At 39.6% G+C, this 72,089-nt stretch overlaps 3 protein-coding genes across 3 annotated transcripts in view; 2 read left to right on the top strand and 1 right to left on the bottom strand.

The window, feature by feature from the left end:
* Window positions 1–1,301, top strand: part of LOC125372028 (putative RNA exonuclease pqe-1) — a 10,174-nt gene extending 8,873 nt beyond the window's left edge. The window contains exon 2 of the mRNA XM_048380898.1: window positions 1–1,301. This exon is cut by the window's left edge and continues 1,518 nt beyond it. Within this exon, the coding sequence (XP_048236855.1) occupies window positions 1–1,301 (1,301 nt within the window).
* Window positions 1,302–13,120: 11,819 nt separating this feature from the next.
* LOC124123832 (histone-lysine N-methyltransferase PRDM9-like) lies at window positions 13,121–54,830 on the bottom strand. Its single transcript, XM_048380972.1, has 11 exons — window positions 54,698–54,830; window positions 54,235–54,286; window positions 50,123–50,303; window positions 42,079–42,204; window positions 41,586–41,677; window positions 36,411–36,522; window positions 29,392–29,468; window positions 23,482–23,682; window positions 18,282–18,447; window positions 16,677–16,766; window positions 13,121–14,354 (listed from the first exon to the last, which is right to left on the bottom strand). The coding sequence occupies exons 2-11, from the start codon at window positions 54,244–54,246 to the stop codon at window positions 13,378–13,380; spliced, it is 2,034 nt and encodes a 677-aa protein (XP_048236929.1). The 5' UTR covers window positions 54,247–54,286; window positions 54,698–54,830; the 3' UTR covers window positions 13,121–13,377.
* A 10,127-nt stretch (window positions 54,831–64,957) lies between these two features.
* LOC124123831 lies at window positions 64,958–66,605 on the top strand. Its single transcript, XM_046487014.2, has 2 exons — window positions 64,958–65,133; window positions 65,838–66,605. Exons 1-2 carry the CDS (start codon window positions 64,971–64,973, stop codon window positions 66,023–66,025), a joined length of 351 nt encoding a protein of 116 aa, XP_046342970.2. The 5' UTR covers window positions 64,958–64,970; the 3' UTR covers window positions 66,026–66,605.
* Window positions 66,606–72,089: the final 5,484 nt, after the last annotated feature.

Raw genomic sequence — 72,089 nt, 5'->3', positions numbered from 1 at the left:
AGAGTGTCCGACGACCAACAAGAGTGTCCGACGACCAACAAGAGTGTCCGACGACCAACAAGAGAGTCCGACGACAAACAAGAGTGTCCGACGACCAACAAGAGAGTCCGACGACCAGCAAGAGTGTCCGACGACCAGCAAGAGTGTCCGACGACCAGCAAGAGTGTCCGACGACCAACAAGAGAGTCCGACGACCAACAAGAGTGTCCGACGACCAACAAGTGTGTCCGACGACCAACAAGAGAGTCCGACGACCAACAAGTGTGTCCGACGACCAACAAGAGAGTCCGACGACCAACAAGAGTGTCCGACGACCAACAAGAGTGTCCGACGACCAACAAGAGTGTCCGACGACCAACAAGAGTGTCCGACGACCAACAAGAGAGTCCGACGACAAACAAGAGTGTCCGACGACCAACAAGAGAGTCCGACGACCAGCAAGAGTGTCCGACGACCAACAAGAGTGTCCGACGACCAGCAAGAGTGTCCGACGACCAACAAGAGAGTCCGACGACCAACAAGAGAGTCCGACGACCAACAAGAGTGTCCGACGACCAACAAGAGTGTCCGACGACCAACAAGAGAGTCCGACGACCAACAAGAGTGTCCGACGACCAACAAGAGTGTCCGACGACCAACAAGAGAGTCCGACGACCAACAAGAGAGTCCGACGACCAACAAGAGTGTCCGACGACCAACAAGAGTGTCCGACGACCAACAAGAGCGTCCTGCGAAGGGCAAGAGCGTCCGATGACCATCATGATTGTCCGACGAAGGGCAACATTGTCCAACGATCAGAGTGCCATACGACCAGTAAATTTTCAGACGATCAGCAAGAATGTCCGAAGACCAGCAAGAGCGTCCCACAATCAGCAAGAGTGTCCGACAATCAGCAAGAGCGTCCGACGACCAGCAAGAGCGTCCGACGACCAGCAAGAGCGTCAAACGATCAGCAAGAGCGTCAAACGATCAGCAAGAGTGCCCAACGCCCAGCAAGTGCGTCCAACGATCAGCAAGAGCGTCAAACGATCAGCAAGAGTGCCCAACGCCCAGCAAGAGCGTCCAACGATCAGCAAGAGCGCCCGACGATCAGCAAGAGTGCCCAACGCCCAGCAAGAGCGTCCAACGATCAGCAAGAGTGCCCAACGCCCAGCAAGAGCGCCACACGATCAGCAAGAGTGTACAACGCCCAGCAAGAGTGTACAACGACCACCAAGAGTGTCCAACGACTAGCAAGAGGGTCTGACAACCAGCAAGAGCGCCCGACGATGAGTAAGTTTGATCTGTATGTGGACTGTTAACAGTAGCGTCAAACTGATTACATTTCACAACCAGCGCACACAACCAGCGCACACAACCAGCGCACACAACCAGCGCACACAACCAGGGGTTATGCTGTTTGTGAGAGTCTGCACTTCCCCATTCGAATCACTTCATTCGAATTCATACATTTTGCAAAAAAAACACATCAAATTTCCATTTCCGTGTGATCAAAGGACACCGTTTGTAAAAAAACAGGCTCGTACTATCAAATGCCATTTAACAGCACATGTAAGACACAGGAAGACTTGCTTGAAACCACCCAGTTATTAATACGTGGACAAGGTCAGTACAACATGTTAACATGATGGTTGCACACAGTACAGGAGGTTTTCAGACATACAATACATACACAACATGAGACAACACCACGCAGACAACCAGTACTTTTGTGAACATCATGCTAAGATACTAAGAAATGATTTAACAACCCACAAGCAAAGACAATAATGTCTTAACATCATGCTGACATGGGGTGAGTGAGTGAGTGAGTATGGTTTTACGCCGCTTTTAGCAACATTCCAGCAATATCAGGTCGGGGGACACCAGACATGGGCTTCGCATATTGTACCCATGTCGGGAATCGAACCCGGATTTTCGGCGTGACGAGCGAACGCTTAAACCACTAGGCTACCCGACCGCCCCTTGAGTGAAATAAACACATCATTCATATAGTCAAGTACATGCACATTGATGACACAGTTGTTGCTGGGTAGGTCATCTGTCATTCTGGAAGTACATATGATTCAAACGAAGCAAGTTGATTATAAGTGATTGAGTTGGGTTCAATGCCGCTTTTAACAGTATTCCAGTTATATTACAGGGTATCAGCTTAATGTGGGAGGAAAACCTGAAGTGATGCTCGTCTCAGATGATTTACGACTTTGGTGAAACCCACGAGCACATGTATGGTGCTGTCAAACCTAGAAACAAAATCGGAATGAACCGTGATTCGAACCCACATTCATAGGTTCCTGACGTGCCCAAGGGACGCAACTCTGCATAGTGAATTGCGGCACCTTAAAGGACGGGGTCACCCATGCCCCTGCCAGTTTATGAAAATACTCGCAAAGCACACGTGTTCCACCATCATTGTACGAGGTATACGTAAACATACTCACTGTTGACGTAGTGTTGGCTGTCTGAATAACGACCGCCTCCGTGGTCTAGTGGTAGAGCGTCCGCCCGGAGAGCGGAAGGTCCGGAGCTCGATCCCCGGCCGCGTCATACCAAAAGACGTTAAAAGATGGTACTTGTTGTTACCCTCTCTGGCGCTCGGCATTAAGGGGCTAAAACAAGGACTGGTCGGCTCGGAGTCAGTATACTGTGTCTGAGTAGGGTATTCATGTTAAACTGTGGCATGGTATCTCAGTGAGCTAGCACTATAAATCGGCATCAGTCCGGACTAGCACAAGCAGCCACACACACACACACGTACATGCACGTCGCTATATAAGTGCAATAATCTTGGACGCGACGTTAAACCTCACCTCACCTGTCTGAATAACAATGCGTCAGGGTTAACGTAATGTTGATCCTGTTTTCAATATAGAAGTCGCTTCTTAAAGCGTTTACACCCCAGCTAGGGAAAAGTAGTGCAAGCACATATATACTTTCATGCTGGTATTGAATTAATACACACCTCCGGACCCACATTCAAGCACAATAGGGCTGGCCAAGTCATGTTTGTTTGTTTGTCGTTCAACTCACACAGCAATATTTCAGCTATAAGACAGCGGTCTGTTTGTATGGTTTTTTGTTTAACGCCGCACTCAGCAATATTCCAGCTATATGACGGCGGTCTGTAAATAACGGAGTGTGGACCAGACAATCCAGTGAGTGAGTTGGGTTTAACGCCGCTTTTAACAGTATTCCAGTTATAACACGGCGTCTGAGCTTAGTGTGGGAGGAAAGCCCGAAGTGAGGCAGGTCTCAGACGTTTACCACTTCGGTGAAACCCACGAGCACGGGTATGATGCTGACAAACCTTGATACATAATCGGGGAGAACCGGGATTCGAACCTACAATCATAGGTTTCTGGCGTGCCCAAGGGACGCAACTCTGCACAGCGAATCGCGGCGCCTCAGACGACGTGCCCCCGACAATCCAGTGATTGACACCATGAGCATCTATCTACGCAATTGGGGTACGATGACATGCATCAACCAAGTCACCGACCCTGATCCCGTTAGTCGCCTCTTACAGCAAGCATGGGTTGCTGAAGACCTATTCTCTACCCGGATCTTCGTGGGTCGACTTGACATGATTATACGCTTGTTGGTGAAATGGATCAGACCCGTGAAGATTCCGGGATAGAATAGGTCTTCAGCAACCCATGCTTGCCGTAAAAGGCGACTATGCTTGTCGTAAAAGGCGACTAACGGGATCGGGTGGTCAGGCTCGCTGACTTGGTTGATGCATGTCATCGTTTCCAATTGCGTGGATCGATGCTCATGATGTCAATCACTGGATTGTCTGGTCCGGTCCAGACTCGATTATTTTACAGACCGCCGTCATATAGCTGGAATATTGCTGAGTGCGGCGTTAAACAAACAAACAAACATGATACGGATCAGGGCTTGTAAGGACTGGTATGGTCACTATGTCTGTAAACAAGTATCCTTCAATTCTTTATGCCATTGCCTGACATTTTGGGGGGCGGTCGGGTAGCCTAGTGGTTAAAGCGTTCGCTCGTCACGCCGAAGACCCGGGTTCGATTCCCGACATGGGTACAATGTGTGAAGCCCATTTCTGGTGTCCCCGGCCCCGCCGTGATATTGCTGGAATATTGCTAAAAGCGGCGTAAAACCAAACTCACTCACTCGCTGACATTTTGGGGGCTTTAGGTGCATACACTTCAGTTGAAAGTTACGTATCCAGGGTGGTTCTTATCGGTTTATGGAGATTATGAGCTGGCACTGCGTGCTGCGTGGCTGGAGGCCGGTCCAAGATAATTCGTCCGGTAAATTGTCTCCTTTTAGATCGAGCGCGAGAACACGGCACTCCAATGATAATGGCGAGAGAAAATCTGAAGCAACATTTTATCAACATTTTTAGATACTGTCCATGAACATTAGGAAACGGAAGTAAAATATCTCTTGCTGGCGCAGAAAGGCATTGCGTTTTATCATGTCGCAGTTCTGCGGTAGTTGACGACGTCGTTATCATGTCACAGTTATGCAATAGTTGGCGGCGTCGTTACCATGTCACAGTTCTGCGGTAGTTGACGGCGTCGTTACCATGTCGCAGTTCTGCAGTAGTTGACGACGTCGTTACTATGTCACAGTTATGCAGTAGTTGGCGGCGTCGTTACCATGTCACAGTTCTGCAGTAGTTGACGACGTCGTTACCATGTCACAGTTCTGCAGTAGTGGACGGCGTCGTTACCATGTCACAGTTCTGCAGTAGTTGACGGCGTCGTTACCATGTCACAGTTCTGCAGTAGTTGACGGCGTCGTTACCATGTCACAGTTCTGCAGTAATTGACGGCGTCGTTACCATGTCACAGTTCTGCAGTTGTTGACGGCGTCGTTACCATGTCACAGTTCTGCGGTAGTTGACGACGTCGTTACCATGTCACAGTTCTGCGGTAGTTGACGACGTCGTTACCATGTCACAGTTCTGCGGTAGTGGACGACGGCGTTACCATGTCACAGTTATGCAGTAGTTGACGACGTCGTTACCATGTCACAGTTCTGCGGTAGTTGACGACGTCGTTACCATGTCACAGTTCTGCAGTAGTTGACGGCGTCGTTACCATGTCACAGTTCTGCGGTAGTTGACGACGTCGTTACCATGTCACAGTTCTGCGGTAGTTGACGACGTCCTTATCATGTCGCAGTTCTGCAGTAATTGACGACGTCGTTATAATGTCGCAGTTCTGCGGTAGTTGACGACGTCGTTATCATGTCGCAGTTCTGCGGTAGTTGACGACGTCGTTATCATGTCGCAGTTCTGCGGTAGTTGACGACGTCGTTACCATGTCACAGTTCTGCAGTAGTTGACGGCGTCGTTACCATGTCACAGTTATGCAGTAGTGGACGGCGTCGTTACCATGTCACAGTTCTGCGGTAGTTGACGGCGTCGTTACCATGTCGCAGTTCAGCAGTAGTTGACGGCGTTGTTACCATGTAACGGTTCTGCAGTAGTGGACGGCGTCGTTACTATATCACAGTTCTGCAGTGGTTGACGGCGTCGTTACCAAGTCACAGTTCTGCAGTAGTTGGCCGCGTCGTTACCATGTCGCAGTTATGCAGTAGTGGACGGCGTCGTTACCAAGTCACAGTTCTGCAGTGGTTGACGGCGTCGTTACCAAGTCACAGTTCAGCAGTAGTTGACGGCGTCGTTACCATGTCGCAGTTATGCAGTAGTGGACGGCGTCGTTACCAAGTCACAGTTCTGCAGTAGCTGACGGCGTCGTTACCAAGTCACAGTTATGCAGTAGTTGACGGCGTCGTTACCATGTCACAGTTCTGCAGTAGTTGACGGCGTCGTTACTATATCACAGTTCTGCAGTAGTGGACGGCGTCGTTACCATGTCACAGTTCTGCAGTAGTTGACGGCGTCGTAACCATGTCACAGTTATGCAGTAGTGGACGGCGTCGTTACCAAGTCACAGTTCAGCAGTAGTGGACGGCGTCGTTACCATGTCGCAGTTATGCAGTAGTGGACGTCGTCGTTACCAAGTCACAGTTCTGCAACAGTTGACGGCGTCGTGTCCATGTTCTTCCCTTAAGCGTGCGGGAAACCTATGATCGTGGGTTCGAATCCCAGATTGTGTATCGAGGTTCCCCAGCACAGGCCATGGCGCGTCACGATGAAAGCAACACAACTGGCTAAATCTCCTCAGTGTGTGTGCCTTAAGTCTTAGATTTAGTCCATGTATAATAAAATGGATATTACTTTATATATATTTAAAGGGCATCCTCTTGTGTAATCCACACAGGTCATGTTTTCCATTTAATTTAGGTGTCGGAAACAAGGGGGTCTATTTCTGTTTGTGGCAGAACTCTTTGGTCCTGTGATCGGAAATATTATCGCTATGAAAGGAGTTGTGTTGAATGATAAAGAACAAAAGCCGGGATAATATGCTTACAGTAAATACACAGTTTTTCAGAGGTTTCAGATGAAAGTCTTGAGGATTTTATGGATACATAGATATCCTGCTTTTTTATCAACTTTCAGGATTTAAAATATATATTAATTTAACTATTGATTGGTTTAACAGATCGTAATCTTTAATTATGTTGAGCATGTACACCAAGGACATAATTATTGAGATATTCCTAAATGCCCAGCTAGAGGACGTAGAGGATATTTAATTATGGTTATCGAACAATGTTCATGTCATCAAGTGGTGTGGTTAGCGGAGGGATGTTCATGAATGGCGTAGCGTTATACATAAGATGAACAAAAAATAGTATTTCAAGCGACTGGATTTCTGGTCAATCACTAGATCTTCAGGCAACGCGCGCTTACTTTTTCATGCAACTTGTGTGTGCATCATGCTTTCCCTTTTCGCGAACACCTGGTGTCATCAATGATTTTCAGTGATCCGTTCATTTAAGAATTGAACGTCAGTTTGGATGGGTTCATTGAAGTGTGGACGATTTAAAAGCGCTGGTTAAACTGTGTGAACCTCCGAGCTTGCGTTGGTGTGTTATATTTTGGAGTTTGGGATTTGTCGCGTGTGCTGTAATACTTTGCTTAGCTGGTGTTTCTTGTCACCTGAGATGGACCTACTGTATGACCTGATGCCAGCTTCATTTCTGTGCCTCGACAATCCTCATGTGCCGCCGCTTCTCGGCCTAGAATGCACGGAGAAGATCGGCTAACTCTGAAATCTACTATTCCGGTTTCTAATTCCGTCTCCGGGTATTTTCTCGTCTCCGATGTACAATCGCTAAAACAGGCAAGTTTTTTGTGTGTTTTTTTATATATTCATGTTTATGTTTTATGGTTTCTCTAAATCTTAGATTTCTTTCCCGATGCGGTAGTGAATCGGGTTTCAGTTTGTAAAAATCAGGAGCAGTCGCGTTTGCTCTGTTTCAGGGGGCACATCTGAGCAGGGTACCACATTGTTTTCATTGTTGCTAGATAAACACCGATCGAGAATTCGGGGAAACCCCCGGAAAGTAGTTCCGGCAAACGTTCACACGATCAATTTCACAAAAAGGTGTGTGAACTCCAAATATCAGATCACGTGACTACCCATTCAGCCAATCAGCATGAAAGAAACAGTGTAAACTTCAAAGTATGAAATTATATAATTTTGACCGTTATTTTTCCTTTACGTCCATTGAAATCTGTTTCGACGGATAAACGAGACTGAGTATTCACTGGTGGGAACTTTTTATATATATTAAATGTTGGTGACAATTCAGACGTAAGTTGCAAGTGAAGGTAAGATATGCACTACAATACAGTACATTGATACAAAGACCATTCCGACATAAACAAAATAATCTTTAGATCTTCGTTCTCTAAATATGAAAATCCTCATCAAGAGGAATACAAATGTTTTGGGGACCAAATCAAAACTCGATATGTGCAATATTGTTTTTAACAAGTGTGTGTGAGTGAGTGAGTGAGTTGGGTTAAACGCCGCTTTTAACAATATTCCAGTTATATCACGGCGTGTCAGCGTAATGTGGGAGGAAAGCCCGAAGTGATGCAGGTCTCAGACGTTTACCACTTCGGTGAAACCCACGAGCACGGGTATGGTGCTGACAAACCTAGAAACATAATTGGGGCGAACCGGGATTCGAACCCACAATCATAGGTTTCTGGCGTGCCCAAGGGAATTTGAAAGAAAACATCAACTTTAAGCCCTTAATGAGAACGTGTCTATCTAATCGGTCTGTCCGTATGCAAAAGCCATCAAAACAATACCATGGAATTGGGTTCGGAACTTTATATTTCTATGTCAGGTGCATGCCACTATGAACAGAGTCAGGGTCAAACTTGTTGCCATGGAAACGGAAAAGAAATATAACTTCTTAACACCCCTAAGTATCAAAAGACAACTTCTGGCAACCTGGTCTTCACGGATCTTTACAGTATTTAGCACATAATCAATCTGTCTAGGTAGCAAATTAACACTTTCATAATTAGAATCATCAAAATGCAGCAACGACCAAATGTATAATTGAACCTTACAATACAGACAAGAGTCATCAGAAAGATGACATATCCCCTCGGCAGCTGTCTGTAAAGTAACCACTAGTAAATGTGCAATTCTGTATGTAATGAGTCAACAGTTGAATGTTCTTTTAGAAGCATACATTGTTTACCCACTGAATGGTTTTCGAATTCTGCTCCGGAAACGAACCCCATCCCCAATGGAGTCTAGGTCCAACTTCATTCCATAAAAGTTTAAAAAAATAAAAATTAGAAAAATCCCAAAATATCAAAAGGCACCACTTCAGTATGTGCCTGATAGCTTTGCCAAGTTTCGATCAAATACACTGAATGGTTTTCGAATTCTGGCCCGGAAACGAACCCCATCCCCAATTGAGTCTATGTCCAACTTCATTCCATAAAAAAATTAAAAAAATAAAAATTAGAAAAATCCCAAAATATCAAAAGGCACCACTTCAGTATGTGCCTGATAGCTTTGCCAAGTTTCGATTAAATACACTGTATGGTTTTGGAATTCTGGCCCGGAAACGAACCCCATCCCCAATTGAGTCTATGTCCAACTTCTTTCCATAAAAATTTAAAAAAATAAAAATTAGTAAAATCCCAAAATATCAAAAGGCACCACTTCAGTATGTGCCTGATAGCTTTGCCAAGTTTCGATCAAATACACTGAATGGTTTTGGAATTCTGCCCCGGAAAAGGAAATGATTACGGACGGATAGACGGACAGACGGACGGACAGTCTGGCTGGCTGATCGCTATATCCCCCCGCATTATATGCCGGGGGGATAAAAAGGAACGATGTAATGTCTGGTGTCATCACTCATTTTCAGTGATCAATTCATCTAGTTTTCATCACTGTTTTCCCTTTTACGCCCAGTGTAGATACTTGAGACTGATTATTCTCTAGCGTTGACGTGTCATATTTACAATTAAAACATAATATCAACACAAAACCTTTTTTTCTAAAACGGTCTACAAACTGAGCATTAGGTCAGGGATACATCACACAGAAAACAAATATAACAGAGGTTGCTTGTTTTTCCATGACATTTTCGATTATATATTGTTTCACAGAGTGCGATGAGTCCGAATTTAATAGAGGGTTATTTACCAGGGAAGGTATTGACTTTTTCTTCTGCTATTTTATCGCAGCGTGTACTTAATTAGTTATACTTCAGTGAGTGAGTTGGGTTTAACGCCGCTTTTAACAGTATTCCAGTTATATCACGGCGTGTCAGCTTAATGTGGGAGGAAAGCCCGAAGTGAGGCAGGTCTCAGACGTAGGTGAAACCCACAAGCGCGGGTATGGTGCTGACAAACCTAGAAACATAGTCGGGGCGAGCCTGGATTCGAACCCACAATCACAGGTTTCTGACGTGCTCAAGGGACGTAACTCTGCACAGCGAATCGCGGCGCCTTAGACAACTAGGCCACCAGTGCCCCCATCACATTTTTTTGCACTGAGAGTGACTGATAAACACCTGCTTATGATATTGTCACACACAAACCTTCGTAAAATATCCCCGACGTTTATGATTTATTTGTATTGTATACTGTGTATTTGGGTTCGTGTCAACTATAAACTCTCAGTTTCCTTGTCCATCAGCCAATGACCAAGTCAAAGGAGCTTCTCATCGTCGTCTTGTGTTTAACCCAATACAATATCGTCTCAGTATGCAATGTAGTGTGAATCGCACAATCGACTCGGGCAGATTTCGTAGGATTATGGAAATGGTGTCGCGGCATTTATTCATAAATTGAGCTCAGGGTTAGGACTATGGTAAATCTATGTTTAAATATACGAGTTTTGGAGCATAGTCGTCGGCTACGGTCGCCTGGTGGAGCATAGTCGTCGGCTACGGTCGCCTGGTGGAGCATAGTCGTCGGCTAAGGTCGCCTGTTGGAGCATAGTCGTCGGCTACGGTCGCCTGGTGGAGCATAGGCGTCGGCTACGGTCGCCTGGTGGAGCATAGTCGTCGGCTACGGTCGCCTGGTGGAGCATAGGCGTCGCCTGGTGGAGCATAGTCGTCGGCTAAGGTCGCCTGGTGGAGCATAGTCGTCGGCTAAGGTCGCCTGGTGGAGCATAGTCGTCGGCTACGGTCGCCTGGTGGAGCATAGGCGTCGGCTACGGTCGCCTGGTGGAGCATAGTCGTCGGCTAAGGTCGCCTGTTGGAGCATAGTCGTCGGCTACGGTCGCCTGGTGGAGCATAGGCGTCGGCTACGGTCGCCTGGTGGAGCATAGTCGTCGGCTACGGTCGCCTGGTGGAGCATAGGCGTCGCCTGGTGGAGCATAGTCGTCGGCTACGGTCGCCTGGTGGAGCATAGTCGTCGGCTTTGTGGAGCGGATGCCCGTAAGAACATGGACCTAAAGACAGACTTAGACCTGAGAGGTGTTTCAATGTACACCAACACCTGTACTGATGTGACTTGTAGTGATTCATAGGAGAATTCAGTTTGATTGAGACAGGAAGCCAAAGTCAATGATATCCCCTGCCCTTTCAAACGTGCATAAAATCCTCTAAAATATCTCATATGTTTCATTGCACTAAAAACGTTGATTCCTAAATCATGTGAGTACAACTGACATCGTGATTTGCTGTCTGAACCAAATTATTCCGGGTTTTCTTACTGATTTCTATACCTATCTACAGCCAAAAATTAAACAGTTCCTTAACTGATGTTGTTTGCTCGGCTTTTTTTCTTTTTCTTTTTTAAATTAACACTGTATCATGAGCAACTTCACAATCAACCAAGTCCAAACCAAACCTTACCACCACACCTCACCCCATTAAGTCGCCTCTCACAACTAGACCCGTGAAGATTCAGGGGTAGACTAGGTCTTCAGCAACCCATGCTTGCCGGAAGAGGTGGCTATGCTTGTCGTAAAAGGCGACTAACGGGATTGGGTGGTCAGGCTCGCTGACTTGGTTGATGCATGTCATCGATCCAAATTGCGTGTATCGATGCTAATGACGTCAATCATTGGATTGTCTGGTCCTTACTCGATTATTTACAGATCGCCGTCATATAGCTGGAATATTGCTGAGTGCGTCGTTAAACAACAAACCAAGCCAAACCGAAACCTCTCACAACAAGCATGTTGCTGGGGGAATTTGTAACCATCAAACAAATGCTGAACTGGCGCATCTGCCCATCAGGCGTTCAAAACATATTTTAGTTTCACGTTTCTACGGCAATAACATGATTGACGTTGCTTGGTTCAAATGAAGTCTCTATCTTGTGGAACGTTACGCACAACCAGCGTAACTTTACAGTATGTCTGAGGATCATATAACCCTCCTGGGATTCCGGGTTAAAATAGGCCCCCAGCAACATGCTTGTTGTGAGAGGTTTCGGTTTGGTTTGGTTTGTTGTTTAACGCCGCACTCAGCAATATTCCAGCAATATGACGGCGGTCTGTAAATAATCCGAGTCTGGACCAGACAATCCAGTGATTGACATGAACAAGATGACATTTATCAACCAAGTCAGCGAGCCTGTCCACCCGATCCCGTTTGTCGCTTCTTACAAGCATGTATATTATACGCCTTTTACGGCAAGCATGGTACCTTTCCAAGTTGATTCTGGGATATAGAAGCGATATCAGTCGTCTCTACTGCTTACTACAGATTTTAAGCAAAGGAGAATGTCCGAAATCTCGCGATTATTGTCGCACGTGAAGCTTGTTTGAGGCCGTTAGTTCGATCAAGTTAATGCCTCAAACTAATCTTCAAGTGATATTCACTGTACTGTGGGAGGGTGACCGCTCTTGTTTAACTATGGGAGGGGAACCTTTCAAGGAAAACTGTGGGACGATATATTACCAAACTACTCAAACTATTGGAGTGTCAGTTAAATGATTGCATCTATCAAACTGTCATTAAAGTTCACGTAACTTTGTTTTAATGGATACTAATTTTCAAAAACAGACCTATCTGTACTTCTCCGTAACTATGTATAGGAGAATGTCCGAAATCTCGCGATTATTTTCGCACGTCAAGCTTGTTCGAGGCCGTTAGGCCGAGAACAAGTTTCACGTGCGAAAATAATCGCGAGATTTCGGACTTTCTCCTACTTAAACTAATCTTCAAGTGATATTCACTATACTGTGGGAGGGTGACCGCTCTTGTAACCTTTCAAGGAAGACTATGGGACGATTTAGTACCCATATTCAAACTATTGGAGTGTTAGCAAAACGATTGCGTCTATCCAACTGTCATTAAAGTTCACGTAACTTTGTTTTAACCTAAATTAGGCCATGTAAGCTGAATGAATCTAGAGCTTTTTGATTTTTACCACTGTTCAGCAGTAATTCACCGCCACCAGAAATCTGGGCATCAGTCTAAATATCCACTCCCGCTGCACGATAAGCCCGCCCTGCACGTGGCAACCAGGAGCTCCTCGTGCTTGGGCGTCTCGTGACGAACGGTGGTCCTGTGGTAATGACTTTCACACATATTTCACTTTGGGTACCAATTACAATTCAAAAAGTACAGACTTACAAAATGTAAACATTCAAACCTGTATGAAATGTAACAATACAGTACGGTTATAAAACCTAATAGGAATCTGCTGAAGATAGTGTGTGGATGTTGTTTTCAAATTGCAACTAACTAGTTCTTGGGCGTTCATAGTTCTGATCTGACAGGACAAGACTGAGTGTTATACATTTATTTCTAAAATAATATATTTACATATTTCATTGAGCATTATAACTGCCTAACAATTTCAATCATATAACAAAAGGTGTATATTTTTAAAAGACTGTACACAATCATAAATCTAACAATGACCAGAGTTTATTTGTTTTAGAATGTAAAGAATTCCTTTCAACACAATCAAGAAATACTTATCTAGTAAACAAAATCTACCATGCTTATTTCCATATTGCACTACCCCATGATGAATTTAAATCAACTGTGACATTGTATGTGATTCTTCAGATAATGCCCTCGTGTAAACCCCTTCCCACACTCACTACACTTGAAAGGTTTCTCTCCAGTGTGACATCTCATGTGTCTCTGCAGGTTACATGCTACTGTAAACCCCTTCCCACACTCACTACACTTGAAAGGTTTCTCTCCAGTGTGACATCTCATGTGTCTCTGCAGGTGACCTGCTTGTGTAAACCCCTTCCCACACTCACTACACTTGAAAGGTTTCTCTCCAGTGTGACATCTCATGTGTTTCTGCAGGCTACCTGCTTGTGTAAACCCCTTCCCACACTCACTACACTTGAAAGGTTTCTCTCCAGTGTGACATCTCATGTGTTTCTGCAGGTTACCTGCTACTGTAAACCCCTTCCCACACTCACTACACTTGAAAGGTTTCTCTCCAGTGTGACATCGCATGTGTTTCTGCAGGTTACCTGCTACTGTAAACCCCTTCCCACACTCACTACACTTGAAAGGTTTCTCTCCAGTGTGACATCTCATGTGTCTCTGCAGGTCACCTGCTCGTGTAAACCCCTTCCCACACTCACTACACTTGAAAGGTCTTGCTCTTATCACACATGTGTGCCTCTCTAAAGTCACTGAATGACTAAATGCCCTACCACATTTGTGACAAGAAATCACTTGATCTGATCTAAAATGTTTTCTTTTAACTTCTGTATTGTAACAATCATTTTGTAGGATCTTTGAATCAACTGCGGGTTCCAGTTTTACACATTTTTGTCTGTTTTTCAGGTTCTGTTCTCCCATGGTCGAGTGTGGCACAAAGATGAATCCAGAACCCAACTTGAACGTGAAATCTCTGACACTGTATCTGTGCAGCTTGGCCATGGCACAGATCTGATCAGTGACCCGACCCTCGTGTTTGTTCTTCATGTGTTTCCACAGATAGCCAACGGAGTTGAAACTCAAATAACAGCTATCACAAGGGTATATATCTGAAAGTAAAGAACAAAAATATAAAAAAAACATCTTATTTCATCACATCAGTCAGTATGGTTTTACGCCGCTTTTTTCACAGCAGGGGACACCACAAACAGGGGCTCCACACATTGTACCCACGTGGGGAATTGAACCCGGGTCTTCAGCGTGACGAGCGAACACCTTAACCACTAGTCTATCCAACCGCCCATTCATCACATCACACTACTGTTCAACTTGATAAATAATGGCAATACAGCACAGGACACAGAATCTGGTGCCTTTAGACCTAGACATTGTTTAGAAAGTGTCTCACACACATTAAACAAGATCACAAAATAGTGTTGATCACTAAAATTCAAAACTGAATCAAAATTTTCAATTGATTCTGATATTAGAAAGATTGTTCAGCAAATCAGAGTTTACGTTTCCATAAACTGAAAAATAAATTAGGCCATATCCACTAACAGACTGTTTCCTAATTGGATGATAATAGAATGGATGGAACTTGTTGCATTATTGCACAGACTGATCTTAAGGACTCTACACATTTTTTTGTGATGATCATTTAAGAAGCAGTCTGTGAAGTTGTTATTGTTGTATTTATAAGAATTGTCTTCAATATTTCCTGAAACAAGCAAAAACCCCTGACTACTTGTTTTCTCCTAAATGCAGTCATTTTTCAGAAGTTATTCAAAATGAGTTGTGTACTGGATTTATATCCCTCTTAACTCTTTCAACACCGTAGGCCGGTTATCCGGCCAAGAAGCATCAAGTCCCCAGACACCGCAGGCCGGTTATCCGGCCAAGCCGTAGTCACATCAAAATAGTATATATTTTTATGGACCTACCTGTAATGTCATTCATTTATTAAATCTATCACATTTCACAATGTCTGAAATACATATTCCATTTTAATTTAACATTTTTTATCGTTAAATTAAAAAATTATTCACTATTTCTCGCGATGTTATTGAAAATAAAATTCTCGGACACACATTTCGACAACGGGTCCACATCGAACACGTCAAAGAGGAAAATAAAGACGTTTTAAACAAATCTTTAAATATATTATACAAAGTAATAAATAAAATCAACAAAAACATATCTAAAATTAATCAAACTTACATCTATATTATTATTTCCATCTTTTCATGCGATCGCGTGTAATGTAAGTCAAATGACATCTCGGCTTTCGTCGCCTTGAATTCTCGGCTCGGACACGATGTTTAATGCAAAAATATATGCATGAAAAATCTTTGTCACAGCTCGTAACCTAGCACGATACATTCACGAAGTTCCATATTTTTAATATATATCGTGATTTCCTGCTCAAAACGTTCAGAACAACACGATTTAACAAAATTCTTTCGCAAACTTCTGTAATTTATCGAACACGAGCTTGGTATCACAGCTGTAATTTGATTGGCTGCCTTAGGTCACGTGTTCAAAATTGACCAATCACGAAACTTGTAGCAGATTTCAGCAAGAAAGCGTCATTAGAAACCAATTTTAATCCAATGAAATCACTTGTTATAACTACGAAAAAAAACCAGTCGATGTTACGAGCGTGTAGATGAAGGAATAAGCTTTCCAGCGATGTGTCATATGCCATTCTTCGACGCACGTGTTATTCATACGAAACCTCGAAAACAGGGGTATTTCTTCATTTTACTGAGCGGACAGTCGCTGTTATCGGGAAATGGGCGATCACAGAAACTATTTATAATTCTTTTTAAAATGATTTTCCAATTACGTAAACAATGAAAATAAAACAGAAATAGGTACGTGGATATTATGAAATCATATATTTGCCGAAAATCGTCAAGTTTTCGCTTCCTTGGTCCTTAATCTGGATGTTAACAACGTGTTAGCGTACATTTTTTATTTACAACGAATTTAATTAAGTTGTAAATGCATTTTTTTAAATAATGTGAAAAACATAACTTTCATAATTATAAACCATAGGATCAGACCTTTCAAATGGTGTATAACATGTAGTAGCAAATATATTTTACAAGCAGGTATTTTCTTTGATAAATGTTGGCTTCATCTATCACACAAGAGTCTCTGGGAACTCGGTGTCCCAGCAGTAAACACTTCTGGTTGACTGGTGTTGAAAGAGTTAATATTGACCCGGTAGGACAGTCAAATTGTTAGTAATGAATTTCATGAAATTGTCTTATTGCCATTAGTATCTAGCAAAATCACTGCAACTACCTCTCTATATAATGATGACAGCTGTCAAAGAATAATGGATTGTATTGTAACAAAGTGTATTTTAAGTATCTGTGTCAAGAAAGATTGCAAATAATTCTGGTTTTCTTGGCAAAACTTACCTGGAATTTTCGAATGATGCACTTTCACCTCTCTTCTTATTCCAAGGTCTCTAGCATAGTCCTGTCCATACCACACCAGCAGCTCGACACCTGGTAACATAAACAAAACTGTTATAGAGTTAATTTTGGTTTCACATGTATGTCAGCGATGTAATGGGCATACTGTATTTTCTTGAGTATAGTGCGCACTTTTTTCCCCAAAAATACAGCTGTGTAGAAGGGGGTGCGCAATATACACAAATTAATTAATTTTGATGTTTTTCCCCCCATGGAAAGACATTACCGTGACCACGTAACACCGGAAATACCATGTCAACAAATCCATACTGAAGTACGCAAATTAGTCATGTAATAACACTGTCTGGCTATAAAAAGTGTTCTTTGTATATCTGGACTTACGTTTGTAACTTATTTTATTAATTTTATTCAAAATTCCTTTTTATATTGTTTTAATTAATTTCGGCAACATCGTGTGTGAAGCGATCGGAAGATCGCAAAACTCACTGTTATTAACAGCAACCACGGTCAGATTACCGCTATTGACGCCTTGAAATTAACTTTAGTTGACAGAGAATGGATACATATTTCATAAATGCCATACTGTGACTCGTTAAAAGTCATATTTGTTTTTGATGGATGATTCTATGTCAACACATAATTCTCGCGATCACGTGCACTGGAGCCTTGATGGTGACTGGTCAGACTGGTTCCATGTAAAAAATAATACCCGGCAATAGCGATCAGCTGCTTCGCTTAGGGTTATTATTATTTTAAATATGTTGAGTAAAAGCTACATCTAAATTAATAGGATATTGGAATATATTATTCCTGATAAAAAATAGTTTCAGATACAATTTTTGCCGATCCTTGCATCAAAATCCTGTAAAGTTATATCATTGGGTGTGTCTTGACCGAATCACCGGTAGATTCCAAGAAAACGTGTGTAAAGCTGATTGCTGTGTCCGGCTTAGTTAACGAGAAAATACACAAGGTAATCTTAACCCCTGGATATAAAACAATGCCTAGCAGAACAAAAAATACAATTTAAACGGTAAATCAACATGTCTGGTGATTTTTTATCTAAAATTTTTGAATTTGTACTGATCAAGTTTCTCAACACCCGTTCGTTTGCCGGACTTCGCTAAAGGGGTACGGCGTAATTTGTTTTCTGCGCTTGGTATTCAAATTTTTTTTCTACAAAATATTGAATCCGCTAGAGGGGGGTGCGCACTATGCTCAAGAAAATACAGTACATATCAACATCAGGGCAGCCTCCAGTTAGACGATATTGGTAATCCAAGACCGGGGCTGTGGGGTGCAGAGAAAGTCCAGTGCCAGGTCACAGTTGAATCTCCTAGAGACCTACCATCATGCAATTATCAGAGTCTTCAATTTCTGATATTTTTCAGAGAAGTCTTAAATGTTTCCCCAGAATCACCTTTGGGATTGGTATTTAATTTCTCAATTACAATAACTATCAGCTCATTTTTACCTAAGTTAAAACTTAGGTGAATATGCGTCTTTTTCATGGTTACAACTTCATTATAATGTAGAAGGATTTCAGATAATCAATTGAAGAAAGGCTATTTCAGACAATAAGTTCACCTGGTAATATAGGCTTGTATGATCGGTAGTATATGCTTCCCTCGAACTGATATGCTGTAACATTCTGTTCATCCTCCGTCCTCGCACAGTTGACAAACCTCATCCAGTTGGCAGTCTCCACATTGGCAGCATCCACAAAGTGAGAACCTCGACCATCCAAACAGACCTGAAACACCATGACAAATCAGTCCACACAGACCTGAAACACCATGACAAATCAGTCCACACAGACTGGAAACACCATGACAAATCAGTCCACACAGACCTGAAACACCATGACAAATCAGTCCACACAGACCTGAAACACCATGACAAATCAGTCCACACAGACCTGAAACACCATGACAAATCAGTCCACACAGACCTGAAACATCATGACAAATCAGTCCACACAGACCTGAAACACCATGACAAATCAGTCCACACAGACCTGAAACATCATGACAAATCAGTCCACACAGACCTGAAACACCATGACAAATCAGTCCACAGACCTGAAACACCATGACAAATCAGTCCACACAGACTGGAAACACCATGACAAATCAGTCCACACAGACCTGAAACATCATGACAAATCAGTCCACACAGACCTGAAACACCATGACAAATCAGTCCACACAGACCTGAAAAATCATGACAAATCAGTCCATACAGACCTGAAACACCATGACAAATCAGTCCACACAGACCTGAAACATCATGACAAATCAGTCCACAGACCTGAAACACCATGACAAATCAGTCCACACAGACCTGAAACACCATGACAAATCAGTCCACACAGACCTGAAACATCATGACAAATCAGTCCACACAGACCTGAAACACCATGACAAATCAGTCCACACAGACCTGAAACACCATGACAAATCAGTCCACACAGACCTGAAACATCATGACAAATCAGTCCACACAGACCTGAAACACCATGACAAATCAGTCCACACAGACCTGAAACATCATGACAAATCAGTCCACACAGACCTGAAACACCATGACAAATCAGTCCACAGACCTGAAACACCATGACAAATCAGTCCACACAGACTGGAAACACCATGACAAATCAGTCCACACAGACCTGAAACACCATGACAAATCAGTCCACACAGACCTGAAACATCATGACAAATCAGTCCACACAGACCTGAAACACCATGACAAATCAGTCCACACAGACCTGAAACACCATGACAAATCAGTCCCGTCACAGAATATTTTGCTGATTTGTACTCTTGATTCAGAAATGTACCCATATTGCCTAAAATCACAATTTTAAAACAACACCTGACCCAAACACATCCCTATCTTCACCATGTCCACCACCATAAACAATGGGTCATGCACCACCTGATTCCAGCACGACTTGATCACACAACGTTCACAGCAAACTCATTCTCTTTCTCATCGCCTTGGTATGAATTGAATAATACTTTGGTTTTTTTAAGTCTCATAACACTAAACAGAGAGGTTAATATGGATAATGGACCCGTGAAGATTCCGGGATAGAGTAGGTCTTCAGCAACCCATGCTTGCCGTGAAAGGTGACTATGCCTGTCGTAAAAGGCGGCTAACAGACACTCACTCCTTATACTGTGACTGTCATTAGCTGAAAGCATGACTGAGTGCCGTGGCCAGTGCAGTATGAAAGACTGTTGAAACCAGTGCATGAACCTCTTCAAGTCAAGACTTTCAACGTTCCACATGAAAATGTAATCTTACAAGTCTACTCCTTTTGCAGGATTACCACCACTGGTGGCCTACAACCTGCGTGAAACAAGGGCAGGGCAGTAACGTTGACCATTGCTCTACATAGCAACCATACATTATCATCAATATTGGCAGATTGTATCTGGAAAACACAGTGTTTGCCTACCACTACCCGAGGGACATCTCAGTCTCAGACTTATAGTGCCAATTTCTACGGCGGCTGTAACTGTCAGTTCATAATAATTAGGAGATAAACATAGTGTTTTCAATGTAGAGCTAGATTACCTGTAGATTTAACCCCGCTAAATTGAATTTGGAACCGAACGCGCAGCCTAAGGTTTCAAATGTTAAATTTAGCGCAGTTAAATCTACAGGTAACCTAGCTCTACATTGAAAACACAGTATGTTTATCTCCATTCTACCAAGACTAAATAAAACGCGAACTCTTTGGTGTTAGCAAATATACTGAGTGAAGCGGCATGGGTTGAGTTCAGTGTTTTGAGTGGGTTATCGATCTGAATTATGGAATCACCGAACAAAATATAGTGCTGTATATACTCAAACAGTTTGTTTACATTGTAATACTTCACTCGAACATATGACAGGCATTGAAAGCATATAAGCATGGCAACTTGGTAAGCTAACATGAGGTGGGCATCCCTAAAGAAAAAAAAGCAAGCTTTGCAAGGCTTTCGCTCTACATCGCGCGTCACCATTATGATGTCATATCGCTCATTGTGACGCAAAAGATATGACGTCACAGTCGTATATAGAAAAGCGCCAAAATTTCAAGCTCTCTGTTGTCTCCAAAACGTAAATACATTCCATTTGTTGATTTCTGTCGTGTTTTTATGCACGAAAGGTATTGCCACACATCCTTTGAATATTGTAGTAACCGCATCTGTGCATTTTTTAACCTGTAATTGTAGATATAGTTATTTAAATATGCCTACCGACAATGACTGAAAATAGTACTATTCTATGACTATATGCTTCCGCGGTGATGCGGCCGTCAAATCAGCTGTTTCAATCAGAGGGGGTTTATTGTGATTTAATAGCCTCTGATTGACCAATCAGAATCGAGTAAATTCCAAATTCATGGTAGAATAATTATTAATAATGTCAAGTTAATTCATAAAGAACAGCTTCAGAGAAATTTGTGCAGAATGAAAATGGGTTGAAGAATTGATAAAAGATAACATCCAGAATAGTGATCTTATGGCTGCTAAATTCAGCTGGGACTGCGATATTAATCAACACCATACATGATCGCAATGTACGAGGGGAGATTACATAGGCACGAAACAAGATGACAAATGAATTAACATCATACAAGCATGTAAGTTTATGGTTTGTTGTTTGTTTGTTGTTTAACGCCGCACTCAGCAATAGTCAAGCTATATGACGGCGGTCTGTAAATAATCGAGTCTGGACAAGACAATCCAGTGATTGATATCATGAGCATCGATACATGCAATTGGGACAAGATGACATGCATCATCCAAGTCAGCGGGCCTGACCCCCCGGATCCCGTTAGTCGCCTCTTGCGACAAGCATAGTTGGCTAGCTGGCTAGTAATAAAATCAAATTGGTGGGTGCAGGAAAGTTTAAATAACAAGGTGCAACAGCTTGACTCTGTCAGCCATTAGCTAATAGATCTCTAAGGACAAGTATAAGCAAATGCAGCTGGCATTTTGAAATATCCAGCTGTCCACAAATCTCTTCTTGTTCTCTGTTTCAGCCAACTGACATCGAAGTACACAACAATTCTGACATTAACAAGTTTTGTTTTGTTTGTTTGTGTGTTGTTTAACGCCGCACTCAGCAATATTCCAGCTTAATGACGGCGGTTTGTAAATAACAGACAATCCAGTGATTGACATCATGAGCATCGATCCACGCAATTGGGATCGATGACATGCATCAATCAAGTCACCGAGCCTGACCACCCGATCCTGTAAGTCGCCTTTTACGACAAGCATAGTCGCCTTTTACGGCAAGCATGGGTTGCTGAAGACATTAACAAGTGTTGCTATTAACAAATATTAAAGGTTCAACTAAATGAAAATTAAATGAAAAAGATAAGAAATTAAAATCATAAAGGAAGCCATCCTTATTAGCTGACTACCTGAAGATGCATAGTTTCATGTCAGCAGCACCCACAATTTCGTGAAAAATATATTTGTAAGTCATAACAAAAACTATTGATAATTGTTAAAAATAGGAGACTATCAAGAGTTTATCCCAATGCTCAAATTGCGTTATCTATTTTGGAAAATCATTTTACAGTTGTATCACATAAGCCCACCTGACCCTCCCATTGAAAATCTTTCAAGTCACAATATTAATTCTGAAAGTTTTAAGGACTAGTGAACGGTTAAAAAAGGATTACATTTTTATTGGTGATCACAATTCCACGATTGTTGCAAGATATATCCAACTATCCTAATGCTGAAGAAGTGCCACCTTTCTAAACTATATTTACAAGTCATAAACTGGAACAATGTCAAAACCCTCTCCAACAACCTCCATGACTTCACTAAAAGAAAACTAACAGAAGCAGTCCACATTCACCGCCACAAGCCATCAAACAATCAACAGAGATCAAGGCTATTTCATCCCATCCACCTACTATGAACTTATTAAGCAATAATCACCATCGGTTTCCTCCTGTGTTCTCTGTCCATCATGTTGTGACAGTATTATCCTTCTGTTGTCCTAACTTACTCATGTTAGCCCACGCATGTATGCAATTGTTGTTGCTGTTAATCCTCCACCTACTATGTATATTTTGTGCAATGTTCCTCATTTAGTTGTCCACGAAATACATTAACTTTGAAATGGACGAAACCCTTAATCCCATTCCAATCCTCATTTAGTTTTGCTTGACAACAGTATAAGGATCTATACCGAAATGCCCCCTTTACAGTATTATAAAAGTTGTTATCCATAAATTGTGTCTACTCTATATTTACAAGCCAAGGTCACCTAAAACGCTGAATACAATATTGATCAATTGTCAATATAGTATTTGTCTTATTTCGTTTTTGCAAACTTAAGTTCTGTTCAGTGCTCTAGTATTTCAATACCCATAAACTCTTACACAGGGTATATGACCTTTGCTTTTAATCTGCAATACTTGATTGTTTATAATAACAAGTCACAGTTGTCCCCACTTGTTTGTAGTGTGAAAATTCTTGGACCCATTATTCCCCTTACTGAAAGCTTTTCATATCCGATTTACCGTTTTCACATCAAAATATTCAAAACAACTGCAGTGCAATAGCTCAGTGCTATGCTTGTCATTCACATCACATGTAAATTTTCTTGAAATTATTCATATGGCTCAAACTTCCTCAATTTAGTCCTTTCCACAAGTCTTATGAGTGAGTGAGTTATGGTTTATAGTCACATCGGCAATATTTCAGCCATATCGTGACTATACAAGTCTTATGAATTTCACCAGCTATTGCACAATGTTCAGCACCTGCCAGCAGTATCCAGAGTTGTGAGCCACATCAGCATCTTTGATGTTGTCTCCCTCGTACGGACCAAACCTTGTGCGTGTGGGGAAGTCAGCGATGGCAAACACCCCCAGGCCTGCATTAGGGATTGTGGAAGATCTTATCTCCAGACCTGGTGGCAGTGTCTTTTCAGCTCGTTCACCCTTCTTGCTTGGTGACGATACCTGCATACAGAAACAAGGAGACTACTGCAATAGTGAAGATCCCTTTGGGTAAAAAACAAGTTCACTACTTCACAGATCATGTACATTGCTCCAACAATTAATAAAAAAAACTGTTCCAAAATAAAGGATCTAAAACTGTTAAACAGATTTGGCTTGTTTTGGCAACATCGACTTGTTAAGAAGAAACATATCGTGTTCGACGTAACAAGCGCCCAGGGCAGGATTTGATAGCTCTACAGGCGCTCTCAAAATTAGAAATAGGGGGCTCTTATTAGAATATAATTTTGGTAAGAAATAAAAAAACAGAGTTGAAAGATTGTAAATTTGGTAGTTTATGCTGACAGCCTGAAATGATACAAAAGAAAAGTATGTGCGTATCATACACGACAGATATATTTCCCGGAATTTAATTGCCCATAATTAAGGGTGCATATAACACACGAGTGCGTATTATACACGAATAAATAAGTCTTGCGTATATTGATCAATCTGAAGGAGTGCTAATTAGGATTGATCACTAGCCAATATATTAGCAAATATTGCTGTGAGCGCTTATTAGAGTGGGGTGCTTCATCCTCAGTCCATCAGTCTCAATGGTGAAGATGCTGCCAGGGCAAACAAGAGTCATCAGAAGATGACAAATCCCTCCAGCCGAACAAATTCTAAAGAACAAATCATCCGACTGTTACTTTAAGTCCAACTTGATGAGAGAATTTCTATCTAATCTGTCTGTCTGTATACAAGAATAGAATATAGGTAAGTGGGTTTGGGAATTCCAGGATTAGATCTTATCATTCATGCCCTGCGGTCGGATGGTTTTCAGATCAAATATCCATTTTAGTTCAATGGACCGGCGTCTAGCCGTGCTCTGAGCTGTTGTATGATTTGATAGTGTAGGTCTCTGGTTGAGTCTCCTACGGAATTGAAGTGTTTGGCGACAGGTTTGTCCCTTTGGTGGTTTATATCTGCAAAGTGTTCTTTGAGTCTAGTGCAGAAGTGTCGTTTGGTCTCACCTACGTATTGTTTACCACATTTAATGCAACTGAGCAGGTAGATTATGTTTCTGCTTTTGTGGATTTTTTGCCTGTTGTGTGGCTGTCGAAGGCGTTGACCGATTTGATATTTATGCTGATTTTGCATGATTGTTTGTGACAGCTGTCATCTAAGTTGGGCACAGTTCGGCCACTGATTTGTGGTTTGGGTGGCGGATAGGTGATTGCCGCTCTCATGAGGATATCTCTGAGTGTGCGGTTCTTCCTGTATGCCGTGATGTGTGGGACTCGGAAGGTGTCTTTGCAGGTGTCTGATCCTAGAAGTAGGTGCCAGGATTTTTTTTATCGTAGAGCTAACCTTGAGATAAAAGTTTGTGTCAGTGAGTTGACGTGTGGCCTCTTGTATGTAATCAGTAGTGTTGAGAATAACGACTGCCGATCCCTTATCGGCTTTTTTTATCACGATTTCTGTGTAGTTTTTGAGACTATTGATGGCAGTTCTCTGTGCACATGTGAGATTGTTGTGTATGAACGGGATGGTGTTCATTTTGAGAAACTGGTGTTTAACTGATTTGATAAAGGCATCAAGCGTCGGGTCTATGCCCGGATTTGGGGTCCAGGTGCTTCGTGGGCCAAATTTACGCTCTAGATCGTTGAAATTATCACCTGTATCTGTGCTCCAGAGGCTTTAAGATCTGTATATATTTTGCTAAGATCCGTATCTAACGGTGTAGGGCTAAAGGTAAGACCCTTGCTAAGAACACTAAGTTCTGTCTCATTAAATTGATAATCAGATAGATTCACAACAAAGGCATTTTTGTAAGGTTCAGGATTTTTATTTGAACTATTATTGTTGAGATTCAAATATGAAAATTCATTGCTAATGTCTGTATTATTGTTGCCGCTCACATTGAGGGCATTGGCAAGCTGCCTTAGGACTTTTTTCATATGGAAATTTCCTAACTGGTTCTGGGTCTTCCTTTTGAAGGTCTGTCTTGATTTGTTATTGAACCGGTTCAGAGGCCTGACGTTTCTGGGCTCTTGGCAGCGCGGTCCCCCTGTTGGGTTACGTGGGGTGATGGTTGGTTCCATGAATAGTTTGGGATCGTATGGGTTCCTCTCGTTGAACTCGGTTTTGAGTTCATTAAATCGTGTGCCAGTTTGTAGATTCCCGGGTGGAGATCGTGTGGCACGCAGCAAGTATAGTGTCCAGTGGGGTTTTGTCAGCATTCTTTTGGAGTTTGTTTTTCTCCATAGTGGCTAGGTCTCTAAGCTCACATATGTTGACTTGTAATTGGGAAATGTGTGTTTCCATTAATTTTAAGGCGTGTGATTTTGCCGCCTCACTTCTAATTCTGGCCAATTCTTGATTGTAATTGGTTTGGTGTTGTAGGATAAATGGTCTAAACGACCTAGGGATCAGACTTTTCTCTTTACATGCAATTGTAAATTCCAGTTGCCTATTGTTACGGGCGATTTTGCTCGTGAGATTCCTATATGTCTTATATGGGCCGACTAGATTGTCGGGTAAATCCACCGCTTTTGCGATGTTATCGGTTGATTTGGATTCTGTGGTTCCAAATTCAACCCTCTTCCTTTTACTTGATGGTTCTACTTGAACCACCGTAGTAATAGAGCGGCTTTCTAGGCTGCTGAAGGAGGAAGACGGAGTAATTTAGCCATTACTCTTGGGTGTTAGAGAGATGTGTAAATATAGAGAGTTTTGGGCTAAAACCCAAGAGCAATCTAAGTGACTAGTTTCGAGCGGGTGCTCTCATCAGACTGTTGTATATGGGGTGGGGGGGCTCCTTATATACACTTTGTGTTCCAGATGCAGTACCGGTGTAATCTAACGACAGGAGTGTGCCGGTGGACCTAATTGTCACAGGTGGATCGTGAGTGATTTACTCAGGACCGGTGGACCGATGGGTCGGTGTGCCGGTGGACCGGTGGTGGCGACATGAGCACAGATGGGTTGCCGGTGGTCATGGTTTTACGATCGCTTCAATAAATTCTAAGTTTTCGAGATTTATTGTTGTGTGTTATATATTAATATCACAGTTGTCGTTGTCGGCCAGAATGCATGAGGTTTATTTTATGTATATTTCCCGGGACTGGATGTGGTCCCAGTTTAAATTCCGGAGTCTACCAAGGGTCAATGGACCGTAAAACAGAACAAACCTTTTATAATATGAACCCAATTATTATTTATCAATAGGTCCATTAGGCCGAATGTTTGGCACATTTGGTCTATTATTAGTGAAAGATGGCTTTGCCATATCTTCCCTATTCTGTGGCCTGTAAACAGACCAAATTTCGGTGTCCAAGTTGACACTTGGGTCATTTAGGTACTCCGTCCATTTGGTGAATGGTGGAGTGAGTATCAGCTGTATGGCGGTGATTCCAGTGGTGTGTCCCTGTAGGAATCTGGAGATTGTGACGTGCTTGTGGTTGGGCCATGTGCTGGCTTGCCGGTAACGTTATGCGCACTATGTGTTAGTGCGCCCGGCCGTCCTTCTCCCAGTGGGGCTGGGATTTCTGGCCTTGGTGGGCCGTCCCTCAGGCTCATAGTAGCGGTGATATCGATGGTATCTGCTTTGTGGGCAGGGCATATTCCATGGTGGTTATGGTGATTTTTAAAATCATCCTGTCGTTTGTAGGATTTATTACATGACACACAAATGAACCTGTCGGAGCTATGGACGCTTCTTATGTGTCTTTTGAGCCCGTCCCGTCGTGAGTAGTATTTCGGGCAGTGTGGGCATTGGAGGGGCTCCATAGTTTGTGAGTGCCGATTGTGACATCATAGTGATGGATGTCACAGTTCTAAGACCTGTATACAAGAATAGTTATTGAGCTATCAAAACAATACCATGGAATTGGGATTCAGAAGTTTGTATTTCTATGTCAGATACACACCACTATGAACAAAGTCAAAATCAAACTTGTTAAATTGGAAACGGAAAACATTTAAATTCTAAACACATCTAAGTAGCAAACTTGGTCTTTGTGTGTGCACAGTTTCAAGTAAGAATACCTATTACTTTTAGAGATATGGTCCGGACAAACACACCACTATGAACAGATTCAAAGTAAAACGTGTTGCAATGGAAACAGGAAAAATGAATATTTTAAAATTCCTTAATAGCAAAAGGCACCACTTCTGGATGAAAAATGTTGAATAGATTTTTAGTTCTGCTCGGGAAACGACACCTATCTCCGTTTCAGCTGTCCAACTTGTTTACATGGAAACAGGTGAAAATCAAATTCTGAAAACTTCCTAAATAGCAAAAAAGCACCACTTTAGCCCTTGGTTAATACATTTACAAGGTTTGGATGACACCTCCCCCACCCTTTTGAGACTAAGGCGTAAGTCCCAATTGTTTCCATAAGATATGGTACTGTTGCTCACCATTAAGGGGCTAAAACAAGGACTGGTCAGCTCGGAGTCAGTATACTGTGTCTGAGTGGGGTGTTAATGCAGCATTGTATCTCAGTGGGCTAACACAATAAAGTCGGCATTTGACCAGACTAGTACAACTACAAGCAGCCAAACACACACGTACATGAATGTCGCCATAAAAGTGCAATAATCTTGGATGTGACGTTATACCCCACTTCACATTACCTCATAATTTACATAAAGTACCGGGAATCAAAATAGCCCATACAATCACTGTGACTGGAGAGATTTCAGAAGTAGTTGATGAACCTGTGGCTATAACAAGTGTTAGTCATCATTTACCAATTGGCCAATCATTGACATTTAAAGACAACTAAGGTAGGATACTATAGTTCCCACGGGATAATATTTAGGTAGGATATAATCCTTGCTTACAGTAACATTACAAGGGCACTGGATCTTTACCCTGGCAAGAAAATCTTTTTAGTTTAGTTCTAACCCTGATATTCCTACATGGGCATGCAGCCAAACACTCTCACTTTCCCCAATGTATGCTAAAACCCAGAGTTCAAACTTACGAAAAGGGTCTAAATGATCAGAAACGACGCTTCTGTATTAAGTTGGGTTATCCCTATGAATGTGGAAGTAAAAAGTCATATCAAGAATCTAGTGAAAAATATGTAAGAAAGTCAAAATGTGGCACTCATACGCTTATGAACATCTGTTTCGCAACCACTGACTGGGAAGGATAGAACTAAACTCAAAAGCTTTACTAGCTCAGGTAAAGATAAACTTCCTTTGTAATGTTGAAACAATGCGGAAATCTTGAAAATTTGTACTAGCCCCGTGCTAGTGTTAAGTTGTAACCCTTGTGACTGGCCTCTCGTCCAGCATTAAAGCTGAATATGACATAAATCATGAATAACATTCACATTTACTTTACATAAAAAATATTTAAATGTGCGTGATTAGTATGTCATGCGACAAGATAAAAAACTGTCAATCAAAATGAAAAGCAGTCGACAACAAGCACTAAATGAGTCAGTTAATATAAATTTATTGCTGCAATACAAAATCATTTTTTAAAGGCCTGGTGAAGATACTCAGTTTAAAAGAAATAACATTTTCTTGCAATATTACATGACTTTGAAAAAAAATCTTTTGACTCATACAAACAATTCTGTGAAACTCTGACTCAAATTACGTAAATGACAAATAATATAATGTAGCAGATCATATTTCCAAACAAGTGAAAACAGCAATATGCTTGCAATCCTGTTGCATTAGAAATTATCTAGACTTCATTGTACATACCTGGGAGTCCATGACGACGAGTAGAGGTCCATGAACAGGACAGTCACCCTCATACTCCTTGTTGCATTCTTCACAGTCTGGAACACAATTGTACAGTAGAGCAGTCATACTAGAACTGATGATCCACATTGGTGTAACAATGACAATATATCTGACATACATCATATTAGTAAGTAACACAATTGTACAGTAGAGCAGTCTATCAAGTGTCATACTAGAACAGATGATCCGCAGATGTTAGCGTAACAATGACAATATATCTGACATACATCATATTAGTAAGTAACACAATTGTACAGTAGAGCAGTCTATCAAGTGTCATACTAGAACAGATGATCCGCAGATGTTAGCGTAACAATGACAATATATCTGACATACATCATATTAGTAAGTAACACAATTGTACTTTACAGCAGTCTATCAAGTGTCATACTAGAACAGATGATCCGCAGATGTTAGTGTAACAATGACAATATATCTGACATACATCATATTAGTAAGTAACACAATTGTACAGTACAGCAGTCTATCAAGTGTCATACTAGAACAGATGATCCGCAGATGTTAGTGTAACAATGACAATATATCTGACATACATCATATTAGTAAGTAACACAATTGTACAGTAGAGCAGTCTATCAAGTGTCATACTAGAACAGATGATCCGCAGATGTTAGTGTAACAATGACAATATATCTGACATACATCATATTAGTAAGTAACACAATTGTACAGTACAGCAGTCTATCAAGTGTCATACTAGAACAGATGATCCGCAGATGTTAGTGTAACAATGACAATATATCAGACATACATCATATTAGTAAGTAACACAATTGTACAGTAGAGCAGTCTATCAAGTGTCATACTAGAACAGATGATCCGCAGATGTTAGTGTAACAATGACAATATATCTGACATACATCATATTAGTAAGTAACACAATTGTACAGTACAGCAGTCTATCAAGTGTCATACTAGAACAGATGATCCGCAGATGTTAGTGTAACAATGACAATATATCTGACATACATCATATTAGTAAGTAACACAATTGAACAGTAGAGCAGTCTATCAAGTGTCATACTAGAACAGATGATCCGCAGATGTTAGTGTAACAATGACAATATATCTGACATACATCATATTAGTAAGTAACACAATTGTACAGTACAGCAGTCTATCAAGTGTCATACTAGAACAGATGATCCGCAGATGTTAGTGTAACAACACAGATATCAGACAATATATCTGACATATAACATGGGATTCAAAGATACAAAATATAAAACCTAGAATAAAACGAAATTTAAAAAGTATTATTCTCACTTTTAAAAGTTCTTTTGGTATTATGACTACATTAACTATGTTTACATCCAACCATAAATAAATATCAGTGATGCACATCTATGATCTATGCACATCTATTCACAATTTTATCCAATGAGAACCAGGTTGTTCTATCTCCACTTTTGGTCAAAATTGACTTAAGGTTCTAGAATCACTCAGAAGGCTTTGTTCTATGTCTTGAAGAAGTTTCAAGTAATTAGTATGAGGAGAAATGCGATTTTTCACATAATAGCATTGTGCTATCTCTCAATTTAAAACGAACACTACAGTCCATTTGATTCCATTTGAGACCAATGAATTGCTCACTAACTCAAAATCTAATAATTGCAACAAAACCAAAATGTGCCCAGTGACATGAAGTGGACAGACCAACTCTGATACCAGGGAGGACCAGTCGCTCATGGAACAGCCAGGTAATGAACAAGCATGTGCACCGTATATGGGGGTCATCTCAAAAGCCGTTTGAACAAAAAAAACCTTCAAAGGTAGTCTGAGCGAAGTGTGAAAACAAAGAAAGATTGTATTGGGACGTGCAAATACAAGTGTGCAAGGAAAATATCAGTTACTGAGAGGAAGAATCTATTTGAGTCATTTTGGTCTCTTACAGACGGCGAGAAGAACCACTTTTACAACAAAACAGTTGACAGAATGGTCAAGAAGAGACAGCGGAGTAAAGAGCAAAGCAGGAGAATGTACTCCTATGCCTACTTTTTCAATATAAGTGAAAGCCAGACTCACGTCTGTAAGGAGTACTATCTCTCTACACTAAACATATCGCAGAGAAGAATTTCCTTTTACTTTGAAGTTAAACATGATTCTTTGAGTTCTACTCCAAATCAGGGTGATATGAGAGGTAAACTAACTAAAGACCGCGTGCCTCAAGAGTCGAAGGACTTTGTGAGATTTCATATCAGTTCCTTTCCAAGAGTGTAATCTCACCACTGCCGAGCATCAACATAACGAGAATACCTTGAAAAGGATCTCTCGCAAAAACACAGATGTACAGACTGTACCTGGAAAAATGTGAACATACCAGTGAAAGATCACATCTATCGAACTATTTTTAATACAGAATTCAATCTTGGATTTCATTCACCTAAAAAGGATAGGTGTGACAAATGTGAAGAGTATAGCATCAAGGAAGAGTTTAATCTTGTTGATGAGGAGCTCACAGCAAGACACACTCAACACTTGGCCTCAAAGGTGGCTACCAGAACAGAACGAGACAAGGACTGTCAAAACAAAACTGCTGTGGTTTGCTTTGATCTCGAAAATGTGATTTCTTGTCCCAGAGCCCTTATTTCCAGTTTTTTTTACAGACCCAAAATCAGCGTCTACAACATAACTGCTCATTGTTCTATTGATTCATCAGCCTATTGTGCCATATGGAATGAGAAGCAAGCTGGCAGAGGTGCAAATGAACTGGCTAGTTCACTGATTGCGAGCCTTGAGAAAATAGAATCAGAACATCACCCAAGGCATCTTGTCCTTTGGTCAGATTCATGTGTTGCTCAAAATAAAAATTCTGGAATGTCGTTTGCTCTGAAAGATTTTATGCGTCATCATTGGATTGAGTCAATTGAACACAAGTATTGTGAACCAGGACATTCCTCAATTCAGGAAGTGGACAGTATCCACAGTAGAATTGAAAAACAACTGAGTAGTCATGACACATTCAGCCCTTCGGGTATTATGAAATGCCTAAAAAGGGCCTGGAGTAAGGCACCAATGCATATAATTCAGATGAAGGAGTCCAACTTCAAAAACTATCTGGAGTCAGCTGAACCTGAAACCGGTACCCTTTACAAAAGTGAAATCCATGAAGTTCACAAAAGATGATCTGTACAGTTTGAAATATAAAACCTCCTTCAGTGAGCCCTTTACTACAATATCCATTCGTCCACGATGAGCTGGTGCTTGCATGTCATCTCCTCCTAGATATCCATCAAACAAAATCGAATGGCCTTCAACAAAGGCTTCCACAAAGAAACCAGAATTAGCAAAGGAAAAAGTTGAAGTTCATGACGCCAACAGACAAGTGATTCATGAGTGGAATCATATCATGAACTCATTTTAAGTTCCGTGTTCTTATTCATCTCTGTTGGCCTTGCTAAGTGTATTTTTGCTTTCTGGACATCAGTTAAATGTTCTTGCACAGTTAGTGATGATACCTTTAAGGTTTGTTGTAGCTTTACATTTCATGTTTCAGAAAAAAAACCTTCCCATTTAGACCTTTTTTTGTTTTTATGTCACTCAAGAATGCTGGGAGTTGTTCTGTAACCTCAACGTGTGACATGGCAATGGGAAGTTTAATTTGTGCTTTGATAACATCAATTTAGTTTACCGTATATGACCGCGTATAAGCCGAATTTTGAGGACCAGAAAAAAGATTCTGTAGAAAGGGGTCGGCTTATACACGGGATACACTTTCATGATAGTATTTTTCAGATCGTGATCTGTCAAAAACATCGCCTGAATGACGGTCCGTTAGATCACAACTTCCCGAAAGTTTGGAAGTTGCCACGACTAGAGCCATTATTGTTATAAATTATCAATAAAGTTATTATTATACACCAATGTTGTCATTATTAAAAAAATGTTATGCATGTTACTACTTCCGATAATAAGTTTTCAATTGAATGTTCAAAGTTTATCGTTCTTCGTAAACTCCGCGATCTTTACATGTAACAATATATGTAATTCACAGCAATAATATATAATCCCCAGATGAAATCGCCAATAGCTATTACGTACGTTTTGCAAAGTTCATAAATTGATAGTGAACAAGTGTCTACCTTTATTGAAAGAGGCAAATAAACAACTGTATCGGCGAGTTATTCCGTTCGCCATTTGCAAAAACATGTGATCAGCTGTTTCCTGTGACGTCACAAACGGTGACCACTGTGATTGCTTCCTGTTGTTTAAAGCAACATGGTACACAAGGAAATGAACATTGATAATAACGGGCCGATTGGTATTGTCATGTTGTTTACACAAACATTTTCAATTTGTTGGTGCTTAGCGATCGTGTTGGGAGTAGGGGCTTAATTCCTTTGTTTTCGAGAGATTAGTTTAATAAACTGGAGAAGCCTGTGAGTAAGTGATGGTCATTCAATGTGTTCATAGTATGATAGTTTATTTAATTCAATTGGATTAAAATACAATAGTGGTGTAAAGGGGGTTTTAAAAGTTGGTATATTTTTACTGACATTGGACATTCTCATCATGAGTTTGAAACGAAAACGACATGCTTACGATGCTGAATTCAAACTGCGAGTCTTCGCTCTAGCCGATATATTTTCTCACGGGTTCATAATTCTATATACACCGATTCACAAAATGGCGCTTCGTTGTTGATGGCAACATATAACGATCATTATGAGATTAAAAAAACCCACGAGAAACAGCTTCCCACATTATGAAAGTGGATGACTGGTTTGTTAAATCTTCATTAGAAATAATAACGACTTTTTCAATATAATTACAACGTTTCTCATCTTATATTTTTGAATATCTGCGAGTACCGGCATATGTCTTGCAGTCCGACTTCGCAGTGTTTTTTGCCTTTCAATTCCTGGTTCGGCTTATCTGCGGGTCATACCATTTTCTTTCGTATTTCAATGGTCAAGTTAACACCTCGGCTTATCTACGGGGTCGGCTTATCCGCGGTCATATACGGTAAGTTGGTTCCTGGAATGGAGCTAAGATAGTGGCATTTAGTTGTAACCACTTCCTGGAATGGTGCTAATGTTGCTGACATTTACTTGGAACATGTCCCTGGATTGGTGCTTATTATTTTCAGTATACCAGAGTTCGATTACAGGATCCTTGGCCAATAACACAGCATATTTCAGAATCCATTGTCCAGAAATGCTTTTTTAACCTTACTTTAGTACACAGTTCATCATCCTACTCTGTGCCATACTCATCAGAATCACTAGTATCTGAATCTGTGTCCAATTCTACAGAGCAGTTTGCTCTGGCATCACTCAGATGTTCAGGCAGTGCTAGCTGTGAATATGCTTCGTTATTGGCCAAGGATCCTGTTTCCAATGACTTTGCTGAAGCATGACAATTCTTCGTGCAGCCAATTCCACCATTTTCGATTTTCAAGGTCAAGGTAACCCTTTTTACTTTTAAAAGTAGCTTGGTTGAATTTGTCATGTCAGAAAACATATTATTAGACACTAAAATCATGACTATCGGACAATGTTAACAGTGTTTGTGAATTTCATTGACTGCCAAAAGTGCGTTGACCTTTCAACGTTTTTAGCCATAGCTCCCCCATTTCAGGTCAAGTATAACAAACTATTTATTTCTAGGTTCCTTATGACTGGACGAGTAATTTGATATGCATATCGACACAATTTTGTATTTTGACCCCTGTTTGACCTTTGTTGACCCTTCCCAAAAATTACCAGGATTTTCAACCGGGCAGCCCAAGTCAAAATTGTACAGTATACAGCAGGAAACTCAAAAACACTTTCAAACCTTTGTTACCATGATTTGGTCACAGGACCTACAGGTTGGTCCTTGGCTATGATGTCTGTACTGTTCAATGGCACTAAAACAAGGTCAGTCATTGGCAATAGAATACTAAAAGTATCAATGGCACAGATAATCAGTCATCATCTGGGCAGTCTAAGAGTGAGAGTCTGATCAGTTGTGTGACTGATCGCGTAATGTCAGTGGTCACCCACAGTTACTGTAGCAACACAAACTCTACCTTCACTACTGGGATGGGATTTTGAAACTCTTCCGACTAACCAGGTGGCATGCATACTTTGTTGGTCAACTATCATCACAACATACAGTCAATGTCTTTCTGATCTTTCAAAACAGAAACCCATTTGATTATTAACTGCAAGTCTGGCAAATAACGTCTCAAATAGTGCTTCCAATACTGATCTGCAAGGATTTGACCATGACGCCATCTGCGCCATCCTAAGATTTCACTGGCACCGGTGAAAGGGATTGATCCTGGCATCTGATCAGCAGTACATTTGGAGTAACAGGATCTATGTCACGCACGTCACTAGACACATACCTTAATGGTTTAGAGTTTAAAATGCCTTCAATTTTAGCAAATACTGTTTGAAGTACAGCCTCAGTGACTGATTGATCTCCCCAAATTACCTTAAGTCTTTTCTGGACATACTTAATCTCCTGTTCTCATGCATCACTGAAGTGTGGACCTCATGGTGGATTAATGATCGTTGTAATCTGCTGCAAGGATCGTGATTGGTCAATTTCTAAGCACAAGACCTAAGGCAGCCAATCGATGACAGCAATGGATACCATCCTTATGTATGTTAAATTTCATATTGAAAACGTTCAGATTAACACAATTTAACCAAAACCTTTCGAAACATGTATCGCATCATGAATAAGATATCATGATACATATCCGATTGCACAGTTGGTGTAACGTTCCCGCCCTAGAAAATATATAACTTGGATCATAGGCTTCCAGACATCATCCGTTTTGGGACAGTCATGTTTATCTCAATTACTCACGCCATAACTTGGGATGTAGTATCACACAGACATTGTAAATACTAAGATAATGGTTTTACAGTTATTCAGGTGATTAGAGAGCAAACTACAAATGTTTCTTATACCCACAACACAGGGAAATAACAGTTAATTATGCTCCAGATCAAACTTACACAGAAAATGGTCATCATCAGGGCCTTCCATCATCATGTAGTTTGTGTCAGGTCTCTGTCGGAGGGGGTAGGGGCAGCTGACAGTCTCAGTGGCTGTTGGTTTCGCTGTTCTCTGCAACATTAGGTTATACTGTTATTACTACATCACCTGAACTCTCAGACAGTTAAGGATAAAACTTATTGTCCACATTCGCATTTGTGATCTATCTTGCAACTATCTGAAATGGACAAGGCACTTGTACTCAACAGGTATGTTCTCAGGAAGCTGAAATAGTGAAATGTGGCTATTAACTCTTTCAACACCAGTCAACCAGAAGTGTTTACTGCTGGGACACCGAGTTCCCAGAGACTCTTGTGTGATAGATGAAGCCAACATTTATCACAGAAAATACCTGCTTCTAAAATATATTTGCTACTACATGTTATACACCATTTGAAAGGTCTGATCCTATGGTTTATAAATATGAAAGTTATGTTTTTCACATTATTTAAAATAATGCATTTACAACTTAATTAAATTCGTTGTAAATAAAAAATGTACGCTAGCACGTTGTTAACATCCAGATTAAGGACCAAGGAAGCGAAAACTTGACGATTTTCGGCAAATATATGATTTCATAATATCCACGTACCTATTTCTGTTTTATTTTCATTGTTTACGTAATTGGAAAATCATTTTAAAAAGAATTATAAATAGTTTCTGTCATCACCCATTTCCCGATAACAGCGACTGTCCGCTCAGCACGTGACCTACGGCAGCCAATCAAATTAGAGCTGTGATACAAAGCTCGTGTTTGATAAATTTCACAAGTTGGCGAAAGATTTTTGTTTAATTGTGTTATTCTGAACGTTTTAAGCAGGAAATCATGATATATATTAAAAATATGGAACTTCATGAATGTATCGTGCTAGGTTACGAGCTGTGACAAAGATATTTCATGCATATATTTTTGCATTAAATATCGTGTCCGAGCCGAGAATTCAAGGCGACGAAAGCCGAGATGTCATTTGACTTACATTACACGCGATCGCACGAAAAGATGGAAATAATAACATAAGGTAAGTTTGATTACTTTTAGATATATTTTTGTTGATTTTATTTATTACTTTGTATAATATATTTAAAGATTTGTTTACAACTTCTTTATTTTCCTCTTTGACGTGTTCGATGTGGACCCGTTGTCAAAATGTGTGTCCGAGAATTTTATTTTCAATAACATCGCGGGAAATAGTGAATAATTTTTTAATTTAACGATAAAAAATGTTAAATTGAAATGGAATATGTATTTCAGACATTGTGAAAAGTGATACATTTAATAAATGAATGATATTACAGGTAGGTCCATAAAAATATATACTATTTTGACGTGACTACGGCTTGGCCGGATAACAGGCCTGCGGTGTTGAAAGAGTTAAGTACCACCCTCTAATAATCAGAGTATTATATATCTCCATTTCTGGTGTCCCCTGCCGTGATATTGCTGGAATATTGCTAAAAGCGGCGTAAAACCAAACTCACTCACTCACTATGATAAATACCCTGGACCCATTTGCCATAGATTCTTTTGGAAGCTGAATTTGTTTGGCACAATTCTCATCCAATCATATTACTCTTCTGAGCATGGAGGTGGTGACCTCACTTCGAAACAGGATGCTATGTAATGATGGGAGATTGTATGGTATTCATCTTATTTAAAATGGAACGGATTCTGATAAACACTGCATAATTAAGGAGGGGTTAATACAAGGATTTGAGTTGGGAAATGTTTGATGTGCAAGGACAGAACAGCATCAAAGTTGGGTAATAGGACTTTATGACTAGTTATGATGGTATCATGCAGCTTAACTCTTTCAACACCAGTCAACCAGAAGTGTTTACTGCTGGGACACCGAGTTCCCAGAGACTCTTGTGTGATAGATGAAGCCAACATTTATCAAAGAAAATACCTGCTTCTAAAATATATTTGCTACTACATGTTATACACCATTTGAAAGGTCTGATCCTATGGTTTATAAATTTGAAAGTTATATTTTTCACATTATTTAAAATAATGCATTTACAACTTAATTAAATTCGTTGTAAATAAAAAATGTATGCTAACACGTTGTTAACATCCAGATTAAGGACCAAGGAAGCGAAAACTTGACGATTTTCGGCAAATATATGATTTCATAATATCCACGTACCTATTTCTGTTTTATTTTCATTGTTTACGTAATTGGAAAATCATTTTAAAAAGAATTATAAATAGTTTCTGTCATCACCCATTTCCCGATAACAGCGACTGTCCGCTCAGTAAAATGAAGAAATACCCCCGTTTTCGAGGTTTCGTATGAATAACACGTTCGTCGAAGAATGGCATATGACACATCGCTGGAAAGCTTATTCCTTCATCTACACGCTCGTAACATCGACTGGTTTTTTTTCGTAGTTATAACAAGCGATTTCATTGGATTAAAATTGGTTTCTAATGACGCTTTCTTGCTGAAATCTGCTACAAGTTTCGTGATTGGTCAATTTTGAGCACGTGACCTAAGGCAGCCAATCAAATTACAGCTGTGATACCAAGCTCGTGTTCGATAAATGACAGAAGTTTGCGAAAGAATTTTGTTAAATCGTGTTATTCTGAACGTTTTGAGCAGGAAATCACGATATATATTAAAAATATGGAACTTCGTGAATGTATCGTGCTAGGTTACGAGCTGTGACAAAGATTTTTTATGCATATATTTTTGCATTAAACATCGTGTCCGAGCCGAGAATTCAAGGCGACGAAAGCCGAGATGTCATTTGACTTACATTACACGCGATCGCACGAAAAGATGGAAATAATAACTTAGATGTAAGTTTGATTACTTTTAGATATATTTTTGTTGATTTTATTTATTACTTTGTATAATATATTTAAAGATTTGTTTACAACTTCTTTATTTTCCTCTTTGACGTGTTCGATGTGGACCCGTTGTCAAAATGTGTGTCCGAGAATTTTATTTTCAATAACATCGCGGGAAATAGTGAATAATTTTTTAATTTAACGATAAAAAATGTTAAATTGAAATGGAATATGTATTTCAGACATTGTGAAAAGTGATACATTTAATAAATGAATGATATTACAGGTAGGTCCATAAAAATATATACTATTTTGACGTGACTACGGCTTGGCCGGATAACAGGCCTGCGGTGTTGAAAGAGTTAAGTACCACCCTCTACTAATCAGAGTATTATATATCTCCATTTCTGGTGTCCCCTGCCGTGATATTGCTGGAATATTGCTAAAAGCGGCGTAAAACCAAACTCACTCACTCACTATGATAAATACCCTGGACCCATTTGCCATAGATTCTTTTGGAAGCTGAATTTGTTTGGCACAATTCTCATCCAATCATATTACTCTTCTGAGCATGGAGGTGGTGACCTCACTTCGAAACAGGATGCTATGTAATGATGGGAGATTGTATGGTATTCATCTTATTTAAAATGGAACGGATTCTGATAAACACTGCATAATTAAGGAGGGGTTAATACAAGGATTTGAGTTGGGAAATGTTTGATGTGCAAGGACAGAACAGCATCAAAGTTGGGTAATAGGACTTTATGACTAGTTATGATGGTATCATGCAGCTTAACTCTTTCAACACCAGTCAACCAGAAGTGTTTACTGCTGGGACACCGAGTTCCCAGAGACTCTTGTGTGATAGATGAAGCCAACATTTATCAAAGAAAATACCTGCTTCTAAAATATATTTGCTACTACATGTTATACACCATTTGAAAGGTCTGATCCTATGGTTTATAAATTTGAAAGTTATATTTTTCACATTATTTAAAATAATGCATTTACAACTTAATTAAATTCGTTGTAAATAAAAAATGTATGCTAACACGTTGTTAACATCCAGATTAAGGACCAAGGAAGCGAAAACTTGACGATTTTCGGCAAATATATGATTTCATAATATCCACGTACCTATTTCTGTTTTATTTTCATTGTTTACGTAATTGGAAAATCATTTTAAAAAGAATTATAAATAGTTTCTGTCATCACCCATTTCCCGATAACAGCGACTGTCCGCTCAGTAAAATGAAGAAATACCCCCGTTTTCGAGGTTTCGTATGAATAACACGTTCGTCGAAGAATGGCATATGACACATCGCTGGAAAGCTTATTCCTTCATCTACACGCTCGTAACATCGACTGGTTTTTTTTCGTAGTTATAACAAGCGATTTCATTGGATTAAAATTGGTTTCTAATGACGCTTTCTTGCTGAAATCTGCTACAAGTTTCGTGATTGGTCAATTTTGAGCACGTGACCTAAGGCAGCCAATCAAATTACAGCTGTGATACCAAGCTCGTGTTCGATAAATGACAGAAGTTTGCGAAAGAATTTTGTTAAATCGTGTTATTCTGAACGTTTTGAGCAGGAAATCACGATATATATTAAAAATATGGAACTTCGTGAATGTATCGTGCTAGGTTACGAGCTGTGACAAAGATTTTTTATGCATATATTTTTGCATTAAACATCGTGTCCGAGCCGAGAATTCAAGGCGACGAAAGCCGAGATGTCATTTGACTTACATTACACGCGATCGCACGAAAAGATGGAAATAATAACTTAGATGTAAGTTTGATTACTTTTAGATATATTTTTGTTGATTTTATTTATTACTTTGTATAATATATTTAAAGATTTGTTTACAACTTCTTTATTTTCCTCTTTGACGTGTTCGATGTGGACCCGTTGTCGAAATGTGTGTCCGAGAATTTTATTTTCAATAACATCGCGAGAAATAGTGAATAATTTTTTAATTTAACGAAAAAAATTGTTAAATTGAAATGGAATATGTATTTCAGACATTGTGAAATGTGATAGATTTAATAAATGAATGACATTACAGGTAGGTCCATAAAAATATATACTATTTTGACGTGACTACGGCTTGGCCGGATAACCGGCCTGCGGTGTCTGGGGACTCGATGCTTCTTGGCCGGATAACCGGCCTACGGTGTTGAAAGAGTTAAGCAGTATTTCAGACACATATAGTGCTTACTGTGGGGGGCACCAAGACTCAATACGATGTACTCGTGTGTGGGAAACAGTGTTATATGGCCTTGAGAAGTGACTTATGTTACACTGAAAACAACAAATGCTTAGTTTTACAGTATTACCTTGACGCTTGGTTCTTTCTTCACCTGCTTCACTTTTCTCTTTTTCTGCTCCTCTTTGATTGGATACCTAAATGTAGCTACTGGCTTGACAGCTGCAATGTATGACAAAGAGTTACAAATTATTAAAAACTAAAAACCCCAAATTGCTCAATGATAGTACACTTGGACCCACGAACAGCATTAGAAATAATGTAGGTCAGGGAGCCTTGTAAATAACTTCCACTTTGTATTTCAATGTTGATACCCACATGACTTTAGTGAAATGACAAGGGCTCCATGCCAACTGTAACGTCAACAGTATGTGTCATCATAATACACCTATTAATAATTAAAATTTGTATTCTCAGTGAATTTCGTCAATTATGCACCAAGCTATTAGCTATTGCAAATTAATAATACTGTAGTTTTACGTGTCACTCATTCTTTCTGAATTTGACTGATCTAAGACCCCTGATATTTTATATTTCCAAAGGACTGATTGTAGAGCACCTACTTCTGCTACTCTTCCTCTGTGATGCTGGAATCCATTCCTCGTCACTGTCCGACTCCTCAACGACTTTCTTTACCCTCTTCTTGCCCTTGGGTCCTCGCATAAATTCAGGTTTGATGACTGGTAAACCTGACAAAAACATAAACATTATGAGTGGTATTCATTGTTTATTTTTTAATTTCTGTTTACTTATCATTATGACGAAAATAGCCAGGGGATGAATATTGTTTTGTAACTCTAAAAGAGAGTCCAAAGGAATAGCTAATGTTAAGATCCATGAAGATCCGGGGTAGAATAGGTCTTCAGCAACCCCTACTTGCTGTAAATGGCTGTTGGGTTCATCACTATATTCCAGTTCAGAGGATAAGGGGGATTATAGCTAAAATGGATAGAATTATCATTAAACCGCCCGCACGTTATCAGAAATGAGCGGGCCACTGTAACTTGATAATGCCCTCATATTGCTTGACGACGGGCCATTATCAAGCCCGTTGTTAGGTGACGTCATAGGGTAGAGAAAATGACGTCACGTATTATAGTGACATCATCTGGTTTGTTCTATGACGTTTCCATATTTGTAAAATGTGGTCAGTGAGATTCGTGTTGATTGCAGTAAGTGTTTCAAAACCAATGTTGTTGTTTCTTTTTATTTGATAACAAATTCCATCCATTTTAGATATAATAACGGTAACGCTCTTTTTTAGGGCATTATCATTTGCAGAAGCCCTCGGGCTTTTCAACTGCCCTCCTTCGTCGGGCAGTTAATAGAAAACCTCGGGCTTCTGCAAATGATAATACCCTGAAAAATAGCGTTACCCTTCTAGTAGCCTTGTGATGAAAGCGTTTCGTCGTAACGCCGAATGCCCAGGTTTCGTTTATCCACATGGGTACAACTCGTGTATTGTCGTAAGAGGCGACTATGCTTGTCGTAAGAGGCGACTATGCTTGTCGTAAGAGGCGACTAACAGGATCGGGTGGTCAGGCTCAGTGAGTTGTTGGATGCATGTCATTGTATCCCAATTGCGTAGATCGATGCTCATGATGTTACTCACTGGATTGTCTTGTCTAGAATCGATACTTTACAGACCAGCATTAGAAATGGGTACTAGTCCTGTCGTCCCTGCTAAACTACCCAGTAGTTATGGTATCATAAGGACTATTAGAAATTTGCCATTCAAAAGGGGTTTGTATATGTTATCATCATAAGGACCAGTGGACGAAATGCAGCCGCCATCTTATAGCTGGAATATTGCGTGTGGTGTAAAACAACAAACAAACTTATGACTAGCCACAAAATATTTCTGTTTCTTTTTATTTTTAGAACAAACAAAAATGCACAACTGATGTTCAGACAGTATGAACAGGTAAGTAACACTGCTGGTAACATACCAGAGGAAGTGATTGAATGTGGCTAAAACAGCAGCATAAGAGTTTGTACCAGCAAAACTATGACTGAAGCATGAGCAAGCCAGGGGTGGAAATTTAGAAAAAAATTCACTTGCCATCGGACAAGTTTCAAGACAATTTTCACTTGAACTGATTTCATTTTCACTTGCTCAAAAAAATTCAAAATAAAACTTCAAATCATCAATATGTGTTTATTTACCGTTGAACAAAACCACACTACACCAGCACTGTTATATCTACATAAGGACTCGGGTAAATTCTAATTGAACATCGGAAACCTCATGACTTGTCAAATAATGTTTTTTTGAAATTGTGTACAACCGTCAACAAAAACATGTTTCTTATTTCTGGATGTTACAAATTCTGCACTTCATGACATTTTTTTTTTTGTCGTACGCTACCCATGGAAACTCATCGCACCAACTCTGAATGAATTTTCTGTCGCGTTTTTCGGCATCATACCTCTTGTTCTTAGAACATGTGTCCTCATTTGGTCGTTTTCTATTACATGATTCGCTATCATCGACATTTTCAGATTTATTTTCACTTTCCGCACCGAAATAACTTTAAATCGACGCCAGCTTGTGTGTCGCCATAACCGGGTCGTTTACATTGGAGACAGCCACAGGCCACGATGTGTTTCAATTACGAAACCCCTCTAGGCAGTATTGATCGTGTATCAAGTATCAGATCCCTCTAGGCCACAATGAGAGAAAAGCATTCAAACCAAGTGTAGAAAGTGGTTTTATACTGTTCCGATTGAATATTAAAACGAAAATAGAAAAGGGACGTAACTCTAAGTCTCGTGTGTTCTTTAATAGTGTCAGTGTTTCACGAAAGCGCGATTACGAAATTTCTCTCAGCTAATTTATTGTACCATTTTACCAGTAGTTAGACATGTAGACAGTGATAGTAATTTCCAATATTACTTGCCTCCAGACAAGTTAAAGTAAGTGATTTTGTTGCCTGGCCTCGTATTTCTACTTGCCCTGGTAGTCGGGAAATGGCAAATTTCCACCCCTGCAAGCTACACTCTTCTGTGTTACGATGACTAGGTCTGTAAGTTATATCAATAGATTATACCACAATAAGACACAAATACTTATAATAAAATGAACTTTTGTATTGTTTTCTAGTGATGCATCAGCTCACGATACCATATGCAAATATTTTCGTCACGTAACCCTGTTCACTGAAATCTGTGAATTACTACACCCCAGTGACCTTACTACAGATAAATGCCAAAGGGATATTTTTATGATCTTATCAACTCTGATCATTTCCAAATTTGAAAAATATGTTCAGGACATATTGGAGGATAATCAGTTGATGTCCTCAAAAATGGATGGATTTGCAGAAACCCTGCACACTGAGCCAAGTCATATCCAATCCCCTTTTCGGTTAGCACTTAGACCAATCTCATTAAAATCAGATCTACCGCTAAACAAAGATCTGAGGACATCCCATTACGGGTTAAGTGACACCAACCTTGCGCAAACCTTGACCCACCAATGGAATGACCAATCAGAAGACAGCTTTCACGTGCTTTACGGCACTAATTTCAAATTGGTGACAACGCTTCAAAACATATTTTGACAAATTCTCGATTAAAACTTTGAAACCTGAACTAAAGAACATTCTGGAATGGAGGTCTAGATTGTATGGATTCAGTCGTTAAACCTGTAACTATCGTTTGGAATTCCCCGTGTTTAAGTTCTCGTGGTTGCATGATTAGAAATCACATTCCGACTGTCACATTCATGATCTGGTAGGCGACGCTCTGATTGGTTGGATTATAGGTCGTTCTGACCTGACCCCTAATGGGATGTCCTCAGATCTTTGTTTAGCTGTAGCCAGAACTAAGGTCTGATTTCAATGCGATTGGCACTTAAACAAGCATGAAGTACTGCAGTCCTGTTACTTTCCAGAATCCTCACATGGATAGAAATGTACTCCAGGCTAGAACAAAAGGCTGCTGTTCCCCTCTTCCAACTAATAGTTTTCACACTCGTACAGCCAATATGATTTACCCTTGCTCGAAATTGAGGAGGTTCCATGGATTCTTAAGGTCTTCAATGGTATTTGAATCTAGGAACCCTCTAAATCTTATCATCAGGGTTATGACAAGAACTCCTTGATTTTCATGCGTACTGGCCTCATTAATGAGACAAGGCCTGAAATGAAACAAGTATCTAGGGTTGGCATCTGGCAAGTACAAGCAAACCAATTACAAATATTACACTTATGTTTGCTTTGGTCTTTGATGTCAGCAATATTCCAGCTGTATGAGAGGACCTTTAAATATTCTGTCTGGACCACACAAACCAGTTAACAAAATATAAGTGCAACGTCCTATGCCATTGGGGTACAATACCACGTAATCAACCAAGTCACCTTATCTATTTCAGTGTTTGAAATTAAGTAGGCAAGTCAAAGGCAGGGGTAGAAACTAACAGTTTTAGCCCATGAGTCCTTATAATGATAACATATGGCAAAAGCCTTAAAAGTGACAAAGTTCTACTTGTCATCATACCTTAACTATTGGGCAGTTTGGCAAGGACAACAGGACCAGTGCCAATAGACCAATCCAGTCTGTCAATCAAAATTGGCGCATGCGTCAGTTTGAGCCAATCAGAAGGCCGGGCACGCTTTGCGGATTTGTCAGACTTACTTCCGAGGTCAAACGACACCCGAGAAGCGACGTGGTTACGGTTTGTGCTTTTTTCGCGATATTCATTACGTATCGCCGGGATTAGATGTATACCTTTACCCAAACCCACAGAGTCAGGAGAAAAAATGTTTGAGGCTGATCAAGATGTGCGTGGGGTAGGCCTCACCATCAGTAAAATGTAGCCACCATTTTCCACGGGAACCACGTCTGCTCGAAGGTGAGAATTTGCACGAATTTTCGCACTTTGGCACATATGCATACTCAATACTGGTAAATGACAACCAAGTAGAAAGTTATGATTTTACACGTTATAAACAAGGATAATGCTTGTAACTACAAAATCTTTTTTGAATTATGTATTTTGGCGACATCGGGCATTGAGTTAGCAGGTAATATTGCTGAAATATGACACGCAAGACGTCTGCGCCACACTGTAAACAAATATGACAGTGATCAGATTTCGGTTAGAGCAGCACGAAATCTACTATTATTTACATTGAAGTACAATCTAGTGGAAATTGTATTCCTCTCTCTTAGATATGATATATTTTGTTAGTTTTTTAGATATGATTTAGTTTCAAAATCACAAAAATCACAATAAGCTTATCTATTTATATTGCAAATTACTCAAGCATAATGTTGCAAATTACTCTAGCAGTAATAATTCTTTAAACTATCATGCTTTGACTATTTCAGCATTTCTGTGAAGAGACAGACCCATGCAGTAATGAATTACCTGATCCTAATCTTGTGAAATGGAATCATCCCTTCAAGGTTAGAAAGAAGAGGACAATTTCGTGAGAAGGAAGTGAATTACTGATATATTTTGACAGATTGAAATAAATAAAAATCTTAGTTGACATAAGAAAATTATTGGTTTAGAAATGTTTGCAATATAGGTTATTCACTGGTAGTGGAAGCTTACTGATATACATTTTAGTGAAACAATATAACCGTTAAAAAAGATTTTAAGTGTCAAGTCATTTTAATTAATTTACTGGAAATAATAGCAAGTTTTTTTATGAACTCAGAGTAACATGGTCAAGTAATGATATAAATTATAATCTAATCAAGTAATTAATAATTATTCCAACCGGTCATTTCATTGATGCCGTATAAAAGTAAGATTAATATGATTTAATTGCACTTACTAGAAAACACTAAACATTTGATGGTACAACATCCACCTGGTATAAAACTTAGCTTGTTGGCTCTTTCTATAGGACATAATATTATTTTAAAAATTCTTTTTAAATAATATATTTTTAAAAAAGAAAGTGTTGAAAGTCATTGTCAGTATCATAACACATGATACTTATTTCAAGATACAAAGAATTTGTTAACAAAGGCAGCATCTCTTTGTCACACCCTGATCAGGGCTGAGGCATTATCCAAAGTGCCTGATCAATTCTGATACAGAATGAATTATATAATTCTTAATACATGTCATATATAACTGTGAATATTGAAATGTATTTAACTCAAAATGAAATTCTTTACCTTGATTTGAGAAGATTGTCAATATTTGGTAATTGAGCAAGAGCTAGTGTTTATTAAGAATGTTGGTTAATTACATATTGTTCAAGTTTTGGTTATGATTATGTTGAGAATGAGCTTCATGTTTACTTCACATTTTGCTGGTTTCAGGACATTTTCGGGAGCACGGGTGGCCCAGTCGTTTAAGGCGCCGTGATTCGCTATGATTGTGGGTTCGAATCCCGGTGCGCCCCGATTATGTTTCTAGGTTTGTCAGCACCATACCCGTGCTCGTGGGTTTCACCGAAGTGGTAAACGTCTGAGACCTGCATCACTTTGGGCTTTCCTCCACATTAAGCTGACACGCCGTGATATAACTGGAATAATGTTAAAGCGGCGTTAAACCAAACACACTCACTCACTCACTCAGGACATTTTCAAGTGGGGTTTTAATCTTTTGATATGACTTTACCAAATTTTAGAACAACTTTATGACATTATGGATGACGATCAGTCAGTATCCTAGACACGGAACTGGTCTGAATCCGTGTTTGTGTATATTTTTATCATTTAAGGAAAGGTCATGGCCACCTCAGTATTTGTGAAGCATACTTGGAATGTATGTTTAAATATCTAATGAACTCCAGGTGTCCAGCAACCTAATATTTGCATTTAAATGTATGTTGTCTCAATGACTCATGCATAAGTAATACTTGTCACTTCACATGTGATTTGTAAAATGAAATATTATTTAGTGTTATTTCCTGTAGGTATGTGGTTTCTGGAGCAATGAAAGAATTATTTCTTCTTATTAAGTAACAGTCATGATGTCAACAGGTAATTTTGTTGATTAAAGCTTTTGACTTATGACATATGTAAGTCTTTGGATGGCATTTAGAAGTGATACACATAAGGAAGAGAATTTAAGGATGGTGGTTTTCCCCATAGTTAAGAAGTTAACACCCATAAATTCTCTTCCTTATGAGATATTTGTTGTACTTCATTTACATGTTTAGTTGTTAGCAGTAATAATGCTTGGATTAGCAAGTCTTTTGAATAAAAGATCATATATGAATTTTAATTTGTGTTGTATATTTTATCAATGCAAGTTAATTGATGGGAAGTACTGCAGGTACACAGGTTTCATTTTTCCGGAACATGAATCCGATTGACTTGCCATAACCATGGCAGTTTAACTGTTACAGGTGCTCATTTTATCTTGGATCCTCTTAATGTTTTCAAACATGTACCTAAATGTTGGCAGTTTATTAAGTCCAATATTCTGGAAGTGTGACCAGGGATTTTGATCTAAATTTAGAATTCCAAACTAAGTGCCCTTGGCAAACAGATTGGGAAAAAAAATAATAACATAATTTCCTTACATTCTGCATTATTTTTGGATATGTTAAAACATTTGAAGAGAGACAGTTTACTGACATCTGCTACAGATTTAGGGCTGAATATCAGCCTCCTGAGCAGGTCTAGATTTATTCCTGGTGACATACCCAACCCCATGTTCCAGGTGTCCAAAAACCAATGTAGCAGTGGGGAAAATAAGGTACTGCTTTGATTTTATACTTTTATTCAACTATTCTGTTATGTTTATTTATTAATATGACTAACTCCATGCCTTTCAGGCTTTATTGGTTTCACTTCGAGCAGCAGACGAAAAACGTGGCCAATGTAACTGTTGACATTCTATTTATAGATATCCACATGATTTCTCACTTTGTGCTTGTGTTTACGGTTTCCAGTACTTTCCATACACTTAAATTACGATGCAAATGTAGCAGCCATAAAATCCCATGAGTCCCATGATGGGATTCCAACCACGGAATTTCTGACTTGGGTCAGACGCCTTGTCCACATGTCCAAAGAGGTTAACCCTGTCAGCAAGCTGACAAGGTAAGGATGTCATCTGTGGGATGACTCCACGCCCTGCTACACAAAGTAATAACAAAACTTAGTTAGTTAGCCCTTGGATGAGTGATATATTTTTTACATGCTATATATATTGACAATATGTTATGCTCTGCCTGACGCGAGTGCTTCGAAGTAGTGCACACTTCTAACTTTCAGCCGTGGTGACTTCCTCATTGACCCATACACCATTACATCAGACATATGACTCATTCTTACTCCCCATATGCAATTTGACAACTAAAATAGAACCCAAAACAGATCATATATAACTCTTTTTGATATTTTTGACACACGACTGGTAACAAAACATTCTGAACCAAATTCATCGCCCGCTCATTCAAGTTTCGCCGGCTGTGACGCCATAGCGAATAGCCAGTGGTTGTCCCCCCTAACGCCTAAAACGAGGACGGCAGCTTGTGGGTGGGACTTATCAGTCGGGGCTGGATTGGTCTATTCTAACGCTGGGTTCCAGTATATTCAACAACTACACACGAGCAAACACAGGTTACTGTGACTCAGAATCTTAACTCATCTTATGCCAAATATATAAACAACAAAACAACAGCATACCTAGTTCAGCCATCATCTCATAGTTTTTCCTCATATTTCGTAGTCGTAGCTTTTCATAATTGGACATGGTGGTCAGTTCAGCCTTGGTGAAGAACTGTTCGATTTCATCACAAACTTTCTTCTTCATGATGGCCTTGTAGTCAATGGGACTCTCACCTTCTCTGCTCAAAGCTGGTAGGATCTGTAAAATAAGTGATTCTCCAGTCAGTGTTTGCATTAACGGCATATCATGTACAAACATATGCACTGAAACATACTAGGAAGCAAAACAACCCAACCTACAGCCAACCCTCATGTGGAATAATCAGTGTTGGCTGAAGAGCGCGTTTTTGCATCTTGGACGCACAAAAATGAGTTTGAACGCACCTGCGTAACATGTGTGGGTCTCGTGGACGCAGTGACTGGGGCGTTATTAATTTCATATCGAATTGACACTGTTATCGTAAATCAAAGACGTACGTCTTTGCGTAAGGGTATTTGTTGCCAAACAAGACCGGGAAGCATGTTGATTAACACTTCCGTTTGCTGAACCAAACCAGTTTCATTATTCTCTCCCTGTTTATGACAAATACCCAAACCGGTTTCTTGACCTATATCTATTTTCGGTTTTGCATGTATTAATGTTTGGTATGGTCCGTAGCTTTGCTTCAGCCAATCAGGTGCCGCATATTAAGCAGGTCGGATATAGTCGTAATTCATTTAGCTTGATTGGTCGAAAATTTCCCGACCTTGTGTCAAACTAAAAATAGCCCGGCACATGAAGGGTATACTTCAGAACGTGGTAACATTGACCCGCGAAATCGAGCGACCGTGTAGGATGGTACGCTATGTTATCGCAGTAGATTGAAATGGGGCACGCTTATAACCTTATTAAATATGTGATTCAAATATTTTTTGTTCATTGGATTGATCGATGCTGATTTTCTTTACCGAGTTTGGTAAACAAAGTTCCTGTGTGGGTTATATGGTTTACATCACGTCCTGTTTTGTATTTTACATACGACCGAGGTTTGATCAAGGGACTTCGTTTAAACAAATGGGTTCTTTTTCGTATCAATTTCGAATGGAGGTAGGGGTAATTCCACTTCAAAAACATCCCAGAAACTATCATAAAGAAGTTAACGTGTGTACAAGTAGCCGTGACATACCGCAACGAGTCCTGTATTCAATCATGCAATGAAATATATCGTGCTTAGATTTGCATAAGTAAACAGTCGACAGTTTGTGTGGATTTCGAGATTTATCGATACCGCCATACTGTATATGATAAAGAATAAATGCGGACACTTGAATGTAAGCATTGTTTTTATTTAGCGGACTCTGAATATTTAGTTATTCTACAACAGACTTATCAAGCTGATTATAATTCAATCTCTTGTGGGTTATATTAAGAATTGCAAAACACATTTTGACAGAACCGTTATTAGTGTAAATGACATGTTTTAACATTTATAGCACCTGAAACATGTTCATTGTTGACTAGATTTATGAAGGAAATGCTGGATCCTGAACATACTCTTACTTAAAAAAACTGTTTGATATCCCAATTATGTTATGACTCATTGATCATTGTCACAGTTACGACATGAACTCACTACTCAGTACAGTAGCATCAGAACAGCCATTGAACTTGACTGAATCCATAAACTTCAAATCATTGGAAGATCTAGATATAAACATTAACAAATGTCTGCCCCTATGACCCCTTACCAATGGCTGATCACCCGTGTACTGCCTTTTCATTTACAAAGTTAGATATTAACATGGATAGTTTTGTGTTAAAATATTCATTAGTATCAAATTTCCATTTTAAGAAATTGTTTGTCCCTTAATGTAAACCTCTTGGTCATGAGAGCAGGATGTGTCCTGATGTGAACCTTTCTCTCACTTTGCCTGTTTGTTGATATTTTGCAGTTGCGAAAAGATGTCTGATTTTTCACAACCACTGTATTCTGTTGTTTATGTTATATTATGATGCTACAAATTGGACCCCTCCATTTTTGTTTGGGACCCCTAATTTTATGCTGAAGGGGTCCAACTGACCCCAAGAAACTTTAAGCCAGAGCAGACACTGAATAATGTTTACTTCATACATAATTTAATGTTTTTTTGTTAATCAATGGCGATTCGGGAACCAGCGAAGTATCAAATGATGTTTCTCTTTCATGTCTTGTCTGTAAAGGCATTGCTGATTGGCTGAAAAAAGTAAGCCAATCACAAAACTTGTTAACCGGGTTAGAACTAAACTCAAAAGCTTCACTAGCCCCAGTAAAGATAAAATGAGTTTGTAATGTTAAAACAATGGGGAAATTTGTACTAGCCTGAATGAATTTGTACTAGCCTCGGGCTAGCGGGCTAGTGTTAATTTCTAACCCTGGTTAACACAATCTTGACAATGTCTAGGACACAAGGTCAAGACGGTACCGCCCAAACTTCATCTAAAGAAAAGAAAGTGTCAAGAAAGTTGGCTAGAAATGCTGATGTTTAACTTAAGTGGCTAATCTAAGAAGATTCAAAGAAGTTTTGCTGAGTTTGACAATCGGAGAAACATTAAAATGGTCCAAATTTCCGACGACCAAGCTGCCACCACGGTGCAGGTATTCAACAAGAGGAGATGACAAATCCCCCCAGCCCCCACAAATTCGAATGAACAAATCTTTTGACCGTTGTTTAGAGAACTGGATCAGAGAATTTCTAACGAATATGTCTGTCCGTATACAAGAGTAGTTATTGAGCTGACCCATGAAGATTTCGGGGTAGAATAGGTCTTCAGGAACCCATGCTTGCCGTAAAAGGTGACTATGCTTGTCGTAAAAGGCGACTAACGGGATCGGGAGGTCAGGCTCGCTGACTTGGTTGATTCATGTCATCGATCCCAATTGCGTGGATCGATGCTCATGATATTAATCACTGGATCATCTGGTCTGGAATATTGCAACCAACAACAAGTTTTTGAGCTATGAAAACAATACCATGGAATTGTGTATTTCAATGTCAGGTACACACCACTTTGAACAGTCAAAGTCAAAGTTGTTGCCATGGAAACAGAAAAAAATATAAACTCTAAAGATCCCTAAATAGCAAGACACCAGTTGACAACATGGGTCTTTGTGTGTGCAGTTTCAAAAGTAGAGATATGGTCCGCACAAACACACCACCAGGGGTAGAAACTAACATTTTTAGTCCACTAGTCCTTATAATGATAACAAGTAGCAAAAGCCTTATAAAGGGCAAATTTCTACAAGTCCTTATGATACCTTTACCATTGGGCAGTTTGGCAAGGACTAGGCCTACAGTACGAGTGCCAATTTCAAACACTGACCACTATGAAGAGTAAAAAAGTCAAACTTGTTGCCACAGAAATAGCAAATATACAAATTTTAAACACCCCCAAATAGCAAAAGACACCATTTGACAACCTGGTCTTTATTTGTAGAAGGTGTTATGAAAGAATTCTTACTAGTTGAGATATGGCCCAGACAAACACACCACTATGAACAGGGTCAAAGTCAAACTTGTTTGACCGGAAAAATCAATTTTTTTAAAATTCATAAATAGCAAAGGCATCACTTCAGCTCTTGGTTAATACATGTACCAGGTTTGGATGAAAAGCCTTTCACAGTTTTTAAATTGTGCTCCACAAATGACACCTTCTACCCCACCCTTTACAGACGAAGTCCAAATTGTTTCCATGGAAATTGAGAAAAAGAAAAATGCCCCAAATCCGTAAATAGCAAAAGGCTCCACTTCAGAATATGTTACATATATCTGCCAAGTTTTGTTGAAAAATATTGAACGGTTTTCGAATATGTTCCGTAGCCTAAATGAAAGGACTACGGACGGACGGACGGACGGTAAAGGCATCGAACTATATCTCCCCACATTATGTGCCAGGGGGATAAAAGGTATTTCCAAGACTGGTAGTGGTAGCAATTCCCCCGCACCCTGAAATTCGCCGTTTAAATCTATACTCACGTGCACATGAAACACAAGAAAATATATTGATTTTGATTTTAATTTTGGCTAGGGTACATTTCTGTATACAGAAACGTACCTGGGGTACATTTCTGTAGTTGGCTATCTGTGCCGACGACCCCTTCAACCCAACTTACCGGTATGTCCATGATGATTGTCAACTTCGATGTTCACAGTGAAGAGCTCACTCTGAAATATGAAATCAGAATGAGAAGATGAAGATACGTGCATAACTTGGAATCATTCATAGACAAATAAAAGTGACAAAACCCTTTCCATAGTCATAAGAACTTTCTGTGAAAAACACAATCGATTGTTCGATTCCGACCATATCACGCGAATGTAAACCAATACATACATGATCACATCATTATACAATTAACTTTGTGCGGAATTTGCGCTTTGTATTCAAAGGTGCAGGCCTTACAGATATATACAGACCAGGCCGACATGACATTAGTCCACATGTGAAAATCAGCTTGTTACCAAACAGATTGTTCCTGTGGCCACACTAGAAACTGTCGATTACTGTTTTAAAATTGACCACGAATCAAAATGATCAAAGTCACAACATAAAAAAATCATTAAACTGGATCTTACCTCACAATAATCGATTCAAAAAGACAAAAACTCTGAAGAGAATATTTTCAGTGCTTTCGGCAGTTGTCTCGCGCATTGGAAACAGATAACTGGGTGCCCTGTCTGAGCTGCTCTAAAATCTGTGTTCAAGAATGGGTTGCGCAACAGATAGCAGACGCCAGTATTTGCAGCAGACGACATTGGCACTTCCGGTAACCAATTTCCCGCGTAAGAATCACGTGACATCATTGACGCGACGTGTTCCAGCTAGCTTTTTTAATGAAACAGCATAGATTTGACAAAACATGTGCCACAAGTGCCTGTAAATAAACTTTCCTGGTTAGGCGAACTTTTTTTTAACAACCTGAACACTAGTACTACAGGACAAATTATTATAATTTATTTTAAATAATAAATTGAGTGTGCATTCGTTTTTCGGTTTTTTCTAATGAACCCAATGTGTCGAAATGTGTTTGGATTAGCGTTTAAAGCCATAATCGGGTTTTAAATACATATATATTGTAATATCAGAAAATATGAATTCAACAAATTACCTTGTGTCTGTTATCATGTTAATATGAGTTTGCCAACCCCTCTTGGAAAGCGGGATTCAGGGTTTATATTAAGAGTATTCGGGACTCGACCAGAAGAGCGCTACGTGCATGGGACGCAAATAACACGAAAAAATAAAATTTAGTGTACGTCAATATCCTTCATATTATTTCATTTTTTCGATATTTTTCCAACTGCAAATGTCACCCTTTTCTCAATGCGTGTGTAAATTATTCCTGACTTCAAGGTAAGCAATGATCGAGACTGTGTGTGAAAACATGGATAATATTCGGGATTCAGGGGAGGTTTGTGTGGGTGTTTTTAAAAATATAATCTTTTCCCTAAATTAAATTGGTCCTTCCTCGGGTATTAGGCCGACCTCAAAAACTGAACTTGCATGGCATTGGACGTTTGAGGTCTTCGATCCTTTTAGAAGAAAAATATATTTAGATCGCGGACTGAAAAAGAATTCTTACTCGAAATAGATCTCCTGGTTGTCATTCGGGAATACAGTTCCGTTTATCTGCTTTCCTGGGAATAATGTCAACTATTAACGGTATTTATATAGTTTGTGTCCTGCCAAATCGTCCAGTATTTCTCTTAGAATTATGCCTTTACATTATTTTACACCCACTTCGATCATTAACGTGAATTTCAGTGACTGTGATGTAGTTTTACGCCGCTCTGAGCAATATCTACGGAGCCATGACGACTTTGGTCGCCAGAAATTGGCTTCACATAGTTTAATCATTATGAGAATCGAACCCGGGCCTTCGGCGTGACGAGCGAACGCATTAACCACTAGACTATATATGAAAGAAACAATGGGTGGATTAAACACAAACACTCCATTGACATATAGTTGGACTCTCTGATCAGTTTCCAGCAGCGGACGGGAGGCAGGCATGTTTCATCTTTTGAAGACAGGAAATCAATATTGTATTAATTTTCGTCACCGACAACAACTCTTGCTAAGTGGTTTTCTTTGTTGGCATTATATAAACTGTTGGCAACACAGCCAGGTGGTTCATTTACCGTATTCGACATAATAAGCGCCCAGGGCGCTCTCAAAATTAGAAATAGGGGGCTCTTATTAGAATATTATTTTGGTGAAAAACAACAGAGATGAAAGATCGTAAATGTTTATATACGACAGATATATTTTTCCAGAATTTAATTGCTCATAATTAAGGGTGACATATAACAAACGTATTATGCACGAGTAAATAGTCTTGTGTACATTTATCAATCGGATGGGGACGCTTTTGGGATTGTTCACTTGCAAATACCATAAAACCATACTCAGTCAGTCAGTCAGTATTAGAAAATATCGCCGCGGGCGCTTATTAGAGCGGGGCGCTTATTACGTCGAATACGGTATTAATTTTCTGAAGCAACACGTCGGACGTTCAAGTCCCATTCCTGGCGCATAACGCACATGCTGTTCAATTTTAATTACAAAATTTTATACACGTCAGAGAAAACGTAGGGCCGAAATGGCGTCTTTCTAATTCATGACATGTTTATTTTTTGTTTGACTCATTGACGATTCATTATTTGTCAGTCAACTACTGTACTGGTGAATTTTGCTATTCAGAAATTATAATTGACGGAATATTATATTTATATCCAGTGACACATTTATAAACCATTCGGCGCTTTTCTTAGATTAAATTAAGACAAGCGTCATTTCGGGCCTTCCTCCCACATCAAGCTGACCACCCGATCCAGGAAATATTACCTACTACCTACTACATCCGGTTCCGGAAACTGAATTTCCGGATATACGGGTAAATTTATATAGTAATTATTTCGTTTTGAATAAAAATCGTCCGGGAACCAAGGTTTCCGGATATCTGAAGTCCGTTTAAGCGGGGCATGACTGTACTAGGACAGATTTGTTAGCTACTGTGAACTGCTACTAGCAGGTAGATCTACAAAGACGGTCTATGCGTCTCTGGAGACTAACATGTACTGCTACCACTAAATAACAATAACAACATGAAAGAGCGTGACCATATTAGGCAACACCATATTTCTCATCCAAGGCACGCCATATTGAGGCAAGCAACACAGTAGGTTCTGTAGTTTCTATACGTCACCTATGTGCCTATTGGTAATCGTTTCTTTATGGTATCACTTTCGTATGCGGGGGCACGGGTGGCCCAGTGGTCTAAGGCGCGGCGATTCGCTGTGCAGAGTTGCGTCTCTTGTGCACGCCAGAAACCTATGATTGTGGGTTCGAATCCCGGTTCGCCCCAATTTTGTTTCTAGGTTTGTCAGCACCATACCCGTGCTCGTGGGTTTCACCGAAGTGGTTAACGTCTTAGGCCTGCATTACTTCGGGCTTTCCTCCCACATTAAGCTGACACGCCGTGATATAACTGGAATAATGTTATAGCGGCGTTAAACCCAACTCACTCACTCACTTTCGTATGCAGATCAATCACTGGGTAGCGTGTGCAATCAAGAAGTAAGGCAGCCTACTGAAACTATTTGACGATGTGCTTACGTGGTTTAAACAAGTCTCCATATTACTGTTCCATCTATAATCTACAATTCTTTGGGTCGTTGCGAAAACGTGAAGGTCAAGGTCTGTAATCAACGGATAGTGTATGTCGAGAGCAGGATGAGAGTAAAACATTCCATCTATCTAAAACTAAATTGGTAGATCTAGTCAAAATCATGAACCGTTCGTATTATCAATATCGACCGTGTTGTGTCTACATCGGTAAAAATATATGTTTGCAGACAATGTTTTATATGTTTTTATTATCGGCACTACACGATGTCGTTATGAGTTACCTCCCTTGCTAATCCATATTTCCCCCCTGGTTTTCGGACGCGTAAGAGACACATGTAGTTTACTCTCTAATCACATGAACAAATGTAAAATATCTCATTCACTTTTAAAAGACAATTTTCTCTTAGAAACAAGCCATCAACTGTATACTTACAATGGCTGTGTGATGCTATCCCCCGTTATAGCTCGAGTAATCACGATGAACATTGCAGTCCGAAAACGTTTGACGTTTGAGTTGATCCGACGGTATCAAGGATATATATGTAAAGATTTGCTATTTATGAAAAAAAGCGTCAGCAATGTAACTGTGGCCTGTAAATGGAATCTAGAACAGACAAACCAGTGAATGTAGTTTTAGCGACGGTCCACACAGTTGGGGTACAAAGACAGGTACAATTTAGTCACGGACCTCATCGCGTCATGTAACGCAGGCCAGTCGGTAGCCTTGCTCCAATCAGAGACCATTATATGGTCTCTGCTCCAACGTTGTACTGGAAGATATGTCCATTGATGTTTGTTTGTTTATGTGATATGTAATGGCGCACTCAGCAATATTCCAGCTATATTCTAAACCAGAATCCCCACAGGGGAGGGGTATATATTAGGCCATGCTGAAAAAATATATAATTCAGAAGCTAATTTATATTGAATTTGACACTTTTCGCTTAGGCAAAAAAAAACATCTCTTTTGTTAAATTCTGGACAATAATTACTTTTATTTAATGCACCCTGCACAGTGAAGCATATCCATATTCATGTTTCTTTGTACTCACTCCATTCTAAACAATTAAAGACACTCAAGGTTTTTTTGGTTTTTGGTTTCTGTTTTGCTCTACTAAAAGAAAGAGAAATTAAGCTGTCTGCTAGACTAACATCTAGTCTCTGAAATGAACATATCGTACAGAAAAAACAGTTGTTCAGTTGTCTTAATAAAAATAAAATAAAAGGGGAGCTCAGTGATTCTCGTCATTTTCACCTGATACTGCAGTAAGCTAGACTTGCCAAACATTATAGACTTGCATGGGCTGTAGTTGATATATTTGTATCAGGGTCTGTAAGACAGACTAGCTGTCTGCCTTTTAACAAAATTATGTAATACTTAGGCCTACTTGGCAAATAAACATTTGCTTGTCTGTAGTCTCGTGATTGAGATAGATATGTAGTGCTATCCCAGAATATTTAATGTGTACTTTAGTTATGATCTAGAGCATAAACTATGTAATAGTTTGACCCACTTTTACTATTACCCACATCATCCTTACAGTGTTATTGTTATAGATAAGGATACTCAGAGTCAAACTGGCACAAACATGCATATAATGTATCCACACAGCCACCTGCAGGTATTGTCAAACTTAATTTACTTGTGTAAACTGTATGTTTGGGAAACATTACAGCTTACAAATACAATCATTTTTAATACTTAGACTTGACTTTCTTCTTAGTCAGCTGAGGTAAAAGTATTTCAATCAAGCAGTTCCTGAATATTCTACCAAACCATGAAATACCGTCCTTCCAGTTTTAAGCATCAGTCTGTTTTTATGATTCTGTTCTTTTTCAGAAAGGTTCACATCACAGTGACTTAGTGAACAAAATCAAGCTATCTGTACCTATATTTCCCAGCTATGGACACAAACGGCCCATGTTTGTATTTTTGGTGATCAATTTAGTTATGCTATTCTTAAGCAGGAAACAGGAAATGTATATATATTGTCAAAATATATATTGTCTGCTAATACATGTATTGTTAAATAGGAACTTATTTTCAAAGGTCTTGTACAGTCCACGGAGGTCAGAAGGAGCAGGTCTGTCAGATGGAGAAGGTCTTGTACAGTCCACGGAGGTCAGAAGGAGCAGGTCTGTCAGATGGAGAAGGTCTTGTACAGTCCACGGAGGACAGAAGGAGCAGGTCTGTCAGATGGAGAAGGTCTTGTACAGTCCACGGAGGACAGAAGGAGCAGGTCTGTCAGATGGCGAAGGTCTTGTACAGTCCACGGAGGTCAGAAGGAGCAGGTCTGTCAGATGGAGAAGGTCTTGAGAGACTGTGGTCTTATCTGGGAAAATTTGCAAATATTACCAAGGAAATGACACCAGACAACAGGGTTGACCTCCTCAGTGATGCCCTTCTCCACTTTGGCCAAAACATTCAAGACAAATGTGGTGTGTAACAATCATACTTAGGATTAGCAACTGCTGTACCACAATGATACAGTGTCATATTGTGAAGGATAATACAAAGCTCCAGATAAGCTTTTGGTGTTGTGGGTATTTTACCCATGCATTCCTAAATCATTAGGTATCAGTAATTCTATCTGGGTGTATACTGTAAATTTCTGTTACCCACTAGTTTTTACACATGTGGGTATTTAACTTAAATATTTAAAAACACTATTCATCTAGGCCCTGCAAACTGGTATTGTGTGGGTTTGAGAGCTTTATAAGACTCAAAAATACCACAATACTTTCACAAGAAAGTGTGATGGCAAATGATCATGATGTAACTGTCATCGAGGAGTTTGGCAAGGTTGACGGAATGCCCGTTTATAATTTCAAAATAAGTTGCTGATTTGCTAATCGAATACGCAGGGTTACTTCACAATATTTTGATGATACGCTCAAGTTTTATTTTTGTAGCGTATCTGTAATGTTCGTTGCGTATTTGATACGCTTGGATTTTATTTTACTGCGTTTTTCTTCTTTTCTGATGCGTATTTCACGCAGATACGCAGCTTATCTGGAGCTCTGATAATATGTTCATCTGTAAGCTATGACGTTTTACCTTTTAATGTGTTTTCTTATTTATCTGCAATTAATGTTAACTCTTTGGTCCCAGAATGATCCTTTTTGTCACATAATATTGACTAAATATGATAATAATAACTGGATATATTGTATGTGGTCCTTATCTGTTGAGGTGAGGTGAAACGGGGTTTAACGTCGCGTCCAAGATTATTGCACTTATATAGCGACGTGCATGCACGTGTGTGTGTTTGTGTGGCTGCTTGTACTAGTCCGGACTGATGCCGATTTATAGTGCAAGCCGACTGAGATGCCATGCCGCAGTTTAACATGAATATCCCACTCTGACACAGTATACTGACTCCAAGTCCTTGTTTAGCCCCTTAATGCCTAGCGCCAGACAGGGTAACAACAAGTACCATCTTTAAACGTCTTTTGGTATGACGTGGCCGGGGATCGAACCCAGGACCTTCCGGGTGGACGCTCTACCACTAGACCACGGAGGCTGTCCTTATCTGTTGAAGTTACAAAGGTTTCACTCTGTTAAGTATGTGTTCCATGTGCAGACAAATTTGTTTATGTCTTAATGTTTAAAGTGTATTTGAACTGGAAGGTAATCTTTACTGTTTTAATTTCAACCAGCTACAACTTTGGTCAGAAGACACGAAAAGGCCACTGAAATGGAGCAATCTAGCAAGGCTGCTCTCGAGGACTTGTTGGCTGCTCTGCCAGGTATTCTCATTAGCTTATGCGACCCATGAAAATCCGGTCTTCACTAACCCAGGCTTGCAATAAAAGGCGACTATGCTTGCCATAAAAGGCGACTATGCTTGCCATAAAAGGCGACTATGCTTGCCATAAAAGGCGACTATGCTTGCCATAAAAGGCGACTAACAGGATCAGGCTCACTGACTTGGTTGATGCATATCGTTGATCCCAATTGTATGGATTAATGTTCATGATATCAATCACTGGATTGTCTGGTCCAGACTCGATTACTTTCAGACCACCGTCATATAGCTGGAATATTGCTGAGTGCAGTGTTTAACAACAAACAAACAAACATTGGCTCATGCAATGGCACTTGCCTTTATAACGAACCAAGTGGAAAGTATCTCATGACTTTCTTTCAAATTAGGGTTTATTATTATGTACTTATTTCCTGTACAAAGACATATTGTAAGAATGTAGTAATTATATCCCACAGGTGCTGGTACCGTATTCGACGTAATAAGCGCCCCACTCTAATAAGCACCCAAGGCGATATTTGCTAATATATTGGCTAGTGAACAATCCCAATTAGCACCCCTTCCGATTGATCAATGTACACAAGACTTATTTATTCGCTTATAATACGCACTCATGTTATATGCACCCTTAATTATGGGCAATTAAATTCTGGAAAAATATATCTGTCGTGTATAATACGCAAGACTTTGTATCATTTCAGGCTGTAGGTATAAACCACGAAATTTACGATCTCTCAACTCTGTTTTTTTTCTCACCAAAATTTTATTCTAATAAGAGGCCCCTATTTCTAATTTTGAGAGCGCCCTGGGCGCTAATTACGTCCAATACGGTATAACACACAAACATTTGGTCTCTTTAATCCAAGGTGTCACTGACGTTTTTATCAGCAAAAAAATACAATGAATAATAATAGGGTTGTTAACATTGCTTGTATTTAGGGTTCATTGGAAATGTTAAAATTGCTTTGACAAGGTTGAAATAGCACACACTTACATAACAAATCTAATTTATGTATAAAAGTCTTTTATCGTGATAAAAAAAATGTATCAGTTACTTTCTCTAAACCTGCAAGAAATGAAGCAAACATCAACATGAACAATATGTCAAAACTATAAAAAAAAAAAAAAGTTCTATCTTTCCTTGAACTTACAAAGGAGTAAGTGAGTGAGTTGTGTTTAATTGGGGCGAACCAGGATTCAAACCCACAATCATAGGTTTCTGGCATGCCCAAGGGACCCAACTCTGTACAGCGAATCGCGGCACCTTAGACGACTGGGCCACCCGTGCCCCCAACTTACAAAGGAAATAAAGATGTATAGTTCTCAAATGTTTAGTTCTCTTATGTTACTGGTACATCATTTCATTACTTCAACTTTAGTTTTGGGAATAACCGTCTTCGACGTAATAGGCGCCCAGGGCGCTCTCAAAATTAGAAATAGGGGGCTCTTATTAAAATAATATTTTGGTTTAAAAAAACCCAGAAAACGACATAAATTTCGTGGTTTATGCTGACAGCCTTAAATGTTCATATACGACAGATATATTTTTCCAGAATTTAATTGCCCATAATTAAGGGTGCATATAACACACGAGTGTGTATTATACATGAATAAATAAATCTTGTGTGCATTGATCAAACGGAAGGGGTGCTAATTGGGATTGTTCACTAGCAAATATATTAACAAATATCGCCGTGGGCGCTTATTAGAGCGGGGCGCTTATTACGTCAAATACGGTATTAAAATGTTATTCTGCAAATATCAGAAAATAAATACATTTTTTTTAAAATACTTATACTTTGTAGTAACCCTTTTTCAGAACCCCTTTCCATTGAAGAGGAATACTGCGCCACAATTGAAAAATTGAACAAACTCAGGTAAGTATTAACAGACAACATTTCCCAGTCATAACCTGAGCAAACACTCAGAGATAGAATATGTCCCAAGAACTCCATGCTTGTTGGAAACAATGATCAGGTGTATATAGTGTATTACCTAATTGACTTTATGTCACTGTGCCCATATGGGCATGGGGAATCGTTTGGGCACATTTCATGTTAAGGTCAAAGGTCAAGGTCTTGAGTGAGATACCGTATTCGACGTAATAAGCACCCAGGGCTCTCTCAAAATTAGAAATATGAGGCTCTTATTAGAATATTATTTTGGTGGAAAAAACAGTTGAGAGATAAATTTCGTGGTCTATGCTGAGAGCCTGAAATGTTTATGTACGACATATATATTTTTCCAGAATTTAATTGCCTATAATTAAACGAGTGCGTATTATACACAAATAATGAAGTCTTGTGTACATTGATCAATTGGGATTGTTCACTAGCCAATATATTAGCAGGGGCGGTCGGGTAGCCTAGTGGTTAAAGCGTTAGCTTGTCACGCCGAAGACCCGGGTTCGATTCCCGACATGGGTACAATGTGTGAACCCCATTTCTGGTGTCCCCCACGGTGATATTGCTGGAATATTGCTAAAAGCGGCATAAAACCATACTCAGTCAGTCAGTATTAGCAAATATCGCCATGGGGGCTTATTAGAGAGGGGCGCTTATTACGTCGAATACGGTAATGGAAGTACAAGTACATGGAAACAGATTTGATTATTTTCACTGGCGTAAATGAGATTCCTTCAATTAATATTATTCATGGTATTGTGACTAAAATTTAATTTGATACTAGTATTTGTGTAGCTAATCAAATCTTACATTTCCTTTATTGCAGTTCCTTTTTTTATCATTATTTTTACTAATTTACCAGCAAATTGTTCAGCATTAACAATTTCTTTCTTCTTATATATTATAGCACACTGACAAATGTGTAAAATGTGTTGTGGTTTGATACTTTGCACCATACTGTTTACATGATGTTAAACTTTTTTTTCTTGTCTCATATTTAATTCTCTTTTATCCAGATCTGATAATCTGAATAGAAACGTAAGTATATCATTGCCCCACCTGAATTAATATTTACAAACGAAACTTCCTTGAGTTGGGACCACCTCCGCGGTCTGGAGGTAGAGCGTCCGTCCGGAGAGAGGAAGGTCCTGGGTTCGATCCCCGTCCGCGTCATACCAAAATACGTTAAAAGATGGTACTTGTTGTTACCCTGTCTGGCGCTCGGCATTAAGGGGCTAAAACAAGGACTGGTCGGCTCTTAGTCAGTATACTGTGTCTAAGTGGGGTATTCATGTTAAACTGCAGCATGGTATCTCAGTGAGCTAGCCTTATAAATTGGCATCAGTCCGGACTAGTACAAGCAGCCACACAAAGACATACACGTACATGCACGTTGCTATATAAGTGCAATAATCTTGGATGCGACGTTTAACCCAATTTCACCTCACCTCACCTCTTGAGTTGTGTTTCACCTTAGATGACAGATTTACCTCCTGCTATGTTTGAACTGCATGTTGTCCCTACTGTTTCAGAGCTAAGTGAAAAGGATGATGACAAAGAAGAACCTGTCTGACCTGATGCCTGGTAGTGAGCAGTTCCTCTCCCTTCTGTCATCAGCTCGTCAGAAAAAGTCGAAATCCCTCCTGATAAAATTGAGGCAACAGTGCATTGAGAAAGTCTATTTGCAGGAACTCAACAAAAAATACTCAAGTAAGTTCATGCATAAGGCAGTTCATAGACTTTATGTAAAAAAATCAGAACTCATTAAACATAAGAAATGTTATGAGTGTAAGCTTAAACTGTTCTTTTATTATTATACCTTATGTATTTAGAAAATATTATTAGGGGGCACGGGTGGCCCGTCATCTAAGGCGCCGCGACTCGCTGTGCAGAGTTGCGTCCCCTGGACACGCCAGAAACCTATGATTGTGGGTTCGAATCCCGGTTCGCCCCGATTATGTTTCTAGGTTTGTCAGCACCATACCCGTGCTCATGGGTTTCACCGAAGTGGTAAACGTCGGAGACCTGCATCACTTCGGGCTTTCCTCCCACGTTAAGCTGACATAAATGGAATAATGTTTAAAGCGGTGTTAAACCCAACTCACTCACTCACTCAATTAGAAAATAATTATTATAAAATAAAACTTGTTGAAATGTGAGCTGATGGTATTATGTTTAGTTTACTTTTCTACAAACAAACCAATGCATGTCCTCACTTTTGTGATACCCCATTTGATGGTGATCATTAGCAGTTTAATGTTGCATGACTATTTGCGAACTGTCCCTTTATTTCCTCACTGAACAAACATCAATAGCCAAGACAATTGGTGAAAGATACGCATGAGCATATTTGTGATACATTAGTTGTCAGGCATTCTTATTCATTTAACTGTGCCTTGTGTTCTGTTTTTCAGGAGGACAAAATATCTCCATCAGATTGTCAAGACAAATGAAGACCTCAAAGTCTTATATTGATAAGACGCTCACAGAATTTAATCACAGTGCCACCATCAAGAACAATCTCCCACGGGGATCGCTGCTTTGCAAGAGCTGGTACTCTTCTTTGGAACGCCCTGCCCAAAGAACTCAGAATGCTCAGTGAAATTAACAGTTTCAAAAAACATCTGAAGACATACTTGTTCAGCAAAATATATACAGCCATACCAACTGTGCGAGCTTCAAGAGAGCTTTTGAGCAGTCAGTCTCGAAACTAGCGCTATATAAATACCAAGTTAATAATAATAATAATAATAACTGAATTGAATGCAATTAACACTCACCACCTAACATATGTCAGCTAACCTGTCAGAAGTGAGGCAATACAGCTATATTTTCCTGGCCAAAAGATCTTGTGAAGAACAGGATCTTTTGAAGCAGGAATTGAAGTCTGTTTTGGTCCAACACATGATTCTCATTGTGACAGAGTTGAAAAATCTTTGTTTTTTCAAGAAGGCTTATTTCTTGAAAGACAATTGCATGTCTGCTCTGTTGCATATGAGAAATTTGTTGGCAAAGTTTCGGTTCCCACAATGTTCACAGATTTGTTGCAAGAGGTATTGGAGTGTGAAGAAGATGAGATCATGGAAGATGATGAGTTCGATCTGAGAGAGACTGAAGAGCAATATATTGATAATGTTTGTTTTTTATCTGATAATCAAATAAATAATCCTATCGTGAATACATTTAATGTCTTTTGTCATTTATCTTTGTTTGTTTTGTTTGTTGTGTAATGCCGCACTCCACAATATTCCCGCTCTATTATGGCAGTCTGAAAAATAATCGAGTCTGGTTGTGATTGACGTCATGAGCATTGATCCACGAAATTGGGATAAGATGACATGCATCAATCAGCGAGCCTGACCACCCTATCCTGTTAGTCGCCTCTTATAACAAGCACAAACGCCTTTCATGACAAGCATGGGTTACTGAAGACCTATTCTACCCTGGATCTTCACGGGTCCATTTATCTTTAGAAACAGTATTTTTATGTGTGATATGACAGAACCGGCTACAGCCTGGGAAGAAGACGCTATGAACGTGTTTCTGTGGTTTTGAAATCCTAAACACATAGACTATTTGGAATATATATGTAAAATATGACAGAACCGGTGGTACAGCCTATTCGAATATGTGCGTGAAATATGACAGAACCGGTGGTACAGCCTATTCGAATATGTGCGTGAAATATGACAGAACCGGTGGTACAGCCTATTCGAATATGTGCGTGAAATATGACAGAACTGGTGCTACAGCCTATTCGAATATGTGCGTGAAATATGACAGAACTGGTGCTGAACATTTAAAAGTACAATATTCTTGTAACCCTAACTTGAACTACTCTATTTCGAATATATGTGATAGTTCAAATGATGAATGCTCAATCTACTGCACTTTGAAAACCAATGGGCACTGGTCAGGTGCTGATAGCAAAAGTTTCATGCCAGTGAAAATCTAGAAAACCCATGAAAAAGAATCCCTTGCACTTACATTAGGAAGTGTGTGTGTTATATGTGTATTCATGGAGTCATCCCACAGATGACATCCTTACCTTGTTAGCTTGCTGACGGGGTTAACCTCTTTGGTCATGTGGACAAGGCGTCCGACCTCTGATCAGAAGGTCCGTGGTTCGAATCCCATCACAGGACTCAGAAATTTTATGGTTGCTACATATGCAAAGAGTTTTCAAAAACTAGATTAAGTGTTGAAAGGTCATTAAAAAGTGAAATAAGAAAATGTGTCATGTTTTAGGAACAATTCTTTATTTCTGTCTAATAAACACAAACATAATTCATATATTTGTTCCTTTATTTCTTTAATTTGGAGTTTACACAATATACGGCTTTTCCATTGGACGAGAGGTCGGTCACATGACCGCGAATTTGACGTTCATACGTTTTTTCAGAGACCGTGTTCTTGAAATGACATAAACACTGACGGACTACTTCCACGCTCATACAGCTCCGACGTTCATACAGTTTGGCCCTCACTCTATGAAGGTTCATACTCCAATGAACTCACACAAAGTGAAAGTCAATTCTTAATTAACAACATTCAAGGCATGAACATTAATTACATGTTAACCATTGTTTGTATGCCAACCTATACAGAGGTAAATCACATACTGGAGGAAATTGTTCACATGGTCGACAAGGTAATACTATTTCCATTCTTTAATAGTGACAATAGTATAACTAATGAGATTGGTTGGTTTGTTGTTTAACACCGCACTCAGCAATATTCCAGCTATATGACGGCGGTCTGTAAATAATCGAGTCTTGACCAGACAATCCAGTGATTGATATCATGAGCATCGATCCACGCAAGCGAGCCTGACCACCCGATCCCGTTAGTCGCCTTTTACGACAAGTATAGTCGCCTTTTACGGTAAGCATGGGTTGATACGTTTTGCCAGGGCTATTCTAAAAATGTTCCCAATCGGACATCTTCTGAGACATACAGTGGGTACCCAGGTAAGGTCGGGTAATAGGAGGGTGGCTACCCGGGTAGTAAATTTGGACTCGTCCCAGCCCTAATTTGAATACATCTGATGATTTCTGTGTACGATAACCTAAGACATCAGCAAATGAAAAAAAACTATATTTGTGAACCTCCATACACAAAATTGTTATATATGATAACTGACCCTAAATATAACAAAAGATTTAAAGCTGTTAACACTACACATTATTCTATTGTCTATACTCTTTTGATCAGTTGAGCAATTGGGATTTTAAATAACATTTCAGGTACTGAAAAACATTAAATTGATAAGTCAGTTGTATCAGACAAGTGTCAACCCCCAGTTTAAATGTGTATGGTAAGTAAAGAGAGTAGCCAGTCATGCCTGTTACAATGTAAACACTATCTCATTATTAGTAAAAGACACAAGTAAACAGGGGCGGTCGGGCGGCCTAGAGGTTAAAGCGTTCACTCGTCACACCGAAGACCCGGGTTCGATTCCCGACATGGGTACAATGTGTGAAGCCCATTTCTGGTGTCCCTCGCGGTGATATTGCTGGAATATTGCTAAAGGCGTAAAACCATACTCACTCACTCACTCACTCATTTATACTTCTCAAATGAGCTAGTAATTGGTTGCTGAGAAAATATGGTACCATTTTCTACAACGATTATATTTTGCTTTCATACATGTATTTCATATGATGACTGTCTATATTGTAAATAGGATAATACCTTTTATTTTTCTTCTTTTGACGAAAGGTTCGGGAAATAAAAAAATGAGTCTAAAAAAAAAAGGCTTTTCAAATAATCATCATGCTATAAGTGACAACCGAATACTTGTTGAAATTTCAGGGGACAGTCATGATATAGCTATTATGTTGTGACCCTCAAATCTCATTTCTCCACTATATTACAGAAAACTTCCTCAGTAACAAGGCTAGTTGTTCCAATACTAAAAAAAAAGAAAAAAATACAACATGGTAGTGCTCAGTGTGTCTTCAAAACGGGTATAAACTTTGGCATGTAAACATGACATATGATATGCAACTATGATGCATAAGTGATATTGATTATGTTATTCATTTCATGAAAAAATCAAGCAGTAAAATTAACAAGCACATCCAAAATGTATGTTAAACTTTCAAAGAACTATCAGTATCATTACTTTGTGTATCCTATAGCTAATTTGTGGTACATCAGTTCCTTGAAAAATAATCGAGCTTGATTATGGTTACAAAAAATAACATGCTTAAAATAGAGTCGATCACTACATTACTACATTGTTAATAGATCTGTAACCACATGACTTATAAGGGTTTGGTTGGTTGGTTGGTTGGTTTGTTGTTTAACGCCACACTCAGCAATATTACAGCTATATGACGGCGGTCTGTAAATAATCGAATCTGGACCAGACAATCCAGTGATTAATGTCATGAGCATGGATCCACGCAATTTGGGATCGATGACATGTATCAACCAAGTCAGCGAGCCTGACCACCCAATCCCGTTAGTCGCCTTTTACGACAAGCATAGTCGCCTTTTACGGCAAGCATGGGTTGCTGAAGACCTATTCTACCCCGGAATCTTCAAGGGTCTATAAGGGTTTGGGCTCAAGCATACTAGTACTATACGCCTCCACACATTTAAGACTTTAAATTGGTTCACATGTATTTTTACTATGATCTATAGAGAATGGCACCCTTGTGTCTTTTGATATTAAACATACCGTATTCGACGTAATAAGCGCCCCGCTCCAATAACCCTCATTATTCCTGTGGTTAATGTAGTAATTTCATCATTTGATATTATGATACTTATCATCATGACAGTGATAAGTGAGTGAGTGAGTGAGTGAGTATGGTTTTACGCCGCTTTTAGCAATATTCCAGCAATATCACGGCGGGGGACACCAGAAATGGGCTTCACACATTTTACCCATGTCGGGAATCGAACCCGGGTCTTCGGCGTGACGAGCGAACGCTTTAACCACTAGGCTACCTGACCGCCCAGACAGTGATAAGTATCATAACTAGGAGATACATATTGCTAACTAGTTGTATCAATAAGTATGTTCACCATGATTCCAACTCATGAACCTACATGACCCAAAGCAATAATGAGAGACTTCTACATTGTTAGTATTTCATGGATATTTATGCTGATTTAAAATGGCTGGACAGAAAAAGAAATGATTGATATTATATTTATTCTTCTTTCGGCTGTACTGAAAATGTTATATATACAGCAGTCATACTAATAATAGGACAGAACATTATTGACTTAACCCTTGGGAGATATTGTACTATTCAATTAAATATGGTTTATTATATAACACCTGAGTTAAATGCAGTCATTTTAGCCTTTCTTATTTCTTGTGACATACATATTTTTTTTGGATTAAATAATTTCAATAAGGACCAACCTCCAAAGAAACGAAGCCTTGATGCTGCTTTGGTAGCCGAGCACGTAGTGTTTCACAGAAGCCTTTAACTGACAGATGACAGGCCATGTATCCATCGCAGCAGCTTCCGAAACCTTATCAGCGTGATTGGCTCTGGCCCGCATCGACAGAATTGAAATCGTTGAATATGCTGTCTTCCTGCAAATACAGGATAATAAAAACTGAAGAAATTAAGTCATATGATGTCCACATTGAGGCCAGTTAATAATCTGTTTGCCTATTTTAGATGTGTGAAATATTAGAAATAAGACAAATTGAAAGTTCATGGTAAACACATTGGTCTCATTTGAGCATGTATTAATCATTACTTTTATATATTTAGTAACTAGTGATACCTTTGTCATCAACCACTACCATGTCCTTTTCATACGAACAGCCTTGTGTGTTGCATCCTGATGTCCATGTAGCAGGGCGTGGAGTCATCCTACAGATGACATCCTTACCTTGTCAGCTTGCTGACGGGGTTAACCTCTCTGGTCATGTGGACAAGGCGTCCGACCTCAGATCACAAGGTCCGTGGTTCGAATCCCATCACAGGACTCAGAAATTTTATGGCCGCTACATCCACATGGGGGTATCACAAGAGACACTTACATATGTGCCATTCTGGAAACAGATTTGATACTGGATGACATTCTAGTAACACTGTTGCACTTACAACATTAATGTACACATATTTACTTTGTATGGGCTTCTGAGTTGATGCTGTGTTGATTTTCATGTACTTAAGGAAGTACTTTCTTATGTTGATGTTGACTATTTTGATGTTTGTTATGCATGTAAAACGTGAAAAAAAAGGGAAAAGAAAAGTATGTTTAGGTTGCGTTGTATGGGTGCGACTCGAACCAGTGTTGCGTGCATGTTGACATTCACGACGTCATTAATTAACAGTCAATTAGAGTTATGGTTCTTTGTGAGCAAGCGCGATAACCGTACTTGCGTGGTGGGCATAATGGCGGTTTCTTTGCTGATGAAGGGGAAAATTTGTAAGTTACAGCTGAGGTAAATCATTATTGTTGATGACTCATTACAGTTAGCGTTCATTCATACATGTATGTAGCAGATAAATATGCCTTATTCGGCGCTGTATGGACAGGAAGTTTATTTTATCATGCTTGCGTCTTCACAAACAAGAACCATTTCAAGACCCCTTCGATTTGTTCCTTTACCTCGCCAGACACCTTAAAAAACCCAACTAAATTAGTTATGAAGGTGTTAACATGGCTGCCTCTTGGCTCATTTG

Source organism: Haliotis rufescens, unplaced genomic scaffold (genome assembly GCF_023055435.1).
Source record: "Haliotis rufescens isolate VD_foot unplaced genomic scaffold, xgHalRufe1.0.p SCAF_34, whole genome shotgun sequence".
Classification (NCBI taxonomy): domain Eukaryota; kingdom Metazoa; phylum Mollusca; class Gastropoda; order Lepetellida; family Haliotidae; genus Haliotis; species Haliotis rufescens.
Note: the sequence above shows the minus strand (reverse complement) of the source record. Positions and strands in the feature narration are given on the sequence as shown.

Bases quoted from the DNA above. Each gene is read 5' to 3' on its own strand.
- LOC124123832 (XM_048380972.1), bottom strand. The intron at 41,678-42,078 runs GTAGGTGCTCTA...CATACATTGCAG, and splicing joins ACAGAGGAAGAGTAGCAGAA to CTGTCAAGCCAGTAGCTACA. The intron at 23,683-29,391 runs GTATGTACAATG...TTCTGTATGCAG, and splicing joins TCGTCGTCATGGACTCCCAG to GTATCGTCACCAAGCAAGAA.
- LOC124123831 (XM_046487014.2), top strand. From the start codon at position 64,971: ATGATGACAAAGAAGAACCTGTCTGACCTGATGCCTGGTAGTGAGCAG. The intron at 65,134-65,837 runs GTAAGTTCATGC...TCTGTTTTTCAG, and splicing joins ACTCAACAAAAAATACTCAA to GAGGACAAAATATCTCCATC.